Source organism: Antechinus flavipes, chromosome 3, assembly GCF_016432865.1.
Source record: "Antechinus flavipes isolate AdamAnt ecotype Samford, QLD, Australia chromosome 3, AdamAnt_v2, whole genome shotgun sequence".
NCBI lineage: Eukaryota > Metazoa > Chordata > Mammalia > Dasyuromorphia > Dasyuridae > Antechinus > Antechinus flavipes.
In genome coordinates, this window is record NC_067400.1 from 631,968,361 (window position 1) to 632,040,449 (window position 72,089).

General features: G+C 40.2%; 2 protein-coding genes and 1 long non-coding RNA gene across 6 annotated transcripts; 1 reads left to right on the forward strand and 2 right to left on the reverse strand.

Annotated features, from left to right (window-relative positions):
- Positions 1-683: 683 nt before the first annotated feature.
- On the reverse strand, positions 684-53,022 carry LOC127556806 (zinc finger protein 665-like). Of its 4 annotated transcripts, none has more exons than XM_051990249.1 (5): positions 21,231-21,421; positions 9,723-9,806; positions 7,657-7,783; positions 6,627-6,695; positions 684-3,771 (listed from the first exon to the last, which is right to left on the reverse strand). In XM_051990249.1, exons 2-5 carry the CDS (start codon positions 9,753-9,755, stop codon positions 1,817-1,819), a joined length of 2,184 nt encoding a protein of 727 aa, XP_051846209.1. In that variant the 5' UTR covers positions 9,756-9,806; positions 21,231-21,421; the 3' UTR covers positions 684-1,816. The 4 variants fall into 4 exon arrangements, 3 of the variants coding, with proteins under 3 accessions (XP_051846209.1, XP_051846208.1, XP_051846210.1); XM_051990248.1 differs by having other exon boundaries at positions 9,723-9,873; XM_051990250.1 differs by lacking the exons at positions 6,627-6,695; positions 7,657-7,783; positions 9,723-9,806; positions 21,231-21,421 and adding an exon at positions 52,995-53,022.
- Positions 35,199-41,715, forward strand: LOC127556819 (uncharacterized). The gene is made up of 2 exons (XR_007952526.1): positions 35,199-35,234; positions 41,643-41,715. It is a non-coding gene; the product is annotated as an uncharacterized LOC127556819 (long non-coding RNA).
- LOC127557679 (zinc finger protein OZF-like) lies at positions 48,727-56,396 on the reverse strand. The gene is made up of 5 exons (XM_051990986.1): positions 56,364-56,396; positions 54,020-54,146; positions 52,995-53,063; positions 49,734-50,033; positions 48,727-49,649 (listed from the first exon to the last, which is right to left on the reverse strand). The coding sequence occupies exons 1-5, from the start codon at positions 56,394-56,396 to the stop codon at positions 48,727-48,729; spliced, it is 1,452 nt and encodes a 483-aa protein (XP_051846946.1).
- Positions 56,397-72,089: the final 15,693 nt, after the last annotated feature.

Sequence of the window (72,089 nt, forward strand, 5' to 3'; positions counted from 1 at the left end):
GGAGGCAGAGGATTGAGACCAACTCAAATTTTCCCTGTTCAATGGCTGTGAGACTTCAGAATGGTGGCTCACCACCCCTCTGTTCTGTCTCTAGGGAAAAGGATATCCTTAGAGATTGCAAGGAAGGGAGGAAACTGGGTGGTATCATTGTTAATAGTCCCATGAGAAAGGACTAATGTTCCCGGGAGAACACACTATTGTCTTGGTGAAAGATATATAAACCCTTATCCTCAGATGAATAAATGGAGTTTGCTCTTATCTCCCACCTGACCTGTGTTTCATGTCAGCTTGTCCTCCAGCCCTTCCCCCACTAAGGTCTAGCAGCTCATAGGGTGCCTGGCTGCTAGGGCTGAATGGGCAGCAACATAAGAAAATTCTCAGATTATCAACTGAATTCATGTTATTTGGAAATTTTTCTCTCATGTTTCAAAAACATTATTCATGCCATTATTTTTATTCTGATTTTCCTCATTTTGGAATTTAGGGGAAAATATTTTCTTAGAAATACTGGTATTTGAAAAATAATTTCTAGAGGATTATGTAAATGTGCCCTTAGAAAATGAATTCTTCTTTTGATCTGGATTCTGTAAAATTAATGTGAAAAATTATAGCTAGAAAATTTGAAAAGTTACCTGTTTGTTATATTTTCCTTTAAAATGAATATTAATTTTTTAACACAATAATAAATTCTTATCCACAAGTCTTTACTTTTTACATTGTCAAATACAAGATTATAATTTATATGATCTCTCACACTGGGCTCCCAATCTGTCATAGGAACCCATTCCACTTAAGAACAGTAATTATACATTACATAAATATACATTGCTTACTGATGTGGCAAAGTGGTTCATGCAAGATTAAGCAAGAGTACAAGGGGGAGATTTTTTTCTGGAAATGTAGCCCTAAACTATGACACTCTTCTGGGGGTCAGCTTTCTGAAAAGGCCTCACATCCCCTCAAACCTAACCAACACAATTTAGCAAGATAAGGTCAAAATGGAGACCTAAACCACCAATATTTTAAAAGAAATTTAGAACATGTAACATATTACTTATCACAGATTGAAAGCCAAAGAATTTAGGAATAAACAAGAGAATGAAGATGAAAGTTAAGTAATAAAAATAATTTAAAGTCAGATTTAAATCTCTTAATCATTATTGATTGAGAGAGGAGATTAAAACAATTGGTTCCCTCATTATAAAGACCCTTCTTTGGACACGGATCTTGGAATTTCAGAGAAAAGCTAAATCTATTTTCCGACCTTTATACACAGTATAAAAATTGCAATGTCTCATGAGATCCGTGCTGTAGGAAGAGGCCTTCCCTCTTTGATTATATTCACATGTTTCATCTGCAGTAAGATGTCTGCACAAAGGATGAAATCCAGCCTTTCTGAAAATACATTTTGTATAATGTTTCTTTCCAGTGTGAAAATTGTGATTTATAGTGACCTTTATCTTCCACATAAGGGCAAGTCTTCCTTTAGCACATTTTTAAAGTCTTCACTCCACTCCGTATCCTCAGAAGTAAACTCAGAGATTAATTTGGGCTAAAGACCTTCCCATGCCAAGTCCATAAGAGATTTCATCCCAAGCAGAAAATCCTGGCTGACTAACAAACTCTGTCCTCCATTTTTATAACTTTATCCATGATTTCAATCTTCTAGGAATATTCTGGAAGCAATTCAGGGATAAAGTGAGCCTGAATGTTTTTCCACATGGATTATATGAATGAGGTTTTACATTTATTTTAAGATCTCACATGCCTAGTCAGAGACTAATATATATTAAAAACTTTACCATGATCCAGACACTTAAAAGTTTTTCTCTACTGTGCTCTCTCTGTTGCTAGGCAAGATTTGAGCTTTATCTGAAGGTTTCTGTCCAATGTGGATTTTTTCATGTTTACTAAGACTTTCACGCCGTGTGAAAGCCTTTCCACAGTCATTACATTCATAACGCTTCTCTCCAGTGTGGATTCTCTGATGGGAAGTAAGACTGCTTCGCTGTGTAAAAGCCTTTCCACATTTGTTACATGCATAAGGCTTCTCTCCAGTGTGGATTCTCTGATGTTCTTTAAGGGAGGAGCGTTTTGTGAAAGCCTTTCCACAATCATTACACTCATAAGGCTTCTCTCCAGTGTGGATTCTCTGATGTGCATCAAGGGAGGAGCGCTTTGTGAAAGCCTTTCCACATTCATTACATTCATAAGGCTTTTCTCCAGTGTGGATTCTCTTATGTTCATTAAGACTGGAGTGAGATGTGAAAGCCTTTCCACATTCATTACATTTATAAGGCTTCTCTCCAGTGTGGATTCTCTGATGGACAGCAAGTTTAGAACTGCATCTTAAACTCTTTCCACACTGATTACATTCATACGGCTTCTCTCCAGTGTGGATTCTCTGATGTTCACGAAGACTATCCCACCATGTGAAAGTCTTTCCACATTCATTACATTCATAAGGCTTCTCTCCAGTATGGATTCTCTGATGAATAGCAACTTGGGAGCGTTGTGTAAAAGTCTTTCCACATTCGTTACATTCATAAGGTTTCTCTCCAGTGTGGATTCTCTGATGGACAGCAAGGTAGGAGCGATATATGAAAGCCTTTCCACATTCATTACATTCATAAGGCTTCTCTCCAGTGTGGATTCTCTGATGGACAGCAAGGTAGGAGCGATCTATGAAAGCCTTTCCACATTCATTACATTTATAAGGCTTCTCTCCAGTGTGGATTCTCTGATGTTCACGAAGACTGTCACTCCGTGTGAAAGTCTTTCCACATTCATTACATTCATAAGGCTTCTCTCCAGAGTACTTTCTCTCATGGACAGCAAGACTGGAGTGAGATGTGAAAGTCTTTCCACATTTGTTACATTCATAAGGCTTCTCTCCAGTGTGGATTCTCTTATGTGCATTAAGATAAGAACGATATGTGAAAGCCTTTCCACAGTCATTACATTGATAAGGCTTCTCTCCACTGTGAATTCGCTGATGTTCCCGAAGACTGTCACTCCGTGTGAAAGTCTTTCCACATTCATTACATTTATAAGGCTTCTCTCCAGTGTGGATTCGCTGATGTTCACGAAGACTGTTACTCCGTGTGAAAGTCTTTCCACATTCAGTACATTTATAAGGCTTCTCTCCAGTGTGGATTCTCTGATGTTCAAGAAAACTGGAGCTCTGTATGAAAGCCTTTCCACATTCATTACATTCATAAGGCTTCTCTCCAGTGTGGATTCGCTGATGGACAGCAAGACGGGAGCGAACTATGAAAGCCTTTCCACATTCTTTACATTCATAAGGCTTCTCGCCAGTGTGAATTCTCTGATGTTGAGCAAATTTGCAATGATATTGGAAATATTTTCCACATTGATTACATTTATAAGGTTGTTTTTCTGTGTGAATTCTCTCATGTTTAGGAGTAGATCGCTCTCTCAAAGTCTTTCCATGTTTCTTACTTTCATAAGGTTTCTCTCCAGCAGGGATTCTCTGATGCTTGGCAAGGGAAGAGAGTACACGAAAAGCTTTATCACGTTCATGACCCTCAGGTGTTTTCTCTTCAGAATGTATATTCTTATTTTTAGCAACAGTGGAACTCTTTCTTAAAGCTTTTTTGTGTGTATTCCATTCACAACGTTTCTCTCCAATGTGGTTTCTTTTGTGCTTAGCAAGAACAGTCCTGTGTTCACGATATTGAAAAAGATCTTTCCAGGAGATCATTTTCAGATCTGCACTCATCTCCTTCATGTCAAAACACGTCTCTGCATCTGAAAGAAACAAACACACATGTGTATAAATATACTCTCTAATGGTGGCTGATAATAAAATCATCAACTTTTAATTGCTCCAGGCAAAAGTTGAAATGGACAGATTCAATCATTTTTAAATGCTATTAGCTCACACCAATAAAGTGATTCAATTAATACAAAGTTCCACACACAATACAATGACATTGGACCCCCACAACAAATGTGAGATGAAGGCTAAGTGAGGATTCTCATAATTTAGAAACCAGGCTATGAGCTCTGAATGGCTGAGTAACCTGATCCAAATCCCTGCAGCAGAGATTAGAACTCAAAACTGGAGACTGAGGCTTCTCAATGCATTGCACTAGATAGATGTTGTCCATTTTACTGCCAATCCTCTCTTTCAAATTCAATCTCAGGCATCACCTACCTCTGTAACCCTGGGAATGTGCTTCTTTGCCTCAGTTTTCCAGTAGAATGAAAGTAATAATAATTGTACCCACTTTCCAGGTTATTGTGAGCATCAAAACAGGCAATAATTATAAAACTCTTGTTGCACAGTAGGCCCCATATGTTTGTTAATTACTATCATTGTCACTGTGATTTTGATTCTCTCCATCTCAACTCTTCCTTCATATACTTCCCTCCCCTTCTCTATATACAAATGTCTGTTGAACATGAAGCATTTTCATAAAAAACACATTCTTTTGCCTTGGATTAGCTAAGAATAAGTTTTACAAACTGTTGCTTATTCTCAAACCATCTCCAAGTTTCTATGCTGGATTTAAAACTTCTCGACAGGTTCTCTTTGTATACCCAGGGATTAATGCAATGCATAGAAGAGACCAGGTGCTTAATTGATGTTTATTGCTTGGTTGACATTACCCAGGGCTAATCACATGTCCTAACCCCACCTCAGTGCTTCCACGTTGGTCCCTCTGAGCTGCCAAATCCATGTATCTATTTCAGTCTCTTTCCTGTTCCCTCTTATCTATGAACAAATCCCATAGTGAAGATAACAAGGGCATGGCCTCCTGGTCCTGTTATGGAATAACCAGAAGTCTTTCCCTCCATATCCCTAACTTAAGGGAAGTTGTTAGTTATGTAGTGAGTGACTTGGATTTAAGTGAGGGAGAGCTGCCCGAGGTCACTGGCCTCATTTATGGTCAGTGGCCAGGTACAGATCAGGATTACTGCAGATGACCATGTATGCAGGGGAAGACCTGGCCCTTCTTAAGGTAAGGTCTCAAACAGGTCTCCTGTGACTAAGGTTGCACCCATCCAGTGATTAAGGCTAGGGAGCAATGAAGAAAAAGAATCTCCTCTCTCACCAGGCCAAAAAAAAAAAAAAAAACCCTCAATAAATAAAAATGAATGAATGAGTGCTTCTGTGAAGAAGCCCAGGGTTTCTGGCCAAAGTAGAAATGACTGTGATTTACACTCAGTCTAAATCAATGAGAATGCAAAGACCAAATGAGTTTAGCAAGGGATCTATGGGTAGTCAATGAGAATCAGACTGATTTTGACTTAAGGTTCCTTAAGAACAGAACTGGGGCAGCTGGGTGGCACAGTGGATAGAGTACCAGCTTGAAGCAAAGAGGACCCAAGTTCAAATCTGGCCTTAGACCAGGGGTCCTCAAACTTTTTAAATAGGGGGCCAGTTCACTGTCTCTCAGACTGTTGGAGGGCCAGACTATAGTAAAAACAAAAACTGTTTTGTGGGCCTTTAAATAAAGAAACTTCATAGCCCTGGGTGAGAGGATAAATGTCCTTGGCTGCTACATCTGGCCCACAAGCCATAGTTTGAGGACCCCTGACTTAGACACTTAATACTTCCTAGCTGTGTTTCCTTAGGCAAGTCACTTAACCCCAATTGCGGGAGGAAGGAAAGGAGGAAGGGAGGAAGGTAGGAAGGCAGAGAGGGAGGGAGGAAGACAGGGAGGAAAGGAGGAAAGGAGGAAAAGAAAGAAGAAGGGAGGGAGGGAGGGAAGGAGGAAAGGAAAAGAAGAAGGAATCTATCCAGAGATGCTTCAGTGATGAAGAAAGGGGGGGGGGGGGATGCTTTTAAGAACATCTGTAGATAGAGGTATATGATATTCTAGGTGGACAGAAGGAAGGAAGGAAAGAAGAAAAGAAAGAAGGAAACAGGCAATGAAGAAAGAAGAGGGGAGAGAGAGAAGGGAGAAAGGGAGGGAAGGAGGCAGGAAGGGAATCTTCCAACTCATCAATTACAGTTTGTGGCCAGCTTTCCTCAAAGGTTGTTGCTTATCCTATGTATCTGTGCTTAACTGTAGCCTGCATGGGGCAACTGCAGAGGATGAAGGGGGGCTCACAGCAGAGAACAAAAGAACAACTACAGGAAAGCAAAAAGTGATGGATGGCTCTGAATACAATATCTTTCATTTATGGTTTATGGAAATTTATTATTACAGATTTTGAATCCTCCCTTAGATTCTGCTGAACATAAAACATTTTTTTAAATTGTTCTTGTTTATATTTTTCTATTTCGTTTTTAATTTTAAATAATTATCAAAAAAGTAAAAACAAATGCTTTTTGGCTTAAAAAAGACCTAAGAAAAGTCATATTAGACAGCCTGAGCCCTCTTTCTTTGATTATAGAGAGCTGGATGGCCACAAATTTCCAACAAAGATTTCCAATAGGATCACTGATTCTCCATAAGAAGAGAACTGAAAAACCATAGAGTCCAAGCCTCTCATTTTACAGATGAAGAGACTGAGGTTCAGTGAGGTGGTCAGGACCTCACTATCACAAAAGTCTGAAAAGGGATTCCAAGCCAGATTTCCCACCCGCACGCCCATCATAAGAAGAACCCGCCTGGGATAGCAGCCTATACCCCAGCTTGCAACTCACTCACCAGGACAGGAGTTCCTCAGGCCTCCTCTCTCCACATGGGAAATGAAATCTTCTCTGGGAACTGGAAGTCCTGGGAGGGGGAAGATAATAAGTGTGAGCCTTGAAACTAGTCATTTATTCCTCATTGGAATAGGGCAGGGGTGCAAGGTCCACTGGGTAGTTCCAAGGGCAACTCAAAGATGGTTTTCAGGGTGCTTATTGCCAGGGGAAGAGGGCAGAGGGGAAAGGAGACCATGCAGGCAATCTGGAGTCAGAAGATCCTGATTTTGCTGCCTCCTTCCCAGCAGGATGGCCACATCCAACAGCTTCCATTTTCTGGACACTAGAGGCAGCTGGAAGCACAGAGAATGGAACCCTGGGCCTGCAGTCAGGAAGGCCTGAGTGCAAATTTGAGTTTAGATACATCCTGGCTATGTGACTCTGGGCAAATAATTTCATCTTTTTGCTTCAGCCTCCACATGTATAAAATAGGGATAAAGATGGCGCCCAAAACAAAGGGTTTTGGTGGAGATCAAGGGTGATAATGTGCATGAAGGAAACTCTGAGCACAAGGGCTGGATCTCAGCAAATGTATGGAAAGAACTCCTCCCTTCCCTTTCTCTCCCTGTTCCTCTACAGGCCTTTGGGGGATATATGAAGGAGGAACAAGGGCCCACTTGTTGTGTTGGGGATTTATGAGTTACACCAGGGGCAGTGGGGTAAATATTTTTTTTTACCCAAAAGAATATTGCAAAGACACAGTGGTTCCTCCCAAGAGGAAGAGGGTTCCTTCTCCTATCCCATGTTCAGGGAAAAGGGGCAGGAACAGTTTTCAGAAGGTTTGCAAGCAAAACTGCCAGGTTACCATCCTACAATGCAAAGACCACTCATAGAAGAACCAGGCATGAGGAGGACCTGTCTGTTGGGGACAGGAGGCAGCCCTTGGGCCTTTCTGAGAATTGGTAAAAGCCTTGAAACTCTACACCCTAGGGAGGGGATGGTGACACTCCTGTTGATGGCAGTTCCAGAGTTCCAAGGGAAGCGTTCCTTACCCAGGGAGAGTAAGTTTTTGGCATTCTCCAGCATGACCTCCTTGTGCAGCTTTTTCTCATGTGGGTCCAACAGACCCCACTCCTCTGGGCTGAAGTCCACAGCCACATCTTTGAAGGTCACCAGCTCCTAAAACACCAATAAGCAGAGCACTTAAGAGTTGAAGCATGTTTCATAACTGACCTAATCCAATGCTCCTCAACAAACAGAAGGGACCTGAAGCATGGAGGAGGGATCTGCCCAAAGGTGACAGCCCTTACAGGATTCAGGGCCATCATTGAAACCAAAGTCCCCCAAATACCAGTGGAATATAGAGAAATGCATCTTATATTTTCTGGTGCAATAAAATTGAGATATGTCTTAGTAGGAAATGGTACTGCCTGTGCAATCAGGAAAGTTATGGGTTCTATCAGAGAGAGATGAGGATTTGTGGATTTGAAATCAGACAGTGCTATGTTAAGAAAATGGCATGAAGTGTTTATGTGAAGCTAGCAAGTATTATGTGCTATAGAGCTAAAATATTTCCATGATCACTGAGAAGAAAAAAAAAATCTTGTGAATTTTCCAAAGGCCAGAAATTAAGTCTTATCCAGATGAAAACACTATCCTTCCCCCCAATAGTATTGTATTTTTCCAAATGCATGTATAGATACTTTTCAACATTCATTTTCATAAGATTTTGTGTTCCAGATTTCAGAATCACACACTTCTTAATGGATCCAGCCCAATGGTCACCAATTTACAAAAGCAAACTGGAGAGACAAGGGATTTATGCAAAGGTCACATCCTTTATGAGAACACTTGGAAGCACAATCATGCAAAGACCTCCCACTTCTCTGGTGTAGCCACAGCTGCTGACATGTTGTCTTCCATGTTAGAATGGAAGTTTCTTGAGGACAGGGACTGATTTTTCCTTCTTTGTATGCCTTATATATTTGAACAAAGCCTCTTCCCTTTCTAAATGCCTGTTGCTTTGACCTAAGCAATGGTGAAGGAAGAGAAAGGCTAAGTATGAGCTGAATATGATGGCGTTATTCTAGAAGTACCTAATTACAGCTGAGGGGGTCTCAGGATATAAAGAAAATAAAATGGAATAAAAGAAAACCTACCAGGAAGCAAAGAAATGCTGGACAGCAACTGATTCATGAGTAGCATTTATTTTGTAGGTTTGTTTTATCGAATCTACTCTTAAGTTCTTCTGGTTACCTGAAATTTTTTTTCTTCTCTTATTTTGTATTTCAGGTTAAAACAAATTATAATAGGGGCCACTAGATGGGACAGTGGATAGAGCACTAGCTCTGAAGTCAGGAGAACCTGAGTTCAAATCCCACCTCAAACATTTAATACTTCTTAGCTGTGTGACCCTGGACAAAGTCACTGAACCCCAATTGCCTTGGCAAAAAAAATTATCATAACTACAAAATTGGTAAAGAGAAGGCATTCAGAGAGATTTCGGAAGCTCTGTATGGCCTGAAGCAACAGGAGCTGAGCAGCAGCAGGAAGACAATTTTTACTGTGCTCCCAGCCAGGGAATGGACAACAGCTGGGGAAGCTTCCAGGGTTCTGCTCCAGACAACAAGGTCAAGGGTTTCCAGGAAAATCAGTGGCTACAGGAGGGAGCTTGGCCACAGGACACAGAACACAGAATGGTTAGGAAGTGTGTCTGTGTGTGTGTGTGTGTGTGTGTGTGTGTGTGTGTGTGTGTGTGTGTGTGTAGTGGGGAGATGTTGCTACACCAAAGCAAAGACATGATATCCACAGGCTAGACACTAATGAGTGAAGTGGTCACCTTTGTCACAGACCTATATTGAGGGAAAATGTAAACAAACATGTGGAGGCAGCAACTGGGGGAAGGGAGTTAGTGCTCAAGATGCCAAAGGGACAGTGAATCAGTCCAAAACATAGCAGAGAGGAGGCCAGTGTTGTTCTTACTGCAGTCACTTTCCTGCCCATTTTTGTAAAGGATCCACAGATAAGAGAGATGGCCAGCCTACAGACCATCCTGAAGATCTGTGGAAATGGCCTCTTGGGCTGCTGCTGCCCACATCTGTGGGCAGAATACACTTACATGCGGTGGGGATCTGCTCTTCTTAGGGGCCATTCCCTCTGGCTCCAGATTTGCTGCTTGGGCCAGGCCTTGGTCCTCGGCAGGCTGTTGGGAGAAGATGATTATAACTGCACAGATGTCCTTCCCTTCTTTTCCTGAGCGGGGGACTAGCCTACAGGAAATTACAGAGGGTGAGGTTCCATGGAAGTTACTAAGCTCCTGGCCCTGCCCTTAGGGCACAGACACCAACAGTGGGAGGGAGGCTAAAGGAGGTCAGGTTTTTTTTTTTTTTCCTATTGTATAGAATCTTTATTGAGTACTTCACACAAGGTGGACAGAAAGCCACTCAGCACTATTTAAGGATACTATAAAACATGCCCTCAATGTTGTCAGACTCAAGACAAGCTTGACAAAATAGGCTTGTAACCTATAGAACAAAAAGATCAAAACAACAGACTTCATAGCTATAGATTACAACTTTTAAAAAATTGTATTGGCATCTTTTATATTTACATCACAGTCATTTGTCAACATATTTTTCCTCCTGCTCACAGGGAATCTATTAATAATAAAGAAGAATGGAAAAAAAAAGTTTTTTCAGTTAACTAACATATAAACCAAATTCAACATTATATACATTACTCCATACCCATTTGTTGTCTCTTCTGCAAAGAAAGGGAAGAGAGGGGGTGCTCAGAGATAACACTTTCTAATATTTCTTCTTTAATGTCAAGCTAGTCATTAAACTTTCATGATGTAGACATCAACTTCTAATTTATTTTTCTTCTTCTTTTTTTTAATTTAATTTTATTTTATTTAATAATAACTTTGTATTGACAGAATCCATGCCAGGATAATTTTTATACAACATTATCCCTTGCAATCGCTTATGTTTCGTTTTTTCCCCTCCCTCCCTCCACCCCCCCCCAAGATGGCAAGCAGTCCTATATATGTTAAATATGTTACAGTATATCCTAGATACAATACATATTTGCAGAACCGAACAGTTCTCCCGCTGCACAGGGAGAATTGGATTCAGAAGGTAAAAATAACTCGGAAGAAAATCAAAAATGCAAATAGTTCACATTCATTTCCCAGTATTCCTTCTTTGGGTGTAGCTGTTTCTGTCCATCATTTATCCATTGAAACTCAGTTAAGTCTCTTTGTCATAGAAATCCACTTCCATCAGAATACATCCTCATACAATATCGTTGTCGAAGTGTATAATGATCTCCTGGTTCTGCTCATCTCACTTAGCATCAGTCCATGTAGGTCTCTCCAAGCCTCTCTGTATTCATCCTGCTGGTCATTCCTTACAGAGCAATAATATTCCATAACATTCATATACCACAATTTACCCAGCCATTCTCCAATTGATGGGCATCCATTCATTTTCCAGTTTCTAGCCACTACAAACAGGGCTGCTACAAACATTTTGGCACATACCGGTCCCTTTCCCTTTTTTAGTATCTCTTTGGGGTATAAGCCCAGTAGAAACACTGCTGGATCAAAGGGTATGCACAGTTTGATAACTTTTTGGGGCATAATTCCAGATTGCTCTCCAGAATGGCTGGATTCGTTCACAACTCCACCAACAATGCATCAGTGTCCCCGTTTTCCCGCATCCCCTCCAACATTCATCATTATTTTTTCTAAAGGAGGTCAGGTTGAAAAATCTAAATGGTGGAGTCAAGATGGGAGAGAAGAAGCAGGATATTGTCTGAACTCCAGTTTTCTATGAAATAACTTTCATTTAAGAGTGGAGTGACAGGACCTACAAAAGGATGGTGAGAAAAATTTCCAGTCTTAGATAATTTAGAAAGACTGCAAGAAAGATCTGTGTCACTTGGATAAAAGGGGAACAGAGCCCCAGCACAGATCAACAACTGAAACCCAATGGTTAATTAACTGAATTAGTGCAGGTGAAGAGAGGGTGGTGAGTTGCAAAATCACCAGCCTCACCTCCTCCTCCAGAACTCCTGGCTCCAGTGGCTAGATATAGATCAGGATGACTGGAGATGACCCTGGAAGCAATAAAGACTTGACCTTAAGCTAAGCTCTTGATCTGAAGGAGACAACACTCAGAGAGGGATTAAAGTTGAGGAAGAAATGAAGCCAAGAATATTCTCTTTTACTCAGTCAAAAATAACAAATCTGGGAGGAAAAGGTCCCCAGGGCTATTGGCCATACGGGCAGTCAGGACTTTACAAGACAGAAGGGACAAGGAATAAGATGACTGTAGTGGGATGGTATAAACTTGAAGATGAGCTCACCTTCTCTTACTCCTACTGTTCTGACTCCCTTCCTCTCCCCCACCCTCCTACAGACCCAAGAGGCAGGAGGGATTTAAGGCCCCAGATGAGATGAAAGTGTGTAGAACCTCAATGTCCCCTGAGTCAGAAATTTCCCTGCCAGTGATACTCGGTCCTCACAGCATCCCTTCTCCCCAACAGACATATTATCTAGAAAATAAACTGACTAGGGATCCAGTAAGGAGGGGAAAAGACCAGATGAAACCTCCGGTTGGCAGACAATCCAGTCTGAGATTCAGCTCCCAGGACGTATGGTGAGGGAAGGGACAGGGAGCTGGGAAGCCTAAGTAAAAAAGAATGAACTTAAGTGTCCAGAAGTGATTTAGGTGGGAAGTTGAATGAGAAAAAACAGGATGCCCAAATACTGAAATCTAAGCAGAAGCTAGGGGAAAGTTTCTAAGACTTTTGGGTAGATTGTAGGCTTAGAATCCTGAAAGGGAATGTGGAAACAGTGAGCCACATGCCTGGGAAGGAGCCCAAGATGTGCGGGTCCAGAGAAATTGGCCCAGGAAATAGCTTCAGTTCCTACAACCAAGATGGGGTCCTGGGGGCAGAAAGGCAGAGCCTGTGGAACCTCATAAGAAATCATGTCTGAAGGCTCACAATCAATTCACCAAACAGGAGCTGGAGGCAGAGCTAGGACATTGGGGCCCAGGAGGAGAGGCTGAAAATAGGACTCATGGGTTACTATAGGGAAAATCTCCCTTAGGGCAAACATGACCCAATGGTAAGCTTGAGGAAGAGGGCAACACTGGATATTTGTGAAGTGTTTCGGAACCTGAATAAAAGGTAGGGGCCAAGAATTCATTAACTAGCCAGACCTGGCAGGAAATTATTCTGACAGATGGGGAGGACACTGGCCATTAGGACAGATAAGAAGTATGAATGCTTAATAACTTTTTATTGACAGAACCCATGCCAGGGTAATTTTTTACAGCATTATCCCTTGCACTCACTTCTGTTCCGATTTTTCTCCTCCCTCTCTCCACCCCCTCCCCCAGATGGCAAGCAGTCCTTTACATGTTAAATAGGTTACAGTATATCCAAGTATGAATGCTTATGCAAGGGCAGCCAGCAGAAGGCAGAACTTGTGAGGAGCCCTGGCTTATGCCTACCTGGGTCCTACTCCAGCAGAGAAGGTTTGCAGTAAGTAGAAAATGGCAGCTCCAAGAGAATGCCCAGAGATCTCAGTCCCAACCCTTCCTGATTCCCATTAATCTATTGCAGGAAAGCCTCTGAGGCTCAAGAGCCCCAAGTAGCCTAGCCCCTGAAACCTGGAGAGTGGGACCTCACTCCCAAAATCATCCAGGATGATGACCTCTGATTGCTGCCTGCCTCTCCTCTCCCAGCCCTGCCCATCATCACATAGCCAATAGCCATTGGAAAGGCTCTTCTTCAGCCCTAGACTCCTCCCTTCCAAATTCCCTGGGACTCTAATTTCACCTGGCTACTTACCCACCAGGCTAATCATCCCATGAGCTCCTCCTCCCTAATGCTTCCATCACTGTACATTTTCTTGGAGGAAGGATTCAGGACTTTCATCTTTCCACTGGACTTGGCAGAGCACAGCCTCCCTTACATCCCATTCAAACACAAATCAAGACATCTCCCTTTTATCTCTAGTCCTCTTCTAGAATAAAACAAATCTGAACAGAACCAGCTACCCCCAGGGAAAGAACACTGTGAAATGTGGACTGCTTGCAGTTTTGTTTTTCTTCCCAGGTTATTTTTACCTTTCTAGATCCAATTTTTCTTGTGCAACAAAATTGTGTAAATATGTACACATATTGTATTTAAGATATATTTTAACATGTTTAACATGTATGAGACTGCCTGCCATCTAGGGGAGGGGGTGGAGGGAAGGAAGGGAAAAGCTGGAACAGAAGTGGTTGCAAGGGTCAATGTTGAAAAAATTACCCATACATATGTTCTGTCAATAAAAAGATATATTAAAAAAAAAGATTTAAAAAAATAGAATAAAGCATCATCATCAATAGAAACTTGGATTCCGAAAAATGAAAACTTTCTAGAACCCACAGTACAACCATTATAATTTTCATGTTATTTGATTTCATCTTCTATTTGTGATGAATATTTTATATTGTATTCCTAATAAATATACTGATAATTTAGATTTCTCAGAGCTGCCTTTTCTGGGTTAGGAGGCAGGACTCACAATGCAAAGTAAAATTATCCAATCTGATAATGTATATTCTTGTGCTGTACTGTACTTATATACAAAATAAGTGAATTAACTGGAAAACTACAGAAAACTGTTCTTATCACAGAACTCTGTGCTTTGGAAAGGGGGTGATCACAACCTCAAGATTTGAAACAATCCAAGAACTGTTGTATTGTCTTCTATTGGGAAACCAATCAAACTCAGGAAATGACTGTATTCTAACTTACTTTCCAAAACTTCTGCCTGTTCTGCAATAAGTGGACATCTCTTGCCCAGGAGAACTTCCAATTTGCAACCTGTATTCCTCACTGTGAAAGTGATAACTTAAACAGGTACTTAATTTCTAAAACCTGCCTCTACTCCAGCTCCCCACATATTCATTACATTTGAGACTTTTCAACAGAATAAACATTCTGTCTAAGATTTGAATTCCAAACAAAGACCTTCCCATAATGATTGAATATGTATATTTTTGCTTTATATATTTTAGCTGTTATTATGGCTATTATTTTAAATTTTTTGGACAATTCTTACAGAAAATTCCACATAGAATTTTCTTTTTACTTTGGGTTTTATAATTTTATAATTACTAATTAATCTGTCTGCCTCAATTTCTATAGAGAATGAGGAAAATAACAAACCTCTACTGTAAGGCTTAAATAAATGCCTCCTTTCTGTCGGATACTGAATGACAAGGATTCTCAAAAAAGGTAAATAACAATCTCTGCCCACAACAAGCTCACAAAATAAGGGGAGAAACAACAAGCTAAGAAGTAACTTGCTATGGGAGAAGTAGGAAAGTGGCTGACGAATTATATTAAAATTACAACAGTACTACTGTGTGTTTAAGAATTGGGATGGAAATTGTTAAATTGTGTAACTATTGCTGTTATGGATGTATAGAAACTTTATAGGTGAAATGGTGATTTGATGCTTTAGCTTTGAAATCTCTTATTCTGTTGAAATTGCTCTGGCAGACTATGATTGCCTGTTTTTAGGAAATCTCCAAGATATAGATACCTGTCTTGGGAATGACAGTCTTCAGTCCTTAACCCCATTTTCTTAATTGGTATCTCAGCATTCTCAAGGGACACTGCAGTTTTGAGATCAAAACTGTAAAGTTTGGGGGTGGCCTGCCTTCATGGTCTAACTGTGCATATTCTGCTCAGAAATCAGGATCCTTTCTGGATCCTAGTAGCAGTTCCTGTTCTTCTTAGTGGGAACAGGTGGAGCTACTCCAGGCCCCACTCTTACCCTGCTTTGAAATCCCTTACAGACTTAGGGCCCCTCCTAGCATGGGGCTGTCTTGAGCACCGCTACTCCCTATATAAGCAGAAGCTGAGTTAAGTGCACAAATGACTGAAGACCACCTAACTGTCCATCTCAAATGGGATTCTCTGGCTGAGATGAGGGCCTTTGTACTGCTGATAACTCTAGGGTTATCCATAAGTCCTTGCATTTTCTAGTTTTACTTTCGATTTATTTGTGTCACATTGGGTTGGCCAAAATTATGGTGCTGAGACCTTCCAGCTATCTAGGGGAGGTAATTCAATAATTCAAATATGCAAAAGGCAAATGTGTAATGTTGTGCCTCAGTTTCCCTAGATTGTCATCTTTGTTCATTTATCTTTATATTTTTATGTCTGCCAAATGCCAAATTGTTCTGTGATAACTGTTTCTAAGACAGTTGGTAGAAGCAATTTTTATGGTATGAACTTATTGCAGAGTGGTATTACCCTGTTGCCACTATGTCTACCCTGCATAATTACATTAGTAACCAGAATAGTTCAATGGTCCCTATCAAAATATTGCATACAGAAGATGCTATTCAAATGATGATTCTTCAGAGGAAAGGCTGGAATGTATTAGAAAGGGATGATCTTGATGGTGAACTTGATAAACAGTGTATAGATATGTTTACTGATTTTGAACAGTGTGTAAGTTCTTCATGTAAATATGATAAAAATCACTTACATATTACAAGGGGGAAATTGTGTAGAATAGAGACACAAGGTGAAGAACTTACAGGAATATGTGAATTCTTTTTCTGTATTTTATTTTCATTATTTCTGTATTTCCCCTATGACCTGTATAATATGTGCAGGCCTATATTTACTTGAGCCTTGGCCAGCTATGAACATATTTACTTAACCTGAGCTGATGACATTTATCAGTATTTGACACTTTTCAATATTTAGTCTATTAGCTTGACCACTGTCTATCTGAAGCCAAAAGGCCTGGTTTTCTGTTTCCTAGAAATCAAGTGATTTCAGGTAACAGAATCCTTCCATTCCAATCTCTCCGGATAGCAACAACCACTTAGATGTTTCCCCTCCCCTTCTCAATGCTCTCTTACTTGTAATGTAATCTCTTGTATAAAAGCTGTGTATGTTTACTACTTCTTTAGCCCTCCTCCCATGAGCTTTCTCTTTCCCTTATTTCACAATAGAATGGCTCATCCTGCAGAGGTTTTAATAAACAACCTTTCTACTTTCTACTGAGTAACCTCTGAGTAGTCATTTTGGGTAAGGGTCATCTACATGCCATATAGTTTCTACTTTAAAAGACCATATGTTTGCTTACATTAAATTTCATAGAACAAAAGAACTGCAGTTGCATCCAGAATAATTTATCCAGAAAGTTGAATATAATCTGCAATGAAGGGAAAAAATGGACTTTTGCTAAACTGAAAAGCTTTCAAGGATTTGTAACAAAAAGCAGAACTCAGTGGAAAATTTAATATAAAAGATACAGAAAAAAAGGAAAACATTAAAGACTAATTCCAAGGCATTCCTTAAGGCCAAATATTTACTACTAGATGTGAAAATGTTATCAGTGTAACTGTAAGTAGTTTGAAAGACTGGGGCTGAATCATGTATGATGGGATAGGAAAAGGTAAAAGGAAACAATTATAAAAACTGGGCAAGAGGAAGAAGTGATACTGAGAAGGCAGGTGGGGAGGAGGGTGGAGAGTTGGTAATATTGTAACTTTACTCTCTGAATTTCCCAGGAAACAATGTATACACTCAGAAGAATGTAGAAGCCTTTTGAATAAATAGAGGTGAGGAAACTGGGGGTGGGGTGGAGGAGGGACTTTTAGCTGGATGGGATGGGGAGTGGGAGAGTGGGAGAGAAGATCAAGTGACAGAGATAGGGTAAAAGCAGGTTTGAGAAAGAGAATGGTGAGTAAATATGAGATGGAAAGACAATAAGTTGTATGGATGGGATGTTTAAAGTGGCTCTTTGTGATAGCAAACACCTGGAAATTGCAGTGATCCCCCTTCACTCCATATTTATTTTAAATTAAAAATTCCATTATTAGAAATTAGAGACAGTTGGTTTAGAAGTGATAAAAATCCTGAGACTGGACTCAAGAAAGGATGATTTCAAATCCAACCTCATACTCTTACTAGCTGTGTGTCTCAGGGCACATTATTATTTCATAGATGTGTGCCTCAGTTTCCCTAGTTATTAATAGGAAATTTGATAGGACCAAACACACAGGTATGTTGTGGGGCTCAAATGAGAAAATATGTATATACTTAGTACAGTACCTGCCACATAGTAAGTATGTATAGATTATCCCTTTCCCTTTCCCCCCCCACTAACTGTGCTGGAATTTGAGGGAATAATGAAGGAAGCACAGGGATAAATTTCTTATACAAGATAGCATTAGGAACAAGGACAGCCAATTTTATGCTTGATAACAAGAAGACCTTTCTAAAGTCTAGATTGTCCCAACAAGGAAGGGGTTGCCTTGACAGGTGGAGGGTTCCCCTCACTGCACAGCTTCAAGAAAAGACTGCAGGAGCAGTTTTCAGAGACTTTGTAGACAAAATTCCATCTGGTTAGAAGTTAGACTAGATGTCACATCTCAGATTAGCTCCTATTAAGAAATTCTTTAATGCTGTATTGCTTTTTGAGCATTGCAGAAATCAGGCATTGATCAAGGTCTAACACTCTATATGGAGATAAAGTCAGAATGAGTTCTTGATTCAGATATAGTGGATGATACTATAAATAAATTAGGAGAACAAAGGATAATCTGCCTCTCAGATCTGTGGAGAAAAAAGACATTTCTGGCCAAAGAAGAACTAGAGAATATTAACACATACAAAATGGATAATTTTGATCACATTGAATTAAAAAGGATTTGCACAAAGGGACTAGCAGTGCTGGCCAGACATTCTGCTGGGCTGTGGCTGTGGACAATGAAGAATGAGCACTCACTGGGAAAGTACTTTAGGAAGCAAAAATATTTCCAGGACAAAAGTTGAGGAATCCTACATGTGACTTAGGTGAGAACTGCTGCTAAGGTTGAGCCCCTGGACAGAATTCAGAACATAACAGAAAGGAGGAGCTGAGGGTTACCCAGCATGACTCAGAGCTCAGAAATCAAACTTGACTGTAATAATGATCATGGTTATAAGCTGCTAAAAATAAAATAAAACCTACAGGTTTAGCCTCTGAGGCTACTGATTGCCAGGCCCATACATACCAATCTTACACATGAAGACCAACCAATGTTAAGGTGCCAGACAGTTTTTCTTTGATGGTAATCACAGCAGGAATTAGCAGGAAGCAAAAGCAAGTGTATGTATGTCTCTGCTTCTCTTTTTCTACATCTCTACTTCTCTCTACATCCTTTTTCGCCTAAGCCAACTTTTTAAATAGGGGGCCAGTTCACTGTCCCCCAGACTGTTGGAGGGCCCGACTATAGTCAAAACAAAAACTTTATTTTGTGGGCCTTTAAATAAAGAAACTTCATAGCCCTGGATGAGGAGGATAAAAGTCCTCAGCTGCTGCATCTGGCCCAAGGGCCATAATTTGAGGACCCCTGGAAGGACTCAAAGCTGGCCATTTATATTTACTCTCCTCTGGGATTATCCTATGCCTAGCCCACTCAGCACTACATAGATGGATCCCCAGAAGGGAGACACCTGCTGAGTCCTAAGAAAAGATTAGCACCTGCCAGACACAGCCTCCTGCCTCAGATAGAGCCCCTCTCTATCTCTTGGGTCCACCCCACCAGCTGACATGGAATATAGGGTAATTCCCAGAAGGAAAGTCCCCAACAAAAAACAAATGAAAATTCAGAAGGAGTAAGCAAAGGAAAAAGAACCTCACAAAAGCTACTTTGATATAAAAGAAGATCACAGTTATTATGCAGAAAATAGTGAAGTTAAAAAATAAGCCATTCCTGTCCCAAAGAGTAACATCAAAGATACACAACAAGCCTAAAAGGAGGTCCTGCAAGAACATAAAAAGGAATTCAAAAATCAAATAAGTGATTAAGGAAATATTTGGGGGGAAAATGAAAGCAATTCAAGAAATTATGAAAAGAAAGTTAATCATTTTGAAAGAAGTACCAAAAAAAAAAAAAATCTTGAAAAAAATAGAAGGGGAGGAATTGAGTGACATAATGAGACACCAAAAAATAATTATACTAGAAAACATACAAGAGAATCTGAAACATCTCATTAGAAAAACTGGAGAACAGATCAAAGTGAAATAATCTAAGAATTGTTGGACTACCTAAGAGTTATTTAAAGAACAATCTGGATACAATATTTTAAGAAATTATGAAAGAAAATTGCCCTGAAGTTCTAGAACAAGAGGGTAAAGGGAGAAGGAAAAAATCTAATGTTTACCAACTGAAGAGATCACAGGAGAAAGCCCTTTAAGAATATCCTAGCAAAATTTCAAAATTCCCAGATTAAGGAGAAAATACTGCAATCCAACCAGAAAATAACACAGACTCCAAACCTGCAGAAATAGTCAGGATTTCACAAAACCCAATAGCTTCAACTCTAAAAGACCATGGGTTTGGTTACATTAAATTTCAAAGAACCAAAGACCTGGAGTTGCAGCATCCTGAATAATTTACCCAGAAATCTGGAATACAATAGGGGAGAAATAGACATTTGACAAACTGTAAAGCTTTCATGTATTTGTAACAAAAAGAGCAGAACTCAATGGAAAAATTTAATATAAAAGATTCAAGAAAAAGGAAAACATTAAAGACTAATTCCAAGGCCCTCTTTATTTACTTCTATATGAGAAAATGTTATCAGTATAACTCTAGGTGGGGGGGTGGGCGGGTGGAGAGCTGGTAACATAGTAACCTTCCTCTCTGAATTCAGGAGGAAACAATGTATACACGGAACGATGTAGAAGTCTTGTGATTTTATAATAAACGTTGGGGATGCAAGGATGGCTCTGGATGGAGGAACTAGGAAAAGATGGGGAAGCCTGATATCTAGCTCAGGGGAGGGAGGGAGGCAGGTGATGTCTGAGGGCTTTAAAAGAGGGGGCAGGGAAGCAGGAGGAAAGGAGAGCCCAGATAATATCTGGGAGAAATTGTGACACAGCTCAGGGTAAGGACATCAGGGACACTGGAGGGGCAGAAGGCTTCGAGGGGACACGAATCCCGGGAAAGCAGCATGACTGTGCTCTGAGGTCTTCCTAGGAGCTGGGGAGATTGTCTGGGACCTTCTAGTAGAGCTTAGGCTTGACGACCCTAAAGGGAGCCATGGCCTGGGGTCTGATCTGGCAGCAGCCCAAAAGCTTTGGGGATGGTGGAAGGGAGGGGGAGATAGGCAGAGCCAGGCAGGAGTTTTTAATGCCCAGGTCCAGAGTGGGTCCTCAGAGCAGGCAGAAATCTTGAATCTATCAGGGGCCCAAGTCTGAAGACAGAAGCACCACGTTTCTAACCGGGATCCAGGAACAAGGAGAGACTCCTGAGTCCTTATAGGCAAAGTCTGAAATTGGGAAAATGGGAATCGGTGATAAATCCGGGGATGATAACGTCAGATGTTTGAAAATATGGGGGTATGAAAAACAGGGATGGCGAAGGGGGAGGGGAGGGGCTGGGAAGGGAAGGTTTGTCCAATAGCCGAATCTGGTACTGCAGCACCTTCCTGGTGCTGCTGAAGGTCAGATGATTCCCCAATAGCAAAGACAAAGGCAACAAAAAAGCTCAGACGTGGGCAGGGAAGTGTGGGGGTAGATATGCGGGGAGGTGGACGGACCTACCTGGGATCTGCACCTACAGAGCTGGCTTGCAGGAGGCAGAGAGATCGCAAGTCCAGAAGTCCCAGGTTCCAGCCAGCTCACTGCAGGAGATTTCTCCTGGGCCCAGGAGTTCTCATCTCAGCCAGGCCTGAGACTTCCCAAAACGAGCTGTCTCCTTCTATGACGCCCAAGAGCAGAATCTCAGGCCCTGAGCTGCTTCCCCGCCCCAAACCCCGCCCTCCATCACGTGAAATGTCTTCACCACTGGAGAGGCCCAACGTCTTCCCTGGACTCCTCCTAAGCTTCCAAACTCCACCCCACAGGCTCATATTCCACCTGGGTCACCACCCACCAGGTTGTTCTGCTCTGAGATCTCCTCCTATTCCCAGGCTGCCTCCTTTTCCCACTTCCATTCCTAGCTTTGGGCTTCACTCCTTCCTCTCTGGAGTTGAAAGGGTGGCTAGATGAAAACGAGGCAGCAGAAAGTAATGGGTCCTATATTTGAGGTGCTGACTGCAACTCGACTTTGGGAACTTTGGGGATTCTATTTACCTTCAAGTGTTAATGCAGATTGGACTGGATTTTCTCTTAATCTAAATTAGAATGAGGGCTCACTTAAAGAAAGACTTGTTTTCCCATTATAATAATACGGATGTTTGAGCCTCTACAAGGTTATCACTAAAAATTTCCCATTGAGATCATATAATCAGGAATTGTAGGAATAAACATCCAGCATAACTGAATCAGAATGACTCCATTCTACTCTGAAGGCAGTATATCCAAAGGGTCAAAAGATCAGAAGGATGAAGTGATTTTTCCAAGGAAGATAATTCAGAAATGCATTAATGTTTTATTTATATTATATTTATTTTCTAATCTTATATTGGGATTTGGGGAAACCACAGTATAAAAAAATGCTAATCTAAAAAATGATTCTGAGAGTATGATATGATTTCATAATTAGAAAATTCAGCAAGAGCTGAAATAGAAAAAATCAGAACCTTTAGGAAGTTTTACATTAATAGAGTTCAAAACCAGGAGCAAGATAACAACAGTTTTGTGTTCAGCTTGTGAAGCAGTTTCCAAATACAGCACACAGGTTGTTGAAAAGGTAGATCTCAGAAAATTCCTTGCCTCATTGTCTGGATCACCTCCAAAGGGCTCTGGGATCAGTGTGACTAACACATCCTGACTAAGCAACAAATCTGGTCTGAAAGCTTCAAACAAATCTAGTCTCTATGATACACAAGGCAAAGTTCAAACATGGCAATCCCATTTTTCCAAAGGTTCTAAATTAGTATCAAGATAAAAATGTCCACAAGGGTATCAGGAATACTGAAAGGTTACTGTTAGGGTAAGACTGGCTCAGAGTGCTCTCCCAAGATTCTGAGGTTGGCCTTTCCACCAACATCCCAGAAATGAGGCAGGTTCAAAGTGGGGGCTTTCCAGGTGTCAAAAGGTTCTTGCAGGGGGAGCAGAAAATGCTGGATCCTAAACTGGGTATTAAGCAAGGAATACATTCAACATAAGCAGCATCTTTGGGGTTCTGATCCCAGAGTGAGATTTCAGATTCAGCATCCAGCCCAGCCTAATGCCTGTGGCAGAAAACTAGACCACTTTCATACAAAAAAGGACCCTGACGTTCTCTCAGTCTGGACCAATATAGTTTTCTACCTGGCTTAAAGAGACTGAATGCATCAATATTCTTTTTAAACTCCACATGAGGGAAATCAAAAGAAGTATAAACACAAGTCAGTATTTTGAGATCTACTATGGGGAAGAGGAGAGGGAATGAGACATCTACAGAGCACTGAAAGACAGAAGGACCCTAACAGGAGGTATTTTTTGTTGTTATTGTTTTGGGGGGGGGGTTTGGGTGGTTGTTGGTCTTTTGTTTTTGTTTTTCTTTTTGTTGTGGTGGTGGTGGTGATTTTTTGATATCCTGGGAAATTTCTAAACTCATTACTCCAAGAAAGAGCAACAAGAATATCCTGAACATTTTCTCCAGATATGGCAAGAGTCAAGTCTTAGGTCAGAAAGGAGCCTGAAAGAATAAATAGACAATAAGTAATAGAACCACAAATGTCATGTTGGGGACACGGTAAACTTGGAAGGAGAGATTGATTCCAAACACATGAAGTTTGCTTATATATGGAAATGCTGTCAGAATTCTTCAAGCTGTCATCATTACTGAGAAGCTTGAAAGAAAGGTGAACACTGACTTGTGTATGATGGAGTCACTCTAAAAATAAAACTGGCTAGAAAAGGGTAAAATGGAGCAATGGCTGGCTGTTTTTGAGCTTGCTATCGGTTATTAAACTACGATTCAAGAAATCGTGCCCAGAGGCCTCTGAAGGCCTCAGAGGAGGCAAGTTGATAGAATTAGTTGACACTGCAAAGGTCAGTGGCCAGAAGTACTCTGAGGGCCTAGGAATCAGGAGAGACTGGTAATAGTAACTGCTATGAGAGCATGTTACAGTTTCTCTTACAAACTTGAATGCTAAGGTATTTGAAGTATCCATTTATTACTGGCATTGATTTGTCATCTATACTTCCTTTTATAATGCCAGAGAAATTGAGGCAAGATAAAGATGAGAGTTTTTAATATTTTATTTATTGGAGAGTTTAAGTGATTGACTGCATCAGATCTCATCTCAAAATATCCAGTATTGAATGTATGACTCCAAGGATTTTTATAGGACTTCAGTAAAAAGAGAAACAAAGGCAGAAGGCAGAGAACAGGAATTTTCAGGGATGCACCATAAATTCGCATCTGACACATTACAGGTGAGAACTATAAATTCTTATTAATTGGGAATTAAGGAGGTGTCCAGCTAGAGAGAGGAAGTCTGGAAAAATAGAGGAAGATGATGTCAATTAGGTATCTGAGATAGGACATTTGGAATCTTATCTTTTGGAATGTCATCGTGGCCAGATCTGTACAGCCCTAATTATCTCAGCCCTAATGAACAGAAAGGGGGAGGGGAAGAACAATACCATATTAACTCAGGGAAATCAAGATATTATAATTCAGGAAAACTAATGCAGAGAAACTGACGTAGAACAATTGAAGGAAAAGCAAACATTCAAATATATAAACAAGGAAACTATCAGTATAACATAGTTTCCTTATTTATATATTTATATATTTGAATGTTTGCTTTTGCTTTGTCTGATAGCATGATGGCAACCTCTGGTTATTTTTTAAAAATTCACCTGATGAATATTTTTTCCTTGTCCCCAGTTTTATTTTGTATATATCTTTGTTGTTTAAATGTGATTCTTGAAAGCATTGGAATGCAGGATTTCATTTTTTAATTCAATCTGACATTCTTTTTTGGGGATAGTTTAATCCATTCACATTTCAAGTTCTAAGAGTTAAGCTTATATTTTCCTTTAACTGTCTCTTAACTGGGGGAAGAAAGTATCAACTTTTTATTTCCCCCTCTTCTCTTGTAAAAAATAGTGGTAAATTCCTTTGGCTACTTTCATCTTTTTTTTTAGGGTGGCCTGTTCCCAGTTCCCTGGACTCTTTTCTTCTAACTTCAGATTCTTTTACTCATTTATTAGCCTTTTGTCATTTAGAGTTTAGTCTGCTAGTACCTCTCTCCTAGTTTATCTAGTTATGTATTTATTCCCCTCCTTTTTCCCTCTTAGTCAAATAGATTTCCTCTTCCTCATTTTGCGTTCAAGGAGTCCAGTTCATTTGTTTATTATTAATTTTTGGTTTTTACATGTTCTCTCACTCTCACCATCTTTTTTCTCTCTTTTCTGTTTAATCTAGATCCCCATTTCTGATTCATGACTCCTATTATTCATCTCTTTTCTTTGTATTCATCATACAATTAAAGCTTCCAAAGTATCTATTCAATTCTCTACCCTCTAGGCACTTTCTTTCCCTGCCATGTATTTCCCTTTTCCATTGAGTCTCATTCTCAGAACAATATCAGATATTGTAAGAGGACATTACCCCTTGGGAGAGCTCTTTCTGCACCTCTGATCTAGAACCTCTTCTGTTGACCTTTCTACATTTTCCTGAAAATGTCCTCCCTGTGTCCATGCTCTCCCACTCTTCCTGGTATCAGTTATTCCCAAAGATTTCAACACCCCCTTCCAGAATGAGAACATTTTTCAGATACCAAATACCCCAGAGCTCATCCAGTGTAAGGAGCTCATTTCCCTTTACCTATTGGAGTCTTTATCAGTGGAAGCCACTCCCACCTCCAAAGTAAGGTCTCTTTCCTTCCTCCCCTTTTTTAATCTTTTCCTCCTCTCCCCCCACACCTACTCCCCTGTAGGCTCTTTTTTTTCTGAGAAATCAGTCACACTGTGTTACCCTCCCTACCAGCCCTTGATTTGATCTGGTATATCATTCACCTTTCTGAGTTGTTCCTCTCCCTCCCTTTTATATACTTTTCCCAAATTATAATGTAGTGCCACAAAAGATGTATTCACCTATAGACAGGCTTTCACCGTGTTCTGTCATGATCCCCTTGTCCAGCTTTTCACTGTCATATCAACCAGATTTCTATCTTTCTCTATTCCCTTGAACATATTTAGAAGGTAGTCTCTAGCTGATTTTTCTGTTGACTCTGTTGCTGCTGCTATCTTTGCCTGCTTCACTTATTGCATTTCTATTGTTTGAGATATTCAAAAATACAAATAATCTCTTTGGTTCTGTTTTTCTTTTCAAAGTTTTTTTCAAGACTTACAGCAAGGAATCCTATTAAAAATGTTAATGTATGGTTATATACTAACAAAAATGATGGATTCAGAGAAATATTTCATTATCTTGAAGGATGAATAGTTATCATGTTAGATTTAGAGATTTAAGAGAATGAGAATGTGGAAGATGTGAAAATTATAGTTCTCCTCCTCCCTCTTCTCGTTCTCAAAGACACATATACATACATAAAATTCATTAAATTTGTTCACCCACCATGTTAAATATAGCATTTAGCATCTATTAATTATCTACTATTTCTAATATCTTCTTCAAAGGGACTGAGAAATGGAAATCATTGGACTCTAGGAGTCTATATTCTAACATTCCCACAGAAAAGAGAGCACACACAAACTGAAGTTGATATTGTTAAAGACTGTAAACCCTTTGAACTCTGATTCAAAAGGATTGTAATCACAGGGATAGTTATTTAAATAATTTATGAACTGCTTAGAAAAGAATAAAGAAACTTTAATGCCAACTTGTGCCTTCTTAAGCAGTAGATTGAGGGCTTTATTTCAAGTATCAGTGTGGAGAATTGTAAAAACCAGAAAAAGATTCCCCCAAAAGGGGAGGGAAGGGAGAAGAAGGAGGGACTGAGAAAGCAATGATTATAAATATCAATTAGTATTTTTCTCTAGATCTCTCTGACTTTGGTAGTAGTTCTTATCATCAAGATATCACTATCATGAAATCTACAAACTTAATCTTGTGTGTTGCCTTTTCTCCCAGACAGGAATTGAGGTTTTAGGGAATTCCTTCTTTATTTGTCTCTTCATCCTTCTGTTTCTCAGTGGACATAAGATAAGATGGATAGATACCATTGTCACTCAACTGGCTTTGGCTAACTGCCTTGGACTTCTCTCAAAAGGCATCCCTCAAACAATGACAGCTTTGGGATTGGTGAATTTCCTGGATGAAATTGGCTGTAAAATTGTTTTCTATCTTCACAGAGCAGCTCAGAATCTTTCACTCAACATAAGCTGCCTTCTGAGTTGCCTTCAGGCCATCACCATCAGCCCCAGTAACTCCATTTGGGCAGATCTTAAAGTCAGAGCCTCCAAATACCTCATTTCCTCTGGTCTCTTCTGTTGGACTTTCCACTTACTTTTAAATGTCTGTGTTCTTTGGGTAATTAAAGGAGCAAGGCACACCACAAGCAGGACTGAGATACAACATTATGGATATTGTATTCATATCATTCCTTCTACATCTGAAGTGTCCCTTTGATAACTATTATCTCCCTTCCTGATGCTATTTTTGGGGACTCATGATCTCTAATAATGGCTACATGGTGTTTCTTTTATACAGACATCACAAGCAAGTCCAGCAAGTTCACCTCATCTGCCTCTCCCCCAGAGTCTCCCCTGAGACCAGAACCACAAAATTTTTCCTCTTGTTAATGAGCAACTTTGTTTGCTCCTACTTACTCAACTGTATCTTGACAACATATATATCATTTATAAAGTTCCCACCTAGGTTGATACATACATCTGCTCTCCTGGCTTCATGTTTCCCAGCTGTTAGTCCCTATGTGTTGATCACCACTGACTCACAAATTACCAGGTACTGTTATACTCTTTGTGAGAAGAAAGCCCAAATTTTACTGTGACAGCAAATTCATATTCTCCTGCTCAAGATGATGTCCTGAAAGCTCCAGGTGGAGGAAATGAATGCCCACATCAAATGAGACCTGGATCTGACCCTAAGTATTAGAATAGACCAACATTTCATTGCTTAGAAACAGTGAGTTATTTCAGAATATAAATAACCAGGGTAAGAGTAATTTCAAACTGGTTATTATTAAAACTTTTATTCCTTGAGTAATCTGTAGGATTCTAGACTATCAATACAAATATTCTTACTACTATATCAATACCCCATAGAAATCAGAAAACAGAAAAAGATCTTTAGACAACAATAGTCAATATTCTTCTCATGATAGCCTCAATTTGGAAACTACTAGATTTTCTTCTTATTTCAAAATGGGTATAGTAATTTAATATATTATTATACAGGAATATTACAATTTCACAAAAATAACAAAATGTGTATTTTGAGAAGAGACTTGGAAGATCTCTCTGAATGAATGCAGAATGATGTCACTAGAAATAGAAAAAATGTATACAATAAATACAACATTGAATATAGTAATAGCAATGTTGTTTTAAGAATTATTTTGAGCAAATAACTTGTTTTGAAGATCATAAATATCATATTTATTTTATACCATAATATCATAAGTATCATAACTGTCAAATTAACTACAAAAGTCATATAAAGAAAGAGAGTATCTGCATCCAGAGAAAGAACTGATGAATGAAAGTATGTCTAGAATGATTTTTCATATATATGTGTGTGTGTCTTTCTACAAACATATATTGTGTCTAATGGTTGCAATCTCTAGGGTAAGGTGAAGGAAGAAAAATAAGGAAATATATATGATAAACCTTTCATATATTTAAAATGAATAGCAAATTGTACATAATAGATTTCAAGTTTTATGTGTAATCATCTTTTTATTATATTAAGTTATAAAAATATTTGCTTTATTCCATAAATTAAAATAAATTAAATATTTCTAAAAGAATATGAACTTTATTCCTAAATAGTAGCAATCTAATAATTCTCACATTTAGCAATTTTTCACATTAACCTTAATATCAATACATCTATAAAATTAATGAATGCAAAATGTATCAGTATATCAACATTTATATAGAAGTCAATAATATTAAAAGTATCAAGCAATCAGCAAATGATCACCATTGGTGTTGGAATCCTTACAAAGTGTTAATTCATTAGAGTTGATAGAGACAATAATTATCTAATTTAGCATGGTTCAGTATGATTGATCTGATCTTACAAGGAGATGTTATGGGCCAGAAGAAATAAGGTACTAAGTGGAACTGATAGAAACAATGCTTGTGTTCACACCTTTAGAGAGTTCATATAAGCAAAGAAGCTCTTAGGCCAGAGAGCACTCTGGGAAGAAACTCATAATCCCACTCTCAGATCCCACAATCCCACTCTCGGAGGTGGAGTCAGATTCATTCACTTCATCTCACACTACTGTGGTGGCTGGGTTCCTGCACTTCTCCCACTGAGACCAAGGCTGGTCTGAAAGGCTCTCCAGAAAGCTGCCCAGCCCCAGGCAAAGAGACAAGAGATTCATTCCATTTTCCATCTTTGTGCTGGCTGGAGGCTGAAGGACAAATCTTTGGATTTGGAGACATTCAGAGGGAGCTCTTGGAACCAAGCAGAGAGATAGGTCTCAAAGAAAACTAACCGGGCTATTTTGGAAGAAGCAATAAAAGATCTGAACTTTTAACATCTGGCTGCATTTGGAGTAATTATTACTTTTAACTGAAATGAAGGCTACCTCCAGAAAACCTCCCCGAGAAACCTGCTCCCAGAGAACCATTATATTATATAAAAGAAGAGAACACCACAGATGGGACTGACTTGTGAGGCACTGTACCTCAGGGAGATATCTACTATAAATTTATGACTCAAAATAATTTTTTGAAATTTTTCTCTAAAATTAGGTAATTTAGACTATATAGTAAAATGTCCCATTCAGGGAATCTTTCCACTGGTTCTCCCCAAACTCAAAATTTTAGTTCTAAGAATGTCAAAATTGCAATACTTATACCTTGGTTTCCACTACTCGAAACTCAAGTATATTACATCTCACCCTTTCCCCAAGGTTCTATGGTATTCCTAAGGATTATCAAGGGGGATAACTTCTTTATCAATGTCTCCAGGCCCCCAAAATGGTATTTCCTTAATTGTAAGAAGTGGATCCACCACCTGCCAGTATCATTGAGTCATTTACAGAAAAATTAGTTTTTTCACTCAGAAACATTTACTTCAAAATGTTTAATCACAATACATAAACTTATTCCCCACACCTCAACACAAAACAAACCTTTTCCCATAGTAAAGGGATTTTTACAGATAAACAAGGTGAATGACTTTAAACATCAACAATGAAAATCTCAAAGGAAAACAAAAGTTGGCCATCAAGGGAACTAGAAAAAGTAAAATGAAAAGAAGACCTTTTTAATGATATAAGTGTAATGAAAACTCTGGAGGAAAATGAGAACATTGGAAGTCTTGAAGGGAGAATTTTTAGCTCAGTTTCAGAAGAGAAATTTATGCAGGTAACAGATACCTTAAAAATTGGAAAACACCAAACAGATGTTAATAACTGCACTGGACAATAACAAATATTTAAACAGTGAAAAGACTGAAAAAATAAAACAAAATGCAATATCAAAAACAAATAATAGAAAACTGCAGGGAGGAGCAATCACTGAATCATTATCTGTGCACCTGCAATCCATGATAACAAGAGGAACCTAGATACCATATTTCAAGATTTATGAAGGAAAACTGCCCAGACCTATCAGAATTAGAGGGCAGAGTAAAATGGAAAGAATACACATAACTTTCTGGGGGGAAAATTAAAGTGGAATGTCCTAACAAAAATCCAGAGATCAGAGGAAAAAAATACATCAAGCAGCATGATTGATTTTGTGTACAGAGGAGCCACAGTCAAATAGACCCAAGACTTAGTAATTGCTACTATAAAGGAATAAACCTGGAACATGATATTCCAAAAAGAAAAAGATAAAGCCTTAGTACCACAAATAGCTTACTACTAAAAATGAGTTCCATACTAAGGTGGAGAGGGGGGCATTGCTCAATGAAATAGAATACTTTCAAACATTTGTGCTGAAATGAACAGAGCAATGAACAGAGCTCTGTAGAAACTTTGCAAAACAAATACGGCAGACCAGAGAAATGTGGAAAGGTAAATATTAGTGTACATAGTATTAGTATGCCCTCTTTAGGCAGCCCTTGTTCTTCTAAAATGCAGGTACTGCCGAGGACCTTTTAGAGCATGTCCCAAATGCCTAATATGGAACCTTTTGTGGTTTTGTAGGTAACTTTTCCTGATTGGTTACCTGTATTCTTAAAACTCATGAGATAGGATATCCTCTCTTTTCTACCACTCTTTCTACTATTATTTCAATCATTCTTTTTCAGAGGGTGAAGATCCCAGTTTACTCACATCATGGAAACCATGAACTGAACTGGTTAGAGGGGTAGAACTTCCTTTTCCTGGTTCCTGGTTCCTGATTCCACCAACAATGTATCAGTGTCCCTGTTTTCCCACATCCCTCCAACATTCCACATTATCTTTCCCAATGATGGCTATCATTCTAGCCAATCTGACAGGTGTGTAGTGGTATCTCAGAGTTGTCTTAATTTGCATTTCTCTGATTAATAATGATTTGGAGCATATTTTCATATGGTTAGAAATAGTTTAAATTTCTTTGTCTGAGAATTGTCTGTTCATATCCTTTGACCATTTATCAATTGAAGAATGGCTAGATTTCTTATAAATTAGAGTCAATTCTCTATATATTTTGGAAATGAGGCCTTTATCAGAACCTTTGACTGTAAAAATGTTTTCCCAGTTTATTGTTTTAGGGTACAACTTCTAAGGGAAATGTATTAATAATTTTAAGATTCCCTGACCCTAGAGGTATTCTGTTGTAACAATCTCTCAATGATTCTAAAGTTTTCTGACTTTAGAATCAGTGATCCTGAGGGGCCCCTGACCTTAGAGTGCTATTGTTCGAACAATCTGTTCATCAATGACTGTTAAAAACTTCTGGCCTAGGAATATAATAATATTTCTTCCTTTAGACTTTAGAGAAGCTATATTAAGGATCCAAGACCCTCTGACCTTAGAGTGCTATTGTTCTAACAAATCTGTCTGTAAATGATTCTAAAGTCTTCTGGCTTTAGAATAGTCCTTCAAACATTACTGACTGACAAATATATAATCATCTGGTCAGTGATAACCAAGTTCCTGAGACAATAGGGAATAGACCAGTCCTCAATTCTTCCTTTGGGATATAAAATTAGCATAGCAGTGACAGTTAAATTTGTCTTCTTTCTTTTGGTTTTTTTGCTAAAATTCTTTTGGAGCTTAGCCCGCTTCAATCGGTATTACAATAAATTTTGTCTCTTGAACTTGGAGATGGATTCAAGCCTGCAAATTCTTTTAAGACACCCCACGACACTAGTCTGTGATCTCCAAACTTTGGAGATCCTTTCTGAATCTCAACATATCAAATGTACCACCTGCTGCTACTCAGACAGCCATACCTGAATTCAAAATTTGGAAAAATACTAAATTACAATCACGAGAGATTTTTACCTCACATAGCAAGTGAGCAAGGTAAATCAGAACTTAGATTAGGTAAAATTATTGTTATTACTCTCCTATTGTTGCAATAATAGTTAACAAAAAGTTTACTAAGTCTCTTAAAAAAGACCACCCAACCTAAAAAAAAAAAATTCATTCAATAGTCTTCTCTTGTATTTTTTCATAGTTAAAATTCATTCTGGCATAAAGATTGATCAGAAACTAAGAAGATAATCAAACCCTAGAATTCCATTTTATTGAATTTTTAAGTAAGTAAGAGTCAGGAGTTTTTTATATATGCACTAACTTTGTATATTTGGAAAGAATAGCAAGTTGTACATGGCAGATTTGAAGTTCCATGGGCAATCATCTTTTTTTCTGTACTATATTATGGAATGATGTTTTCTTCAATAAGTTGAAAACATTTTTTAAAACACTGGAAAACCTAGAAATAAATAGACATTATTATTGTATTAAATTACCAATATTAAACCAAGAGTAAACATTTTGTGTAAAAAGGATAAACTAAAGTCATTTCTGATAAAATCTGAAGTAAAACAAGAATTGCCAATTTATTTGATGTGGTGCTAAAAATACTAGCATCAAGAGGGCCTGTATGTTGTTCTTTGGGTGTACATCTCAGGTTGTATGTTCAGAAGTAATGAGGGCACTACAGAACCCTATAGTCTCTAATCAGCCAGTGCATCACAGATGGACTCTAAGTCTCAAAAACCCCAGATGAGGGGGACATCCCCCAAAATGGCTCACCAGCTTTTATTTTATATAGGAAAGTTTTCATCTCTGTTGTGTGTCAGTGATGTATCAGTTTTTAAGGTCTTATGTGTGGTGTTCTCTTTTTTTTCTAAAATATGATTGTTCGTTTGTGGCAGCCCTCTTTGTAGTGGCCAGAAACTGGAAACTGAGTGGATGTCCATCAATTGGAGAATGGCTGAATAAATTGTGGTATATTATGGGATATTATTGTTCAGCAAGAAATGACCAACAGGATGATTTCAGAAAGGCCTGGAGAGACTTGCATGAACTGATGCTGAGTGAAATGAGCAGGACCAGGAGATCATTATATACTTCAACAACAATACTATATGATGACCAATTCTGATGGACCTGGCCATCCTCAGCAATGAGATGAACTAAATCAGTTCCAATGGAGCAGTAATGAACTGAACCAGCTACACCCAGCGAAAGAACTTTGGGAGATGACTAAGAACCATTACATTGACTTCCCAATCCCTATATTTTGGCCTGCCTGCATTTTGGATGTCCTTTACAGGCTAAATATTTCAGAGTCTGATTCTTTTTGTACAGCAAAATAATGGTTTGGTCATATATACTTATTGTGTATCTAATTTATATTTTAATATATTTAACATCTATTGGTCATCCTGCCATCTGGGGGAGAGGGTAGGGGGAAGGAGGGGAAAAATTGGAACAAGAGGTTTGGCCATTGTCAATGCTGTGAAGTTACCCAAACATATAACCTGTAAATAAAAGGCTATTAAAATAAAAAAAAATAAATAAAATAAAATATGATTGTTCTCTGGGAGCAGATTTCTTGGGGTTCTGGAGGCAACCTTAGTTTCAGTTGCAAGTAATAATCACCTCAAATGCAGCCAGGTGTTAAAAGACCACTTTATTGTCTCTTCCAAAATAGCCGTTAGCTTTCTTTGGTTCCGAGAGCTCTTGTTGCTAGTCCTTTGCCTCTGCCTCTGCCAGCTTTAGCCTCTCCTTTTCTGAATTCCCAGTTCTGCCCGACTGCCGTCTCTAGCTTCTCAATCTCCTCAACTGACTCCTCACTGAAGCTCTAAGAACTTCTTATATATGATCTCTTAAAGGTGTGAACCCACAGGTTGACTCCTCCTCTGAGAGAGTGGGATTGTAGGAAGCGAAAATTTGTGAATCTCATACTGAATCCTGACTTGTGAACTCTAATATGTGAGCTAATATGTGAACTCTCAAAAGTGTAAACATAAGCATTGTTTTTATCAATTCCAGTGAGTTAACACTTTGTAAGGATTTGAACACTTCAGGATTAGCTAAAGGTGGTAGCTGTGTGTGAGCAAAATGTTCATCTAGATTCTCTTCCCTCAGGATGCAGAAATTGTTTGCCATTAGCCCTAAGAACTAGAAAGTTACAAGAGACCTGTCTATCTACCAAATCTTTGGGTTTTTTACATCTGCTTATTGAGCTGTTCATTTTCCTATTTACATTTTCTTTTCTGTATAAGTTGCTTTCATTGGGAACTGTGAAGAAAAGAACTTGTCTCCACGGCCTTCAGTTTCTCCCCTTATAATATTTGGTAACTTTTCTATATTCTTTCTGACAATGTCATTAGTACCAAAGTGAGATATTTGAAATAAATAGTGATAATCCATTTCAATATGTCCTGGTTATAACTTGGCCATAGGCTCAAGAAAATAATTACAACTATTCTATTGTTATCAGGTTGAGAAATAACTGCCTCTGTACTCCTGGGAATGGATTCATGAGCTAAAACTACACTTCCTTCTCTCACTCTTACAGCATGATTTATCACATGATAACTTTTCTGGAGAACACTGGATAGCAGAATAAAGGGGAATCCAAATGGGAAGGAAACAAGCATTTATTAAATATCCACTGTATGCCGGAAATTGTGCCAAGTACATTACTGATATTATTTTACTTTATTCTCACAACAGCCCTGAAAGGTAAGTGCTGTTATTTTCCCCATTCTATAGTTTAGGAATCTGTGACAAATAGTAACTTGTCAAGCATCACACAGCTAGTGTTTGAGATCAGATCTGAATTCAATCTTCCTGTATCTTAGTACACTACCTACTATATCACTTAGCTACCTTTAGGGTAATAGTAGCTCAAGATTATTTCCATGGATCCATGCCCAAAGGGCTGTAAAACTACATAAGCTTTAATCCACTATTATCATTGCTGGGTCTGTATTTCCAAAAGGCATAATGGTGTACAAAAATATTTATAACAGCTCTTTTTGTGGTGGCAAAGAATTGTATATTGGGGATGTCCATTGTAATGGGCTGAGGCTTGAGTTGATGCACTGAGGTCCCAAGCACATGAGGCTAAATAGTGATTGGACCATACTCTATTAATATATAAGCTTGGAGAAAGAATGGCCCCCGCCCACTCTTTGTGCAGGTCCTGATGTGTTGTATAGGAAATGACGATTTTGGTGGGTGGAGGCAGGGGAGTGGAAGAGGAAGGGGAAGGAGAGACTTTTGGGATGGCCATTGCCACGGCTGGCTCAGCTCACATCTCTCTCTGTTAGCTGGCTTCCTGTCGCAACTGCCCATATTGCTATCACAATCTTTCTTGCCTATATTTGCTATCGCAATCTTTATTCACCTCTTCACTTCAATAAATATTGAAGATTTTTCCCTTAACCTGAATTCCTGACTCCAGCTGATTTTAAATACGCGGTCATTACATTTGGCGCCCAAGCATGGGAACCAAGGACCCTACTTTCACTGAAGAAGTCTCCAGTGACCAGGAACTTAGGTGAGTATAAGACAAACAGGGAACTTATTTTCTTAAAGACTAAACTAGTAACTTTTTGGCTGAAATGGGACAGATCCTAGGTAAAGATTCTCCATCCCCCACCCCAACCCCCCCACCCCCAGCCCCACCCAGGAGTGGTGCTATAGAAAGCCTGCTTAAGCTGATAGAAGAGCAAGGGCTACTTGTAACTTGGGAACATGCAGCCAAACTTCTGGGTATATTAAAACGCACCTCCTCTTGGTTCTTAGAGGAAGAGCAAATCTCTCTAGATAACTGGGCATTGGTTGGTCAACAGCTCGCTGCATATAACAATGAAAACGGTCCTCATTCAGTTTCCTTCGAGGCATTCTATTTATACAATATGATACAGCTGGCTTTAAAATACCGTATAAGTTCTAGGAGAAAAGGAATGGCCAAATGCGGAAGCCTCAGATAAAAGAGGAAGACAAAGAACAGATTAATGGCCATATCCCCACAGGGCATGGAGACTTAAGTGAGGCTCCAGGGCGGGGTGAATCTGAGGCAGCTTCAGCCCCACCTGAGGAACAGGTAATTGGCTTTCCTCCATCAATTCCACCCTCCGGGATGGAGGGAGGAGGGGTAGTGGGGGGAGCAGTGACAGCACCAGCACCTCCCCCCCAGCATCCAGCACCTCCCCCCCAGCATCCAGCTGCTGAGTAGATTGCAAAAGGGACTACTTAAGGCCAAAGAAGAAGGGAGAAATGTATTGGAATTCCAACACCACATTTTTCCAGTTATTCAACAGTTTAATTCTTCAGGTCAAGAAAGTAGAAGATACTCTCCTTTTGATATAGAAATCCTCAAAGACCTGAAAAAAGCTTGCACTCTTTATGGGGCTACATCAGCTTATGTTAAGATGTTATTACAGAATTTGGCTTTTGAAATCTTGACCCCTAATGACTGGAAATCTATAGCAAAGATATGCCCAGAACCTGGACAAAACTACTTGTGGCTTTCTGAATATAGTGAGCTCTGTAGGATACAAGCCCAACAAAATAGTCAAAGTGGAGTTCATGCTGCAATCACCTATGACCTACTAACAGGTGTTGGTCCTTATGCAGATGTCACAGTACAAATTATTCTATAGCAGCATATGAGCAAATTGCTGCTAATGCTACAAAAGCGTGGGCTTCCCTCCACAATAAAGACGACAAGGGTGGGGCCTTCACAAAAATAACACAAGGGCCAAATGAACCCTTTGCTGACTTTCTGGGACGTTTGCAGACAGCTATCACAAGAACAAATGGAGAAAATCCAATAACAGACATTTTGATAAGGCAACTTGCTAAGGAAAATGCTAATGAGGTTTGCAGAAGAATTATACTAGGACTGCGCAAGGATGCTCCTTTAGAGGAGATCATAAGACGCTGTGCCACAGTGGGCACAGATGCCTTTTATACCCAGGCTATGGTGCAGATTTCCCAAAATCCAAACATGGGAAGACAGAGTCCCTCTTGGCAAGGGACTTCCAGAGAGACTCGTAGATGCTTTCAGTGTGGAAAAGTAGGGCATCTGAAAGCTCAATGTTGGTATAGAGATAGAATGGGAAAACAAGGTGGGAGAACAAGACCCAGTACCCCATGTCCAAAATGCAACAGAGACTTCCATTGGGCCTCAGAATGTAGACAGATTCAGGGAAACGGGATGAGGGGCCTAGCCCCAGGGCCCAAGGCAAAAAACACTTGGGGCATGATGGCAGCCAATGGTGCACCCAGAGAGTACCTAGAAGTCCAGTACCCAGACATGACCAATCAGCCAGAAAGCCATATGATGGGAGAAGGGGATTACACAGTCAACCAGCCAGGAAGCAACCTGATGGCAGAAGGGAATTACAATTGGGGAGAATAGAGCTGTATGCAGCTGGGACAACTGAGATACCCCCTGGAGAAGTGAAATCTGTTCCTCTCCAGCCTATGGATCCCCTACCTCCAGACACAGTAGGCTTGACCATTTCACCTCCTTTTTGTATGTACAAAACAGTGACCATCCACACACTGATGTGGGAAACTGGGGAATGTGTAGATAATATCCCAGTCACTAATACAGGTAGACAATGTGTGACTTATCATCCAGGAGAAGTAGTAGCATCAGGTTTACTCATACAGAATCCTAATAAGCAACCTGGTGATAGTCACCCAGATTCTGACTCCAGACCACAAAATCCAGGAATATACTGGACATCAGCTGTAACAGCTGACTGACCTATGCTCACGATCTATATAAATGGCCTACCATTTGGAAGGATTGGTAGACACAGGTGCGGATCGTACAGTTATTAGAGGTGCCAATTGGCCCAGTCACTGGCCAAAGATTAAAGCAGACACCTATATGTCTGGAGTAGGAGGATCAATAGCAGTTGAAGTTAGTGATGCCCCTATGAGATGGACCTTTGAAGGCAAAACAGGAGTTTTTACTCCTTTTATAGTTGAAAAACTCCCCATCAATCTGTGGGGAAGAGACATTTTACAACAATTAGGGTTAAAAATGAGTACTTCGGTTTTTTTAAGCAGGGCTGCTGTTGAAGGCCTGCCAACACTTTCACCTGTTCCTATCCAATGGAAAACTGATACACCAGTGTGGATAGAACAGTGGCCCTTAGGTAGTGATAAAATTCAGGCCTTATTAGATATAGTACAGGAGCAGCTTGAACAAGGGCATTTACAACCTTCTCTAAGTCCTTGGAATTCCCCAGTGTTCGTTGTAAAAAAGAAATCAGGAAAATGGAGGATGCTCACTGATTTAAGAAAAGTAAATGAACAGACGGAAAGTATGGGAACTCTTCAGCCTGGACTTCCATCTCCTACTCAATTGCCTAGAGAGTAACCTCTTTGGGTCATCGATATTAAGGATTGTTTCTATTCTATCCCTCTGGATAAGGAGGCTATGAAAAGCTTTGCCTTTTCAGTGCCCAGTGTTAATTTAGCTGAGCCTTATAAAAGATATGAATGGATAGTTTTGCCACAGGGAATGAAAAACAGCCCCACTATGTGTCAAATGTATGTTGCTGCTGCTCTTGCTCCAATAAGAAAAGCATTTCCAAAAGTTATGCTATTACATTATATGGATGATATATTGGGATGTGCACCTGAAGAACAAATGCTAGAAGCATGTCTACAAAAGACCATAGAAACACTAAGATACTACAAATTATACATAGCTGAACAGAAAATTCAAAGACATGCTCCTTTTCAATATTTAGGATATGAAGTATACCCTAAGGTGCTTACAGTACAAAAACTGTCCTTAAGAACAGAGAAGCTAAATACCTTAAATGATTTTCAGAAATTGATAGGAGATATCCAATGGATGCGACCAGTGTTAGGCTTGACTACCTATCAGTTACAACCATTATATGATATTTTAAGGGGAGACAGTGCTTTAAATTCACCACGCCAGCTTACAAAAGAAGCTCAAGAGGCTTTGAGAAAAGTTGCGCTGGCTTTATCCAATGTGGTTGAAGGAGTCACTCAAAAGCCCTTGGAAATATCAGTTTTTGCCACACAAGAGGCACCCACAGCAGTCCTTCATCAAGGAGACAGTGTGATAGAGTGGGTGACCCTCCCGGCACAACCAAAACAAAGCCTTACTCCTTACCCAGTGCTTGTGGCTAGAATTTTGTTAAAGGCCATTAAGCGAGCAGTACAATTATCTGGGGCAAGACCTGATAAGATATACACCTTTTACACCAATACACAAATTAATGTGTGTTGTGAGACCATCCCAGAGTGGCATATTTTATTAGCCATGGCTCCAAATTTTACACATGGGTCTCCATTAAAGATAACCAGACTTTTACATAATTGGCGATGGATTCTTGAAGAAAAAGTTTCCAAAGTTCCTCTTAAAGGACCAACTATCTTTACAGATGCATCCAAACACAATATTTGTGCTGTAGACTTAACTATAAAGAGAGTAGTCAGAACTCCTTTTCAGTCCACTCAGCAGAACGAATTATATGCAATCATGTTAGTTCTCACTTATTACCCAGGAGACATAAATATAATATCTGATTCAGCCTATTCAGTAGGTGTGGTACAAAGAATTGCCACAGCCCAAATAAAATTTGCAGCTTCTAATATATATCAACTCTTTAAGGAACTTCAGGAGCAAGTGAGAAAACATCCAGGTAAGATTTATATCTTGCATGTCCACTCACATAGTGGACTCCCAGGTCCTATTTTTGATGGGAATTCAAAGGCAGATAGCCTTTTAACTATGTTAGCCAGTATGCCTTTATTTCAGGAGGCCTAGGAATCCCATCTAAATACCATCAGGCTGCTCGAGCTTTGCGTTTACAATTTGGGATTACAAAAGAGGAAGCTAGGAGCATAGTAAAAAGCTGTACAGCTTGCCTTCCTTTCCACGCTCCTACACTGCCTCCAGGGAAGAACCCTCGTGGTTTGAGACCCAATGAAATCTGGCAAATGGATGTGACCCATTATAAATCTTTCGGTCATCTGTCTTTTATCCATGTTGTGGTAGACACCTTTTCAGGATTCACTTTTGCCATACCAGCAGCAAAAGAGACAGCCTGAGTGGTCACTGAATTCCTCATGCAGGCATTTGCCATTATGGGTGTGCCACAAGCAATAAAAACAGACAATGGTCCTGCATACACCTCCGAACATTTTGCACACTTTTGTGCATAGTATAAGATTTTACACACCACTGGCATACCCTTTAATCCTCAAGGACAGGCAATAGTAGAGAGGAGAAACAGAGATATTAAGACGCTCCTCCAAAAACAAAAGAAAGGGGGAGCCACAGGTAACTAGAGAACTACTAAATCTAGCTCTTTATACTATTAACTTCTTGATTTTTGACAAAGATGCACTGGCTCCGGCAGACAGGTTTTATAACCCACCGGAAGGGCAATGTCCAGTGCAAGCAGCTCCACTATCTTTAGATAATCGCCAGGTGATGTGGAGAGAGCCAGAAAGTGGTGAATGGAAGGGACCAGATAGGCTAATTGCTTGGGGGAGAGAGTTTGCTTGTATCTCTACAAGTGGAGAAGGAATCAGATGGGTGCCAACGAGTGATATTCGCCTTATCGATCGCAGAGAGACGGAGCAGACCCTTGAAACGAAGGAGAAGACCCAAGAAACATCCGGTGGTTCTGTTGCTGATTGTGCTCACCATTGAAAGAGTGTGGCAGTTATGGCGTTTGACTCATGGACATAGAAAATCATTGGACTTCAAAACCCTCAGAAATCATTGGATTCTCTGAGACATTAGATTGTTGTAGGACTTTAAATCCCTCAGGAATCATTGGATTCTTTGAGACATAAGACTTGAAAGCCCTCAGGAATCATTGGATTTTCTGAGAAATGATAAGACTGTTACAGGACTTCAAAATCTGCTGGAATCATTGGATTCCCTAAGACATAAAAAGACTTTTGCTGAACTTCAAAAACTTGGGGAGATCATTGGATTCCCTGATATGTGAAGCAATGAACAATAGATTGGTTTTGGACTATCTCTTGGCTGCTGAAGAGGTGTATGTGTGACTGCTATTTACATACTCTCCTTCTAGGACTTCTGGCAATCTTTTACATCATAATGTTGATTTATATTGTTTGTTATACTGTTACTTGGGTGTATAATTCATGTTTGTTACACCACATCAAGCCTGCACTGACTGTGGGGAGAGTCATCACTAATAGTCTCTGCGTTGTTGCTATGTGCTATGTGCTATGTGTTCCCATGCTGGTGGGTTTGTGCATAATAAGACCCTTGAGCCTAGAAACCTGCTAGCAACCCCCACTTCCCTTTGGTGCTTTTCATCTCCCTTCCTGAGAAATCAGGGAGGTTGTGATCACCTCCCCTTGGGGGCTCTGACCTCCCTGAGGAGTCAGGGATGGCATGATCACCTGTGTTCTAAAACAAAAGAAAGCGGGAGATGTAATGGGCTGAGGCTTGAGTTGATGTACTGAGGTCCCAAGCACATGAGGCTGAATAGTGATTGGACCATACTCTATTAATATATAAGCTTGGAGAAAGAATGGCCCCCGCCCACTCTTTGTGCAGGTCCTGATGTGTTGTATAGGAAATGATGATTTTGGTGGGTGGAGGCAGGGGAGTGGAAGAGGAAGGGGAAGGAGAGACTTTTGGGATGGCCATTGCCACGGCTGGCTCAGCTCACATCTCTCTCTGTTAGCTGGCTTCCTGTCGCAACTGCCCATATTGCTATCACAATCTTTCTTGCCTATATTTGCTATCGCAATCTTTATTCACCTCTTCACTTCAATAAATATTGAAGATTTTTCCCTTAACCTGAATTCCTGACTCCAGCTGATTTTAAATACGCCGTCATTACAGTCCATCAATTGGGGAATAGCTGAACAAGTTGTGATATATAATGATAATGGAATATTTTTGTGCTATAAGAAATGATGAGCAGGATGATTTCAGAAAAACCTAGACTCATCTGAATTGATAGAAAGGGAACAGAATAGGAAAACATTGTATATACTATTAACAGCAATGTTATACCAGGAAGAATTGTGGATGACTTAACTATTCTCAGCAATACAATGATCCAAGACAATCCCAAAAGACAATAGATGAGAAATGCTATCCATTTATTTAAAAAAAAAAAAAACTGATATAAGCTGAATAGACATACTATTTTTCACTTCCTTCTTTCCTTCCTTTCTTTTTTCTTTCTTCCTTCCTTCTTTCTCCTTCCTTCATTTTTATTTGCATCTTCTTGCAAAAAAAAAATTACTAATATGGAAATGTTTTACATCATTGTACTCATATAACCTATATCACATTGCTAACCATGTCAAGATGAGTTAAGGCTCAGCTGCTTTATCACTTTTGAATATCCCTCTGCTGCTGTGGTCCTCATCTTCAATTGATAAATTCTTCCCAGGAGTTCCATTTTCTTTTTTACATTTTTGAAGGCATTCCCCTATAGTTGGTGTTTTCCATTTTGTTGGCCTATGCCTGTGATTTGTCCTCATTTTTAATTTTGTTTTATTGTGATTTTAGCTTATTCATATTTTATTGATATGATTTCTTGCTCTTCTTTTTAATCAGATTAGCTAAGTGTTCATCAACTTCATTAGTTTTTTCAAAAAAACAAATGTTAATCTTATTCATCAATTGATAGGGAGTTCTAGTTTATCTATTTTCCTTCTAAACTTTTATGTCTTCGTGCTTATTTTAGATTTATTTATTGGTTTTGCAATTTTGAATGCATATTCATTGGCCTCTTCTTTTTCTATTTAGTTAATGTATGATCATAAGGATATTATTTTTTCCTTGATGACTGAATTAACTGCATCCCAAAATTTTGATAAGTTGTTTAACCCTATCATCACAATCATCCTTCCCAATGGATGGGCATCCCTTCAATTTCCAATTCTTTGCTACTACAAAAAGAAGTATTCTGTTTTTATAAAATAGAACCTTTTTCTTTTTAATCTCTTTGGGGTTGGTTACTGTTGTCCTTAGTTCTCAAAGATCAAAATGACATCACTAAGTTAGAGTGGAGTTAAAATGTGTCCAACTGTGGCTGAATGGACTAATACCGGCTCAGAATCATCTACCACAGCTCAGATGGAAATAATCCCTATGACCATTTGGGGTGGATTTCCTAACTTTACAAATCTCCCATTTCTTCTGAGCTAATTCAATTTGGCTTTCAGTGTGTGCATATTGCATTTAGCAGTGTTGTGCAGAATCAACTTTACAGAAGTTTTCATACAATTTTAGTGTTTTGACTCCAGGATGGGGATCTACACCTGTAATGATACTTAGACCACAGTTAGGTAAGCAGACATTTTTAGGGCACCTTTTGTAGCCCCTCCCTTATTCCTGGAGGGGAGCATGTGATGCTTAAAAGACTGTTCAGACTGGAAATTGAATGGATGCCCATCGATTGGAAAATGGTTGAGTAAACTGTGGTATATGAATGTTATGGAATATTATTGTTCTGTAAGAAATGACCAGCAGGATGAATACAGAGAGGCTTGGAGAGACTTACATGAACTGATGCTAAGTGAAATGAGCAGAACCAGGAGATGATTATACACTTCAACAACAATACTGTATGAGGATGTATTCTGATGGAAGTGGATTTCTTTGACAAAGAGACCTAACTCAGTTTCAATTGATAAATGATGGATAGAAGCAGCTGAAGAACACTGGGAAATGAATGTAAACTATTTGCATTTTTGTTTTTCTTCCTGGGTTATTTTTACCTTCTGAATCCAATTCTCCCTGTGCAACAAGAGAACTGTTTGGTTCTGCAAACATATATTGTATCTAGGATATATTGCAACATATTTAACATATATAGGATTGCTTGCCATATAGGGGAGGGGGTGGAGGGAGGGGAAAAATTGGAACAGAAGCGAGTGCAAGAGATAATGTTGTAAAAAAAATTACCCTGGCATGGGTTCTGTCAATGAAAAGTTATTATAAAAAATTAAAAAAAAAAAAAAAAGACTGTTCAGATACCCATCGAGTTGCTGAATCCCACTGCTGCTTCCAGCAAGACGGTTTTATGGACTGGTTGTACATGGGCTTGACCCACATGGGACCATGACATGAGCTGTTAAATGTTTATTATCTAAGCCAGCAGAATCCTTATGTAATCTCCATGTCCATTTCCTAGCCCTTGGTATGTATTCATCATTTATGTATTTTACAAGTTCTATATGAGAGAGAGAGAGAGAGAGAGATTGTGTGTGTGTGTGTGTGTGTGTGTGTGTGCAAGCAGTTGTGTGCTTTCTCCCTTGTAATAAACCATGGAAGAGTATAGTCAGTGAATTCCATGTGGTGTGTATGTGAGGAAAACTAGGAATCTTTTGCAAGCAATTAATTCTTCAAACATTGGATAAAAAAATCTTTTTAAAACTAATCTGCCTGTGGAGTGATTACTAAAAATAACTACTCTAATAGGGACTAACAAATAATGTTTTTAGTGGGGATGCTGACCCATACCTCATAGCCATGCCTTGAATCATAAAGAGAATTTGGTGGGGAAAATGTAAATAAGAAGTGATTCCCCAGAGGATACACATTTTTGCTATTAAATTTCACTTTCTTTGATGCAGCCTAATATCCGAGCCTGTCTAGGTCTTTCTAAATTCATTAGGTTGAATCTCATAAAATGAAATTAAATACAAACTCTTGGACCTGGAATCTAAATTGATATTATATGAATCTAGGAGGGAAGCATGAAACAACTGTGTGCAAAAAGAAGTGTAACTAGAAAAAACATAGGGGGTATTATGGATTGTAAGTTCAAAATGAATTGGCAGGGTCATAAGTCAACCAAAACCAGTTCTGAGAAAAACATCAGGTAGGGAGTTTGAGCCAGAACAGCTACTTAAGTAAGATCAGGAAGAGCAGAAAACTGAGCCAGAAACAAAACATTAATCACTTTCTCTTGATTTGTTGTACAAATCAGACCATGAAAGCTGAGCCTACTCATTTTAGCTAAAAAATAAATGATATTATGATCCAATAATGTGTAAATGACAGAAGGCATCCTCAAGTCACACCAGCAGAAGCACTGCAGAGAAATCCCTGACTTTGTCTATAGCATGTAAGGAGTCATGTTTTGGGCTCTTCTCAGGTAGGAATAAAATGGCATAAAGTCCTTGTGTTTCTCTCCAGGTTCCTCAAGCTCAGACTGAATTCTTCTGCTCACCACATTGAGAACGTGATTCCTGTGGATATTTTCCTGAGCATTGCCTTCTTGGCCCAGACAGAAATCAGGGTTCAGGAAAACCTCTTTCTATTTCATCTCTTCAGCTTCTTGTTCTTCACTGGTCAGAGGCTGAGACCCATAGATCTGATTTTTACCCAGCTGACTTTGGACAACTCCTTGGTATTTCTCTCCAAGGGGGATTGGTAACTTTGGTTGTGAAGAATTTTCTGGATGCCATTAGCTTTAAAATTATCTTCTACCTTCACAGAGTAGGTCAGGGGTTTTCCCTCAGCATAACTTGCCTTCTGAGTGGTTTTCAGGCCATCATCATCAGTCCCCAGAATGTCAGATTCATAAAGTTTAAAATCAGAGTCCTAAAATACATAATCCTTCCTATTCTCCTCTCCTGCATTTTCCCCCTGCTGCAAAATATGATTATACTTGGGAAACTTAAAGGACCAAGGAGCACCAGAAACACCTCAGAAACAAAAGAATACGGGTTATATTCTGTTATTGTGACTCTTATTAGTGTCCCGCTCTATGAAGTTGTGTTCTCCCTGCTTGATACTGTATGTATGACCTTCATCAGCTTTATCAGTGGCTACAAGGTTTATCTCCTGTACAAGCACAAGAGAGCCCAACCGCTTCACTCTGACAGATTTCTCCCCAGAGACCAGAGCCACCCCGATGATCCTCCTGCTGGTGAGCACCTTTGTCACTTTTTACTTGCTCAATTCGATCTTGGCACCATATAAGCCAACCATGACAGCCATTTAGTTGATGGAAATGCTTTTCAACCTGAAAATACCTGAAGGTTTCCAGGAATTCCTGGGCTGTGCTTTATTTGAGGTCTTTTTTGGGAGCTCTTTTGCTGAGCTATTGGGCAAAACCAAGTTTTCACCTAACCCCTCAGCCCTAGCACTCAAAACAGCCCCAGCCCTAGCCCTAGCCAGGGATGTACAATTAGAAACTTGTTTCTCTAGGGAACGTAATTATCATGATTTTATCTGTGTAAAATGTATATTCCAACTTTACCAAATGAACTATTGAGCAATATTGAACAAGGAAGCTTGACATTCTGAAAATGTTACATGAGAAATTAGTCAATTGTCTAAGATACAACATAAAATAGCCAATTCTCATAATGACAGTATTGATCCGCATGATATTGCAAATAGGTTGTTGAACTGAATCAATCAACCTTATCCTCTCAATAATCTATCAAGCTTGCTATTACTTTTTTGCCTTGGATATGTTTTGTTGCCCTGGCATGTTTCCTCCTGCCCCGTTTCTAAGACACACTCTACACTCCTTAGGTGAGCTTCAAGCATCCCTTCTTTATCTCAAGGTAGCACAAAAGAATAGGGAGAGGTTGAGGGCCAGCTTTGAGGAGGCAGAGGATTCAGACCAGCTCAGGTTTTCCCTGCAGATTGTCCCTTCTTCCATGTCTGTGAGAATTCAGGATGGTTCTCACTACTCCTCTATTCTGTCTCTAGGGAAAAGGTTGTGCTTGGAGATTTTAAGGAAGGAACGAAACTGTCTGGGTGGTTTCATAGTTAATAGTTCCATGAGAAAAGACTAATATTCCCGGGAGAAAACACTATTGCCTTGGTGAAATATAGATAAAACCGTATCCTCAGATGAATAAATGGAATTTGCTCTTATCTCCCACCTGACCTGTGTTTCATGTCAGCTTGTCCTCCCCCCACCAAGGTCTAGCCACTCACAAGCTGCCCAGCTGCTAGGGCTGGATGGGCAGCAACATGAGATAATTCTAAGATAATCAACTAAATTCATGTTATTTGGCAATTTTCTCTCATATTTCAAAAATAGTATTCATGCCATTATTTTTATTCTGATTTTTCTCATTTTGGAATTTAGGGGAAAATATTTTCTTAGAAATACTGGTATTTAAAAAATAATTTCTAGAGGATTATGTAAATGTTCCCTTAGAAAATGAACACCTCTTTTGATCTGGACTCTGTAAAATTAACGTGAAAAATTGTAGCTAGAATGCTTGAAAACTTACCTGTTTGGTATATTTTCCTTTAAAAGGAATATTATTTTTTTAAAGCAAATAATAAATTCTTATCCCCAATTCTTTACTTTTTACATTTGTCACATGCAAGATTATAATTTATATGATATCTCACACTGTCTGGGACAATGACCACCAACTCAAAATAGTTCAAATAGACATTTCTCAGAGTCAGAGCAGAAAGCAGTTGATTCCATTTCTGCAGGAATGGGGCATCACCTCAAATCGTGCAGTCTAGCGAAGGGAGGCAAAGTACAGGAGATGGAGCAGGATTTTTTACACCCTGGACTGAGCAATTTTACCACACAGTGCACTCCAGCTATCCCAGATTTTGTATCAGAGCTCGCAATGTGTCATAGAAACCCACTCCACTTAAGAACAGTAACTATACATTACAAAGTTTGCTGATGTAGCAAAATGGTTTGTTCAAGACTAAGCAAGGGTACAAGGGGAAGAGTTTTTCTGGAACTGCAGCCCTAAACTATGGCACTCTTCTGGGGGTCAGCTTTCTGAAAAAGCCTCACTTCCCCGGGAACCCACTTGATACAATTTAGCAAGATAAGATCAAAATGGAGACACTTCTTTGGACACCAATCTTGGGATTTCAGAGAAAAACTCCAATCTTTTTTCTGCCCTTTATAGAAAGTATAAAATTGCAATGTCTAATGAGGTTGGTGCTGTACAAAGAAGCCTTCCCTCATTCATTATATTCAGGTTTCATCTGCAGCAAGATTTTTACACAAAGGATGAGATCCAGGTAAAAGCCTTTCTGCAAATACATTTTGTATCATGCTTCTTTCCAGTGTGAATATTGTGATTTATACTGACCCTTATGTTCCAGGTAAGGGCATGTCTTCCTTCAGCACATTTGTAAGTCTTCTCTCCACTCAGTATCCTGAGATGCAAACTCAGAGATGAACCTGGACTATAGATCTTCCCATGCCAAGTCCAGAGGAGATTTCTTCCCAAGCAGAAAATTCCTGCTGATTAACAAGCTCTTTCCTCCATCTTTATGTCTTTATCCATGATTGCAATCTTCTAGAAATTTTCTGGAGACAATTCAGGGATGAAGTGAGCCTGAATGTTTTTCACATGAATTACATGAATGAGGTTTTACATGTAGTATGGGATCTTTCATGTTTAGTCAGGGACTAATAGATATTGAAAACTTTACCATGATCCAGACACTCAAAAGTTTTCCCCTAACATGCACTCTTTGTTGTTAAACAAGATTTAAGCTTTGCCTGAAGGTTTTCACATTCATGAGGTTTCTGTCCAATGTGGATATTCTCATGTTTATCAAGACTGTTGCATCATGTGAAAGTCTTTTCATAGTCATTACATTCATAAGGGTTCTCTCCAGTGTGGATTCTGTGATGGGAAGTAAGATTGCTGCGCTGTATGAAAGCCTTTCCACATTTGTTACATATATAAGGCTTCTCTCCAGAGTGGATTCTCTGATGTTTAGCAAGACTGAAGCAATATGTGAAAGTCTTTCCACATTCGTTACATTCATAAGGCTTCTCTCCAGTGTGGATTCTCTGATGGATAGCAACATGGGAGCTTTGTGTAAAAGCCTTTCCACAGTCATTACATTCATAAGGCTTCTCTCCAGTGTGAATTCTCTGATGTTTAGCAAGACTGGAACAATATGTGAAAGTCTTTCCACATTCATTACATTCATAAGGCTTCTCTCCAGTGTGGATTCTCTGATGGATAGCAACATGGGAGCTTTGTGTAAAAGCCTTTCCACAGTCATTACATTCATAAGGCTTCTCTCCAGTGTGAATTCTCTGATGTTTAGCAAGATTGGAAGAATATGTGAAAGTCTTTCCACATTCGTTACATTCATAAGGCTTCTCTCCAGTGTGGATTCTCTGATGGTCAGCAAGATGGGAATGCTTTGTGAAAGCCTTTCTACATTGCTTACATTCATAAGGCTTCTCTCCAGTGTGGATTCTTTGATGGTCAGCAAGACTAGAACAATATGTGAAAGTCTTTCCACATTCGTTACATTCATAAGGCTTCTCTCCAGTGTGGATTCTCTGATGGTCAGCAAGATGGGAATGCTTTGTGAAAGCTTTTCTACATTGCTTACATTCATAAGGCTTCTCTCCAGTGTGGATTCTCTGATGGTCAGCAAGATGGGAATGCTTTGTGAAAGCCTTTCTACATTGCTTACATTCATAAGGCTTCTCTCCAGTGTGGATTCTCTGATGGTCAGCAAGACTGGAGACTGATGTGAAAGTCTTTCTACAGGCGTTACATTCATAAGGCTTCTCTCCAGTATGGATTCTCTTATGTGAATTAATATAGGAGCGATATGCGAAAGCCTTTCCACAGTCATTACATTCATAAGGCTTCTCTCCAGTGTGGATTCTCTGATGTTCATGAAGACTGTCACTCCGTGTGAAAGTCTTTCCACATTTGTTACATTCATAAGGTTTCTCTCCAGTGTGGATTCTCTGATGTAGAGCAAGTTTAGATTTGCATCTGAAACTCTGTCCACACTGATTACATTCATAAGGTTTTTCTCCAGTGTGGATTCTCTGATGTTGAGCCAATTTGGAACAACATTGGAAATCCTTTCCACATTGATTACATTTGTAAGATTGTTTTTCTGGGTGAATTCTCTCATGTTTAGCAGGAGTAGATCGCTCTCTCAAAGTCTTTCCATGTTTCTTACATTCATAAGGTTTCTCTCCAGCATGGATTCTCTGATGCTTGGCAAGGGAAGAGAATACAAGAAAAGTTTTATCACATTCATGACACTCGGGTGTTTTCTCTCCAGGATATATATTCTTATCCTTAGAAAGACTGGAACTCTTTCTTACAGCTTTTTTGTGTGTGTTCCATTCACAATGTTCCTCTCCAGTGTAGTTTCTTTTCTGTTTAGCAACAACAGCCCTGTATTCACTATATTGAAAAAGGTCTTTCCATGAGATCATTTTCAGATTTGCACTCATCTTCTTCATATCAAACCATGTCTCTGCATCTGAAAGAAACAAACACACATATGGATAAATATACCATCTAATGCTGGCTGATAATAAAATCCACTTTTAATTGCTCCAGGCAAAAAAGTTTCAAACTGAAATGGACAAATTCAATCATTTTTAAATGCTATTAACTCACACCAATAAAGGGAGGATTCAATTAACACAGAATTCCACCCATAAAACAATGAAGTTGGACCCCCACAACAAAGCTGAGAAAAAGGCAAGGTAAAGGTTCTCATAATTTAGAAACCACGCTATGAACTTTGAATGGCTGAGTAACCTGATCCAAATCCCTGCAGCAGAGATTAGAACTCAAAATTGGAAACTGAGGCTTCTCAAGCCATTGCACTACATAGATGTGCTCCATTTTGCTTCCAATCATTTCTTTCAAATTTAATTTCAAACACCACCTAGCTGTGCATCACTGGGAATGTGCTTCTTTGCCTCAGTTTTCTTTTAGAGTGAAGATAATTATTGTACCCAATTCCCAGGTTGTTGTGAGCATCAAAAGAGATAATATCTATAAAACTCTTGGCACACAGTAGGCACCATATGTTGTTAACTACTATCATTGTCACCATGATTTTGATTCTCTCCACCTCAACTCTTCCTTCCTTCATAAACTTCCCTTCCCTTCTTTATATATACAAATGTCTATTGAACATGATGCATTTTTATAAAAAACACTTTACTTTGCCTGGATTAGCTAAGAATAAATGTCATAAACTGTTGCTTATTTTCAAAGCATTTCCAAGTTTATATGCTGGATTTAAAACTTCTTGACAGCTTCTCTTTGTACATACCCAGGGCTTAATGCAATGCATACACTAGACCAGGTGCTTAATCTATGTTTATTGATTGGTTGCCATTCCCCAGGGCTAACCCCACTCAGTGCTTGCATGCTGATCCCTCTGAGGTAACAATCTGTTTCTATTTCTGTGTCTTTCCTGCAACCTCTCACCTATGAACAAATTCCATAATGAAGTTAATAAGGGCCTAGGGCTCCTGGGGCTTTTATGGAATAACCAGGAGTCTTTCCCTCAATATCCCTAACCTAAGGGAAGCTTTCAGTTATGTAATGAGTGACTTGGATTTAAGTGAGAGAGGGCTGCACAATGTCACTGGCCTCACTTTCCCTCACAGAGCCATCTGCATCTCGTGGCCAAGTACAGATCAGGATTACTGCAGAAGGCTCTGGTTGCAGGGGAAGACCTGTGCCTTTTTAAGGTAAGATCTCCCAACAGGTCTCCTGTGACTGAGACTGCACCCATTCAGTATTAAGGCTAAGGAGCAATGGAGCAAAGAATCTCCTCTCTCATCTAGGCTAAAAAAATCTCAATAAATAAAAAAGAATGAATGAAGACTCGGAAGAACCTCAGAGGTTCTGGCCAAAGCAGAAATTACTGCAATTTACACTCAGTCTGAGTCAATGAGGACCCAAACAAAAACCAAATGAATTTAGCAAGGGATCTATGGGTGGTCAATCAGAATCAGACTGATTTTGATTTAAGGTTTGTTCATTAAGAAAGGAATTGGGGCAGCTGGGTGGCCAGTGGATAGAGTACCAGCCCTGAAGTCAAGAGGACCCAAGTTCAAATCTGGCCTCAGACACTTAATACTTCCTAGCTGTGTGTCCCTGGGTGAGTCATTTAACCCCAATTGCCTCAGGAAAAAAGCAAGGAAAGCAAGAAGGAAATCTATTCAGGTATGGTTCTATGGTGAAGAAGGGGAGGTAGGGGGATGGGGATGCTTTTAAGAACATTTGTAGGTAAGAGTATATGATAACCTAGATGAGCAGAGGAAAGGAAGGAAGAAAAGAGAAGGAAACAGGCAATGAATGAAGAAGAATGGGAAAGAGAGAGAAGGGAGGAAGGGAAGGAAGGAGGCAGGAAGGGAGTCTTCCAATTGATCAATTCCAGCCTGTGGCCAGCTTTACTCAGAGGTTGCTGTTTTTCCTATGTATTTGTGTTTAATGTAGCCTGCATGGGGGAGTTGGCAGAGGATGAAAGGGGGGAAAAGAAGTAAAAAGTGCACAGCAGAGAACAGAAGAAAAACTACAAAAAATGAAAAGGCAAGGGATGGTTCTGAATACAATATCTTTCATTTATGGTTTATAGAAATTTATTATTACAGATTTTGAATCCTCCTTTAGGTTCTGCTGAACATAAAACATTTTTAAAATTTGTTCTTTTCTGTCTCTTGCTATTTTGTTTTTAATTTTAAATAAATATTTAAAAAGTAAAAATAAATGCTTTTAGCCTTAAGGAAGGTCTAAGAAAAGTCATATTAGACAGCCTAAGCCCTCTTTCTTTGGTTGTAGACAATTGGACAGCCCCAAATTTCCAATAAAGACTTTCACTAGGATCATTGATTCTTCATTAGAAGGGAACTGAGGCCATGAAATTCAAGTCCCTCATTTTACAGATGAAGAGACTGAGGTTCAGAGGTTCAGAGAGGTGGTCAGGATCTCACTAACACAAGAGTCTGAAAAGGGATTCCAAGCCAGTTTTCCTATCCACACGCCCATTACATGAAGAAGCCTCTGGGACAGCATCCTGCACCCCAACTTACAATTCACTCACCAGGACAGGAGTTCCTCAGGCCTCCTCTCTCCACATTAGAGATGAAATCTTCTCTGGGAACTGGAAGTCCTGGGGAGGGGGAGGATAATGGGTGTGAGCCTTGAAACTTGTCATTATTCATCATTGCAATAGGGCCAGGGTGTAAGGCCCACTGGGTGGTTCAAAGGAGAACTGAAAGTTGGTTTTCAGGGTGCTTATTGCCAGGAGAAGGGGGCAGAGGGGAAAGGAGGCCATGCAAGCAATCTGGAATGAGAAGATGCTGATTTTGCTGCCTCCTTCTCAGCAGGATGGCCACATCCCATAGGTTCCATTTTCTGGACATTAGGGACTGCTGGTATCACAGAGAAGGAAGCACCAGGCCTGCAGTCAGGAAGCCCAGAGTTCAAATTTGAATTTAGACACATCCTGGCTATGTGACTCTGGGGAAGTAATTTCATCTTTTTGCTTCAGCCTCCAGACCTGTAAAATGGGGATAAAGATGGTGGCCAAAACAAAGGGTTTTGGTGGAGATCAAGTGCTACAATGCGCATGACGAAAGCTCTGAGCACAAGGCCTGCAACCCAGCAAATATATGGAAAGACTTCCTCCCTTCCTTTTCTCTCCTGTATCTGCACAGCCCTTTGGGGGATGTATGAAGGAAAAACAAAGGCCCACTTGTGCTGGGGATTTATGAGTTACACCAGGAGCAGTGAGGTAAAAAAAAATTTTTTTAACCAAAAGAACCTTGCAAAGACAAAATGGTTTCCCCAAGAGGAAGGGGTTCCTTCTCCTATCCCATGTTCAGTAAAAGGGGGCAGGACCCGTTTTCAGTAGGTTTGCAGACAAAACTGCCAGGTTACCATCCTATAATGCAAACACCATATGTACAATAACCAGGAAGCAGGAGGACCTGTCTCTTGGGGACAGGAGACAGCCTTTGGGCCTTTCTGAGAACTGGTAAAAGCCTGAAACTCTACACCCTAGGGAGGGGATGGTGACACTCCTGTTGATGGCAGTTCCAGAGTTCCAAGGGAAGCACTCCTTACCCAGGGAGAGCAAGTTCTCGGCATTCTCCAGCATGACCTCCTTATGCAGCTCTTTCTCATCTGGGTTCAACAGACCCCACTCCTCAGGGCTGAAGTCCACAGCCACATCCTTGAAGGTCACCAGCTCCTAAAACACCAACACCCAGAGCACTTCAGAGTTGAAGCACACTTCATAACTGATCTAATCCAATGCTCCTCAATGTACAGAAGGGACCTGAAGCAAGGAGGAGGGATCTGCCCAAAGGTGACAGCCCTTACAGGATTCAGAGCCAGCATTGAAACCAAAGTCCTCCAAAGACCAGTGGAATATAGAGAAACACATCTTATATTTTCTGGTGGAATAAAATTGAGAAATGTCTTACTAGGAAATGGTACTGCCTGTGCAATCGGGAAAGTTATGGGTTCTATCCAGAGAGAGATGAGGATTTGTGGATTTGAAATCAGACAGTGCCATGTTAAGAAAATGGCATGAAATGTTTGTGTGAAACTAGCAAGTATTATGTGTTGTAGAGCTAACATTTCCATGATCACTGAAGAGAAAAAAATATCTTGTGAATTTTCCAAAAGCCATAAATTAAGTCTTATCCACATGAAAACACTATCCTCCCCCCCCCAAAAAAAAAAAGTATCTTTTTTTCCAAATGCAAGTACAGACAGTTTTAAACATCATTTTTGTAAGATTTTGCGTTCCAAATTTCAGAATCACACACTTCTTAATGGATCTGGCCCAATGATCATCAATTTACAAAAGCAAACTGAAGCAGAGAGAAGGGATTTACTCAAAGGTCACATCTCTTATGAGAACACTTTGAAGCACAGTCATGCAAACTATACACAGCTGGGGTGGACACAGCTGCCGACATATTGTCTTCCACATTAGAATGGAACCTGCCCTTATGGGCAGGGACTGATTTTCCCTCTTTGTATCTTCCATATATATTCATACAAAGTCCCTTCCCTTTCTAAATGCCATTGCTTTGACTGAAGCAATGGTAAAGGGAGAGAAGGGCAAAGTATGAGCTGAGTGTGATGAAGTGATTCTAGAAGTACCTAATTGCAGCTGACAAGTCTCAGGAGATAAAGAAAATAAAATGGAATAAAAGAAAACTTACCAAGAAGCAAAGAAACACTGGACAGCTCCTGAACCACGGGTAACATTTGTTAGGTAGGTTTGTTTTATCGAATCTGCTCTTATGTTCTGCTAGTTACCTGAAATTTTTTTTTTCTTCTCTTATTCTTTGAGTACAGAGGAGCTATTGAAATACATGGGATCCACCTTACAGTGGTTGCTGGAGAGCCAAACCAGAATGGATCATCTCTTGGAGAGGATAATACAAAGAAACTGAGAGGAAGTTGCTGTTCTTTGACCTCTCTCACTGAGAGGCCATTTGCCTGACCTCTCTTCTCTTCCGTCTGACTCCAATTTATCTCATTCCCAGTCCCTAACACCTGTGTCAGCAAAGGCTGCCCTGCAACTCCTTCAGATGCTATGGATCCACAGCTGGGGAGGCTCTCGGGGAATTGACCTGTCCCTTAATATCTTGTTTTGTATTTAAGGTTAAAACAAATTATAATAGGGGCCACTAGATGGGGCAGTGGATAGAGCATTGATCCTGCAGTCAGGAGAACCTGAATTCAAATCCCACCTCAAACACTTAATACTTCCTAGCTGTGTGACCCTGAGCAAAGTCACTTAACCCAATTGCCTCAGCAAAAAATAAATTAATATTATAATAATAACCACAAAAATGGTAAAGACAAGAGATTCAGAGAGATTTGGGAAGCTCTGTGTGGTAGGAGATGAGCAGCAGCAGGGGGACAATTTCTGCTCTGCTACCAGCCACGGAAAGGACAAGAGCTGGGGAAGCTTGTTATCTGCTCCAGACAACAGGGTCAAGGGTTTGAGGAAAGTCAGTGGCTGCAGGAGGGAGCCTGACCACAGGACACAGAGAGTGGCTAGAAGAGGTGTCTGTGTGTGTATGTGTATGTCTAGTGGGGAGATGGTGCTGGACTAAAGCAAACACATGATACCCATAGGACAGACACTAATGAGTGAAGGGGTCACCCTTGTCAGGGACCTGTATTGAGGGAAAATGTAAACAAACATGTGGGGGCAGCAACTGGGGGAAGCGAGTTAGTGCTCAAGATGCCAAAGGGACAGTGAATCAGCCCAAAACATGCAGAGAGGAGGGCAGTGTTGTTATTACTGCATTCACTTTCCTGACCATTTTTGTAAAGTAAGGATCCATAGATAAGGAAGATGACCCTCCTACAGACCATCCTCCAGATCCATGGAAATGGTCTCTTGGGCTGATGTGGCCACATATATGGGCAGAATACTCACCTGGGCTGGGGGTCTGCAGCTCTCAGGCGCCATTCCCTCTGGCTCCAGGCTTCCTGCTTGGGCCAGGCCTTGGTCCTCTGCAGGCTGTGTGTGGGGGGGATGATTATAACTGCACAGATGTTGTGCCCTTCTTTTCCTGGACAGGGGGCTAGCCTATGGAAATTACAGAGGGTGAGGTTCCAGGGGAGTTACTAAGCCCTTGGCACTGACCTTAGGGCAGAAACCCCAACCCACAGGAGAAGGGAAGCTGAGAGGCAGATTGAAAAATCTAAAATGACGGAGTCAAGATGGGAGAGAAGAGGCAGGATATTGCCTGAACTCTCTCAAGTTTCCTATAAAATAACTTTCAATTAAGAGTGGAGTGACAGGACCTATAAAAGGATAGTAAGAAAATTTTCCAGCCTTAAATAATTTAGAAGGATTGCAGGAAAGATCAGAGCCCCAGTACAGATCAACAACCGAGGCCCAGTGTCTGATAAACCAAGATTAATTAAATTGGTTCAGGGGAGGAGAGGGTGGTGAGGTGCAAAGTCATCAACCTTACCTCCTCCTCTAGAGCCACCTGGTTTCAGTGGCCAGATATAGATCAGGATGACTGGAGATGTACCTGGAAGCAGTGGCTAAGCTTCTCTCAGTCTGAAGGAGACAAGACCCATTGAGTGAATAAAGTTGGGGAAGAAATGAAACCAAGAACGTTCTCTTTTACCCAGTCAAAAACAAGTCTGGGAGGGAAAAGTCCCCAGGGCTATTGACCACACAGGGGCAGTTAGAAGTTTACATAGAAGGGACAGGGAATAAGATGACTATAGTGGGATGCTATAAACTTGAAGATGGGCTCCCCTTCTCTTACTCCTACTGTTCTGACTCCCTTCCTCTCCCCCACCTTCTTACAGATCCAAGAGGCAGGAGGGATTTAAGATGGGAGGATAGTGTTTAGAACATCAATATCCCCCAAGTCAGAAATCTCCCTGCCAGTGATACTTAGTCCTCCCAGCATCCCTTCTCCCCAAGAGACATATTATCTAGAAAATAAAGTGACTAAGGGATCCAGTAAGAAGGTAAGAGCTCTGAGATGGAGCCCCCAGGGAAAAACCATTAAAAAACCTAAGTTTGGCAGACAATCTAGTCTGAGATTCAGCTCCCAGGATATATGGTGAGGAAAGGGGCAGGGAACTGGGAAGCCTGGTAAAAAGGAAGAAATTTAAGTGACCAGAAGTGATTTAGGTGAGTAGTTGAATCAGGAAAAACAGGATGGCTGAATCCTGAAATCTAAGCAGAAGAAGGGGGAAGATTCCTAAGACTCTTGGATAGATTGTAGGCTTAGAATCCTGAAAGGTAATGTGGAAACAGTGCCTGGGAAGAAGCCGAAGATCTGTGGGTCCAGAGAAGTTGGCCCAGGAAACAGCTTCAGTTCCTGCAACCAAGGAGAGTTCCTAGGGGCAGAAAGGCGGAACCTGTGGAACCTCATAAGAAATAATGTCTGAAGTCTCACAATCAATTGACCAAATAGGAGCTGGAGGCAGAGCTAAAACACCTGGGTCCAGAAGTGGAGGCTGAAAGTGGGACTCCTTCCTGGCTTATTGTGAGGAAAGCCTGCCTATGAGCAAACATGACCCAATGGTAAGCTTGAGGAAGAGAGCAACACTGGATATTTGTGAAGTGTTTGGGACCCCGAAAAAGAGGTAAGGGCCAAGAATTCGTTAAGTAACCAGACCTGGAAGGAAATTGTTCTGACAGATGGGGAGGACACTGGCCATCAGGGCAGATAGGAAGTATGAATGCTTATGCAAGGGCAGCCAGTAGAAGGCAGAACTTGTGAGAAGCCCTGGCTCAGACCTAACTGGGTCCTACCCCAGTAGGGAACATTTGCAGTAAGTGGAAAATGGAAGACCCAATAGACTGCCCAGAGATCTCAGTTCCAAGCCTTTCTGCTTCCCATTAGTCTATTCCAGGAAAGCCTCTGAGGCTCAAGAGCCCCAAGCAGCCTAGCATCTGAAGCCAGGTGGGTGGGACCTCAGTCCCCAAATCATTCAGGGTGAGGACTTCTGAATGCTGCCTGCTTCCCCTCTTCTAGCCCTGCCCATCATCACATGGCCAGTGGCCACTGGAATAGTTCTTCTCCAGCCCTAGACTCCTCACAAGGAGGCTCCCAAACCCCACCCTAGGACTCTTATTTCACTTGGCCACTTATCCACCACGCTGCTCATCTTATCTCCCATGAGCTCCCCCTCCCCCAGACTTCCATCACTGGATGTTTTGTTGGAGAAAGGATACAGGACTTTTATTTTGCCACTGGACTTGGCAGAGCACTACACTTACATCCTATTCAAACACAAATCAAGACATCTCTTTTATCTGTGGTCCTCTTCTAGAATAAAACATCATCTGAACAGAATCAGCAACACCCAGGGAAAGAACACTGGGAAATAAGTATGGACTGCTTGCATTTTTGTTTTTCTTCCCAGGTTTTTATCTTTCTAGGTCCAATTTTTGTTGCGCAACAAGAGAACAGTTTAAAATATATACACACATGTGGTATTTAATATATATTTGAACATGTTTAACATGTATGAGACTGTCTGACATCTAGGGGAGGGGATGGAGGGAAGGAAGAGAAAAGTTGAAACAGAAGTGATTGCAAGCCTCAATGTTGAAAATTACCCATACATATGTTCTGTCAATAAAAAGCTATAATTTTAAAAAAAAGATTTAAAAAAAATAAAACATCATCATCAACAGAAACTTCTTAGATTAAGAAAAATGAAAACTTTCTAGAAGCCTTTCCACAGTGAAACCATTATGATTTTCACGTCAACCTCATATTATATTTGTAATGAATATCTTATGTTATATTCATAATGAATATACTAATAATTTAGATTTCTCAGAACTGCCTTTTCTGGGTTAGGAGGCAGGATTCACAAGGCAAAGTAAAATTATCAAACATTCTGATAATATGTATTCTTATGCTGTATTGTACTTACGTACAATCAGTGAATTGATTTGAAAACTATAGAAAACTGTTCTTATCACAGAATTCAGGTTCTGTGCTTTGAAGAGGGGGTGGTCACAACCCTCAAGAATCAAACAATACAAGAACTGTTGTATAGTCTTCCTGTGGAAAACCAATCTAACTGGGGAATTGCTTGTATTGGAACTTACTTTTCCCCACCCTTCCCGCGTAGCATTTGTGTCTAAAACCTCTGCCTATTCTGCAACAAAAGTGGACATCTGCCCAGGAAACTTCCAATTTGCAAACTGTATTCCTCACTGAGAAAGTGGTAACTTAAACAAGTACTTAATTTGTAAAACCTGCCTCTACTCCAGCTCCCCACACATTCATTATATTTATGAGGCTTCTCAACAGGAAAAACCTTCTATCTATTAAGATTTAAATTCCAACCAAAGACCTTCCCACACTGATTGAATATGTATGTTTTTATTGCTTTATATATAATAGCAATTATTATGGCTGTTATTTTAAAATTTTTTAAACAATTCTTACAGAAAATTCCACATAAAATTTTCTTAATTATTACTTTGGGTTTTGTAATTTTGTAATTACTAATTAATCTTCTGCCTCCGTTTCTATATTTTAGAGATAAGGTAAATAACAAACCTAATCTTTAAGGCTAAATAAGTTCAACATAAATGCCTCCTTTCTGTCAGATGCTGAATGACAGGGATTCTCAAAAAAGGTAAATAACAATCTCCGCCCACAACAAGGTCACAAAATAATGTCTCCCACAACAAGCTAAGAAATAACCTGCAAACAAGCTACAGGCAAGATAAAAAGAATATCATTTAAAAGGAAACACTGGAAGCAAGAGAGCTTATGGATGAAGTGAACTGTGAAAGGTGTCTCACAAGATGGAGACAATGTTCTAAAAATTGAGAGAAGGTTAGCTACACCCCAAGCACAAGTTTCTTTCTCCAGAGATCACCAGTTTTGCAAAGAATGGGATCATATAACCCTTTTCTTGTGGGACTAAATTAGGGCTATCTTGGCATTAAAACTCCCATATAACATAATTTAATAATCCTAAAGATAGGATTGGGTTAGAAGTTTTTCCTCATTTAGGACTTAGAATGGGAGGTCATTTCTGCTGACTAATCAGGGCAAAGGTCCAACTTATAGGGAGTGTTACCCCAGACCTTTATGTAATCCTTGTCTGCTGGCTGTCTCTTACCTCTCTTCACTGCCAGACCACCCCAGGTGGTGGGGAGATGCTCAGATCTCCCAAGCTCTGTCAAATTAAAACTCCTTTGTTTTCTATCTTAAGATGACTCTGATTTGTTAAAGTTGAAGGTCTTCTGCCTCACAGTTAAAGATTTCCCATAGATAGAAAGCTTTCAGTTGGAAAACAAAGGTAATTAGGAGGCACAAATGAGGAGAGCATATTGCTAGAGAATAGCCAGAGAAATGTCTTGAAGGCAAGAGATAAGGTATCATCTTCTGGAATAGCAAGGAAGCCATTGTCATGAGATCCCAAAGAACTAAAGTGTAAGAATCCTGCCCATAATAAGCAAGGAATAGAAAGAGTTCACATTTGCAGGTTGGTAGAAAATCCCTGGTGTTTACTGAGTCTGGGAAAATTGCATCTTTAGGAAAATCACCTTGTTGGCTAAATGAAGGATGCATTGGAGTCAGACAGCCTGGAGTCAGGCCAACCCACAAGCAGGCTGCTGCAGTACTCCAAGGGTGAGGTGACAAGGATCTACAGCAAGAAAATTGAAAAATCAGTAGAGAGAAGATGGATGGCAGAGATGTTGCAGAGTTGACATGATGTAAATAGGGATGAGAAATAGAATTGATGGAGGACATCTTGGTCGTGAGCTTAAGGGACTGAGAGAGTAGTGGGACCCTTAATAGGAAGAAGGAATAGACAAAGAAAAGAAAATGAGTTCAGTGTTACAAGATAATTGTAAGACATCTCAAATTAGAGAACTAGTTCGATATATCTAAAAGACATTTGGGACAGAAGAGATTGAGGTTGATTGACCTCATTTTTTTATATCAAATAGTCTTTTATTTCCAATTACTGTAAAGGCAATTTTTAACACTTAAAAAATTTTTATTCAGTCCAAATTCTCTCCCTCCCCTTTTCACTTCCTCTCACCTTAAGATGATCAGCAATTTACAAAAGTTATATAGGGGCAGGAATGTAAAACAAATTTTTTCAAGAATTTTCACCTCCTGAAAACTGAGTAGGGCAAGAGGGAAGGATCTTGGTCAGGGCTAGCAGTGCTGGTTACAGCTGTGGGCAATGATGACTAAGAACTTGCTTGGAAAGTGCAGTATTTTAGGGAGCAAAAATATTTCCAGGATAGCAGTTGAAGAACCCTAAGTGTGACTTAGGTGAGAACTGTTACTGAGGCTGAGTCCTTAGACAAAATTCAGAACATAATTGTAAGGAGAAGATGAGGTAACCCAGCATGACCCAATATTACCCAGAATTCAGAAATCAAACTTGACTGTAACAATGATTATTGTTATAAGCTGCTAACAATAAATGTTTATACACACACACACACACACACACACACACACACACACACACACACTAAATGTAAAAAATAAAACCCAAATTAAAATTCAGGATGAGTAAGGAAAGGAAAGGAAAAGGAACCTGACAATATCTACTCTGTTATAAAGGAAAATCTGGGTTAGTATTCAGAAGATAGTGGAGTTAAAAAAAAAAAAAACAAAAACAAAAACAAGCCATTCCTGTTTTAAAGAATAACATCATAGGTAGGGCAAGATTGAAGGATCCAAGTCAGGGCTATCAATGCTGGCCAGACATTATGCTGGGCTGTGACTGGGGACAAAGAGGAATGAGCATTTGCTAGGAATGTGCAGAATTTAAAGTAGGAAAAACATTTCCAGGACAGCAGTTGACAAACCTTGCATGTGACTCTATTGAGAACTGTTGCTGAGGTTGAGCCCCTGGAGAGAATTCAAAACATAACAGTAAGGAGGCGCTGAAGGTTATCCAGCATGAACCAGAGCTCAGAAAGCAAACTTCACTGTAATAATCATCATAATTATAGTCTGCTACAAATAAAATAAAACCTGTAACCTCTCCCTCCGAGGCTGATTGCCAGAGCCATACATACCAATCTTACACATGAAGACCAGCCGATTTTAAGGTACCAAACAGTTTTCTTTGATGGTAATCACATCAGGGGTTAGCAGGAAGCAAGGGCAAGTGTGTGTATGTCTCCGGGTCTCTTTTTCTGAGATTCTCTGAATCTCTCTACATCTCTGCCTCTCTCTATTTCTCTCTGAGTCCTTCTTGCCTTTGGACTCAAAGCTGGTTATTACATTTACTCTCCCCTCTGGGATTACCTTGTGCCTAGCCCACTCAGTACTGGAAAAGTAGATCAACAAAAGGGAAACACCTGGATTTAGTGCAGCATCCTAAGAAAAGATTAACACCTGCAAGACACAACCTCCGGCCTCAGAGGCCAAGCCCCTCTCTACCTCCAGGGTCCACCCCACCACCTAACATGGCATATAGGGCAATTCCCAGAAGAAAAGTCCCTAACAAAAACCAAATAAATGAGTAAGCAAAGGAAAAAAGAACCTCACAAAGGCTACTTTGGTAAAAAAAAAAAAAAAAAAAAAATCACGGGTTAATATTCAGAAAATAATGAAGTTAAAAAACAAGGCAATCCTGTCCCAAAGGGTAACATCAAAGGTACACAACAAGCCCAAAAGGAGTTCCTGCAAGAACATAAAAAGGAATCCAAAAATCAAATAAGAGATCAAAAAAATATTTGGAAAGGAATTGAAAGCAATCCAAGAAATTATGAAAACTTAATCAATTTTAAAAGAGGTAACAAAAAACTTCTTGAAAAATAGAAGAGGAATCGAGTGACATTATGGGACACCAAAAAATAATTAAACTAGAAAACATAGAAGAGAATCTGAAACATCTCATTAGAAAAACTGGAGAACAGATCAAGGTGAAGCAATATAAGAATTGTCGGACTACCTAAAACTTATTATTTCAAGAATAATCTGGATACAATATTTCAAGAAATTGTGAAAGAAAATTGCCCTGAAGTTCTAGAACAAGAGGGTAAAGGGAGAAAGAAAAAATCTAATGTTTACCAACTGAAGAGATCACAGGAGAAAGCCCTTTAAGAATATCCTAGCAAAATTTCAAAATTCCCAGATTAAGGAGAAAATACTGCAATCCAACCAGAAAATAACACAGACTCCAAAACTGCAGAAATAGTCAGGATTTCACAAAACCCAACAGCTTCAACTCTAAAAGACCATGGGTTTTGTTACATTAAATTTCAAAGAACAAAAGACCTGGAGTTGCAGCATCCTGAATAATTTACCCAGAAATCTGGAATAGAATTTGGAATGAGGGGGAAAATAGGCATTTGATAAACTGAAAAACTTTTATGTATTTGTAACAAAAAGAGCAGCATTAATGGAAAATTTAATACAAAAGGTTCAGGGAAAAAGGAAAACATTAAAGACTAATTCCAATGCCCTCATTATTTACTTCTAGGTGGGGGGGTTGGGGGGAGGGTGGAGAGCTGGTAACATAGTAACCTTCCTCTCTGAATTCAGGAGGAAACAATGTATACACGGAAAGATGTAGAAGTCTAGTGATTTTATAATAAACGTTGGGGATGGAAGGATGGCTCTGGATGGAGGAACTAGGAAAAGATGGGGAAGCCTGAGACCTAGCCCCAGGGGGGGGGGGGGCAGGTGATGTATGAGGGCTTTAAAAGAGGGGCAGGGAAGCTGGAGGAAAGGAGAGCCCAGGTAAGATCTGGGAGAGAGAAATTGTGACACAGCTCAGGGTAAGGAGATCAGGGACAATGGAGGGGCAGAAGGCTTCGGGGGGACACGAATCCCAGGAAAGCAACATGACTGTGCTCTGAGGTCTTCCTAGGAACTGGGGAGGTTGTCTAGGACCCTCTGGTAGAGTTTAGGGCTGGAGACTGGGAGCCAGGGCCTGGGGTCTAATCTGGCAGCAACCCAAGAGCCTGGGGGATGGGAGGAGGGGGGAGGAAGAGGAGAGGCAGAGCCACGCAGGAGTTTTGAATGCCCACGTCCAGAGTGGGTCCTCAGGGCAGGCAGAACTCTTGAATCTATCAGGGGCCTAAGTCTGAAGACAGAAGCACCATGTTTCTAACCGGGATCCAGGAACAAGGCGGGACTCCTGGGTCCTTATGAGCAAGGTCTGAAATTAGGAAAATGTAAAGCGATGATAAATCCGGGGATGGTAACGTCTGACGTTTGGGAAGTATTGGGGTGGGAAAAGAAGGGGTGGCGAAGTGGGGGAAGGGGACTGGGAAGGGAGGGCTTGTCCAGCAGGTTCCTGGTGCTGTAGGTCAGATAATTTCCCGTTAACAAAGACAACGGCAAGTAGCAAAAACTCAGAAATGGGCAGGGAGGTGCCCTCAGAAATCGGGCGAGGGTGGGGGGGCAGGATAGATATGCCAGGAGGTGGACAGATTTACCTGGGACCTGCACCTACAGAGCTGGTTTGCAGGAGGCAGAGAGATCTCAAGTCCAGAAGTCCCAGTTTCCAGCCAGTTCACTGCAGGAGATTTCTCCTGGATCCAAGAATTCCCAACTTAACCGCCCCTGAGACTTCTCAAAATGAGCTGTCTCCTATGAGGGCCAAGACCTGAGCTGCTTCCCCGCCCCAAACCCCACTCCAAACCCCACGCTCCACGTGAATTGTCTTCACAACCCAAGAGGCTCAATTTCTGCCCTGAACTCCTCCCAGACTTCCAAACTCTCTCCACCCCCCAAAGGGCTCATATTCCACCTGGATCATCGCCCACCAGGCTGTTCTGCTGGGAGATCTCCTCCTCTCCCCAGGCTGCCTCCTTTTCCGACTCTTAGCAAATATGGTCCTGACTGCAACTCGACTTTGGGAACCTTGGGGATTCTATTTACCTTCAAGTGTTAATGCAGATTGGATTGGATTTTCTCCTAATCTAAATTAGAATGCGGGCTCACTTAAAGAAACACTTGTTCTTCCATCCCAGTTTTAGGGATGTTTGAGCCTCTACAGGGAGATCACTAAAAATTTGACGTTGAGGTCCTAGATTAGGAACTGTAGGAATAAACATTCAGCATAATTGGATCAGAATGACTCCATTCTACTCTGAAGGCAGTAAAATATCCACAGGGTCAAATGGTCAGAAAGATGAAGATTTTTTTATAGAAGACAATTCAGAAATGCATTGAAGTCGTTTCACTGGCAATTTTTCTTCATGTTTTAAAACGAAAACCTTATTTATATTATTGTTATGTTTCTAATCTTATATTGGGATTTAGGAAAACCACCATATAAAAAATGCTAATCTAAAAAAAAAAATTATTCTGAGAGTGTGATATTGATGAGGTTTAGATTTTGGGGTTCCCTTTCAGGGAACCAAATGATAAGGGCTAGATTTGGGGAACCAAGATGAGATTAGGGTTTCTGATGGTCAGGGAGTTCAATAAGGTCTAATGGCAGGTGTAATGACCGCGTATTTAAAATCAGCCGGAGTCAGGACCTCAGGTTAAGGGAAAAATCTTCAGTCTTTATTGAAGTGAAGAGGTGAAAAAAGATTGCGATAGCAATATGGGCAGCTGCGACAGGAAGCCAGCTATCAGAGAGAGAGATCTGAGCTGAAAAGCCGTCCCAATTGCAATTGCAAAAATGCTAGCAGTCTCTCCTTTCCCTTCCTTTTCCATTCCCCTGCCTCCACCCACCAAAATCGTCATTTCCTATACAACACATCAGGACTTGCACAAAGAGGGGGCGGAGGCCATTCTTACTCCGAGCTTATATATTAATAGAGTACGGTCCAATTACTATTTAGCCTCATGTGCTTGGGAGCTCAGTGCATCAACTCAAGCCTCAGCCCATTACAGGCAGGTTTGGGGTTCAGGGAACCAAATGGAGAGGTTTGGCTCCCCTATACCCTCTTGGGATTTTTCAATTAGATATCTCAAATAGGACATCTGGAGTCATATCTTTTGGAATGTCAGAGCAGATTTGTACAGCCCTAATTATCTCATCCCTAATGAACAGGAAAGGGTGGAGGTCCATAGCATATTGACTCAGGGAATTTGAGATATGATAATTTAAAGAAACTAATGCAGGGAAACTGAGGTAGAACAATTCAAGGAAACTGTGGCATAACACTTCCAGTATAAAATAGTTTCCTGTTTATATGTTTGAGTGTTTGCTTTTGCTTTGTCTGATAGCATGATGGCAACCTCTGGTTATTTCAATTGATGAATTTTTTTTTGCCCTTTCCCCAGTTTTATTTTGTGTATATCTTTGTTGTTTAAATCTGATTCTTTAAAGCATTAGAATGCAGGATTTTATTTTTTAATCCAATCTGACATTCTTTTTATTGGATTGTTTAATCCATTCACATTTCAAGTTCTTAGAGTTAAACTTATATTTTCCTTTAACTGTCTCTTAATTGGAAGAAGAAAGTATCAACTTTTTATTTCCCCCTCTTGTAAAAACAGTGTTAAATTCTTTTGGTTACTTTTATCTTTTTATAGCGTGGCCTGTTCCCAGTGACTGTCTTGCTCTCATTTCAGATCCCTTTTCTCATTTGTTAGCCCTTAGTAATTAAGAGTTTAGTCTACTAGTACTTCTCTTCTATTTTTTCCTCTTAGTCAAATAGATTTCCTCTTCCTCTTTTTCTATTCAACTGTTCAGTTCATTCATTTATTATTAGTTTTTGGGTTTTGTGTGTTCTCTCACTCTCACCATCTTTTCTCTCTCTTTTCTGTTTAATCTATATTCTCATTTCTGATTTATGACTCCTATTATTCATCTATTTTCTTTGTATTTGTCATACTGTTATGCCAAAGTTCCCTTTTAATGTTGTGACCCAGTTTCTCCAATTGCCCTATTTAGTTATTCTGCCTCAGGTTATAACCTTTTTCTCTTAATGTTTGATGAGATAAAGGTCTACCTCAGTTGTTCTGCCCCAAAACCCCAGGCTATAATCATTGCCTCTTAAATGGTTGATGAGATAAAGGTTTTATATTTTTAGGTTATAGACATTCATTCTGAATGTTTGACAGGATAAAGGTTTATCCATTTTAGATGTCATTAGAATATCAGTAACTTCCCTCCATTGGTCATCCTAGGGGCCTTCCCCCTATTAGGTTATCCCCACCCAGGTACCTCCCCCATTATGTCATTGTTTTTGTTATCCTCTGATAACAAGCTTGCCCTCTGATATTTAAGTGCTGGACTCTTTGAGATGATAGTCTCATCCAGCCCTGGGACCAAACATGGACCATTGGTCCCAGTATCTCTCTCCATTTAATAAACTATTGCATTGATCTCTAATCTCTGTCTTGCTCAGTTTCTCTGGCATTACATTTTGGAGCTTTCCCGGCGAGATATCAGGAACTGAGAACAGGACTAGGGGTTAGAGACATTTCAAGTTTCCACTTTGGGCCTGGAAACAGTTGGAGATCTGGGTTTTCTCTTTCTTGGAAAAGGTTAGCCCTCTGGATTCCTTCAGAGGCTCCAGGAAGAGAGCAGTTCACCAGCTGGGGCCACACCTGACAGTGGATACTTTCGATTGGGCCAGGAGAGAGTAAGTGCAATCTGATTTGTTTTTGTCCGTCTGTGTTAGCATCTGGATTATCAGAATATTAGAATATAATTGCTTTGCTAACATCTGGGTTCTCAGAATAAGTTCTGAGAAGTAGTGTCAAACTGCATGCAGTTGGCACTGAGTGTCTCCTAAGACATATCTCGTTCTGTGTGCCAGTTGGCACAACTCTGGGCATTCCAGAGTATAACCCTGGGTGTCTTTTAAAGACACCATTGGCTTAGCCTGGTGTGTGAATAACCAGACGTGGTTGTCACTGTTGGGGTGCCCTTGAGACACCATTGCTTGATTCTTGATCAGTTGTCACTATTGGGGGTGTCCTTTTTGAGACACCATTTGCTTGGTTGATTAGTGTCTAACCAGGAAATCTGGAATGCTGGACAAGGTAAAGGACTTTTTCTCTTTCCTTATCTTGCAGTGTACACTGCAGTCGTCAGGTGGACTAGGATTTGCAGTCATCGTTGGAGCTCTTGGGAGCTCTGGCACAATTCTTTAAGAATTGCTGCGGATTGACAAAAGGCTTTCTTTTGTCTGTCTCTGTCTCTAAGAGATACGAGGGAGGCTGCAAGGATTTGGAAAACTAAAAGTTTTTACCTGTCCACAATCTAGACACTCCCCTGCTTCTAAAATCTTTCCTGGAGCAGATGCTTTGCTTGAGGAAACTCCCTTTGTTCAAATCCTTTTCTAGAGACAAAGGTCCTTCCTTTGTATCTCAATGCATTTCTAATCTTTTTTGGTCACCAAAAAGCCCTGCTCTCAGGCAGGGACTCTGAGACATGAGAGGAAATGTCTCTTTTAACACACACCCTCAGACACATGGCCGTTCTGGGGACCCCACCCTTCTCGGGGGTCCCAAGTCAGGGCTCTCTTTGATCTGTTCTGGGGAGATAACCAGAGAAAAGAGGAGCTGTGGTTGAGCCCTTCTCCCACTCCACTGTTAAATGCAATGGAGTCTCTAATAGTCAGGCTCTAGCCACGAGGAGAAAGGTCACTGAATTGGGGTGAGTTTAGAGATATGTCTCTGCCCATGGCTGCTACTCCCTGGACAGGGGTAAAGCAGTGTCTCCTTCAGGTCTTGCTCTCCCAGCAAGATTTGGGGCCTTAGATGAGCTCCCCCGCCCTCAAGTTCCAACATAGAACTGCCAGAGGAGCCCTTGCCATTCGGGATGCACCACGCTGGGTAAGATGGCATTTCTTCCTCCCCCACCCTTGCTCTGGCCTTTTCTCCCACTTCTTCCATCGAGTGGGGAGTGTATACATGAGATAAAGGTTTTATATCTTTAGGTTATAGATATTCCTTCTCAATGTTTGACAGGATAAAGGTCTATCCATTTTAGATGTCATTAGAATATCAGTAACCTCCCTCCATTGGGTCATCCTAGGGGCCTCCCCCCCATTAGATTATCCCCACCCAAGTACCTCTCCCATTATGTCATTGTTCTTGTTATTCTATAAAAGCTTGCCCTCTGATACTTAAGTGCTGGACTCTTTGAGATGCTAGTCTCGTCCAGCTCTGGGACCAAACATGGATCCATTGGTCCCAGTATCTTTCTCCATTTAATAAACTATTGAATTGGTCTCTAATCTCTGTCTTGCTCAGTTTCTCTGGCATTACAATACAATTAAAGCTTTCAAAGTATCTATTCAATTCTCTAGCCTCTAGGCACTTTCTTTCCCTGCCATGTATTTCCCTTTTCCATTGGGTATCACTCTCAGAACAATATCAGATATTGCAAGAGGACATTACCCCTTGGGAGGGCTCTTTCTGCACCTCTAATCTCGAACTTCGTCTGTTGACCTTTCTACATTTTCCTGAAAATGTCCTCCCTGTGTCCATGCTCTCCCATTCTTCCTAGTGTCAGTTATTCCCAAAGATTCCAACTCCCCCTTCACCATGAAGTCAGGACAAGGGTAGGCTTTCTGTTTGGGAGTCAGTCTAATACTTCTCCTGTCCCTCACTTTCCTTTGGAGCCTCACAAACTATCTCTGTCAATCCATGTGTCAACCTCATTATCATTGTGACCTCCCTAGAAAGTATACTGCCAACATAAGTGAACTCATCCACAGCATTCAGAACTTCTCCACTTGCTGTAATCAAGGTTCCACAGATGCCTGGTGTGGTGCTGGCTGATGGAGGACCTGGCTTTTCTTGGTGTCAATTGATGGACCAAAATTAGCAGGAGTAGCAAAGAAATGATCCATCCTTTGTTGCATCTCAGCTTCAGAGGCTGCACTGAGGGCACAATTATCTGCAAACAAAAATCAGGCACCAATACTCCCTTTAGTTTTGACTTGTAGCCTTTTCAAGTAGAAGAATTTACCATCAGTGTGGTAGCTGACTTTGATGCTGTTTGTCCTCCTTGGAGGGGTTTGAAAACTTCAGCCTGAAAAGCCTGGAGCAAGCAAACAGCCTTGTTTGACTCCACTGGTGACTGGGAAAGCTAAAGAGCATTGTCCATTGTCCTGAATGATAAGCAAGTCATACTGAGGAACAATATTGATGAACTTCTCTAGGCACTTAAATTTTGCCCCAAAGATCTCCATGAGCCCTTGTAACTAAAAATATTAAAGGCCTTGGTCAAATCTCCAAATGTTGTACACAGATTTCTGTTCTTGCTCCTGGCAGTTCTCCTAGAGTTATTGAGCAGCAAACACTATATCAACTGTTCCTTGGCCCCTTCAGAAGCCACCCTGTGTCTCAAGGAAAATGACCTTTTTTCAGGTAGAGAGTCAGTCTTTTAAGGAGGACTTTGGAAGAATTTTGCTAGCAATGAGAGAGAGAGAGAGAGAGAGAGAGAGAGAGAGAGAGAGAGAGAGAGAGAGAGAGAGAGATCCTTCCTGCAATTGTCACAGTAAAATCAATCCCCTTTATATTTATAGAAATGGCCAATGGAGTCATCCTTGAACTCTTGGGGCATAACTTTTATCAGGTAATCTATACAATTTCAATTAGCTTTTGTATGTGCATTGGACCCCCACACACACCTTATAAATCTCACCTGATGTATAAAATATGATGGCCACTAAGATCCCTTTTCGTCCTAAATCAATAATGTTATGATCCTGTAATTATATGACTGCTTACATTTAATAGCAATTTCTCTCTTTGTTATAAAATTTTCTTTGTTATAAGCTATGTAGCAGAGCAGAGAAAAAAAAAAACAGTTTCTGCCTAGAACTCATGAACTCCTCATAATGAGGTTTGTTGGAGAATATCATATGTAACCAGCCAGAGTATTGAGCAGAGTGAAGATGGGAGATATTTTGGTTCCTTGAGTACACATCCCAAGTTGTGGACACATCCCAAGTTGTGGGTCCAGAAGTAATGAGGGCACCACAAGTGCTTTACCACAGGAAAGTAGTCTAATGGCATGTAAACAGTCAATGGCTTCAGCATTGATTGATGATGATCTGTTGAGAACACGATGGAAGTGTTGACCCCATCTCAGTATCATGGCCTTATCACTAATGATTGTGACTTCATCAGCACTGAGTAGTTTAAAAGTTTCAGCAGAAAGGCTAAACTAGGTTGAGGGTAACCAAGAGGGTCTCAAACCCTAGAGTGAAACTGAGGACACTGTAAGTACTTGGATAACACAAAATAGGAAGAAAATCCTCTCTAAAGGTACAATGGGGATGCACACTGGACATGGGAGCACTCAGAGGTCTCCAGATCCAATCCAATGGAAAGACTCAGATTCAGAGGCCCTCATTTCTCAAGTCTAATTATTGTGAGCTGATCTCTAGTCCTACCAGTCCCACTTTCATGTCACTCTCTCCCTCAGAATACAGAAAAGTTTCCTTTCTAGCTGCTCTTGCTACTTTGCTATTATGGGCCAGAACCCTGAAACAAGGATTTTTACAAGGTGTTAAGTCAATGGAATTGATAAATACAATGGTTATCTAGTTTATCATGGTGCTTAATAGTTCTCTAAATTTAGTATGATTGATGTTATCTTACAACAAATAATGATTTCCTAGGGATATAATGATTGGTTTTCACTCAGTGTGGAGCATTTAAGTAGGCACTGAGCTCCACAGAAGACAAGCGGTGTGGAGGCAGGAGCTTAAGCTCTGAGAGCCAAGGAGAGAGAGATTCATTTCCAT

Excerpts from the sequence above, each read along its gene's own strand:
- LOC127556806 (XM_051990249.1), bottom strand. The coding sequence starts at position 9,755 with ATGGCCCCTAAGAAGAGCAGATCCCCACCGCAT. Across the intron at positions 6,696-7,656 it reads CAAAAACTTACTCTCCCTGG|GACTTCCAGTTCCCAGAGAA; the intron begins GTAAGGAACGCT and ends TCCCCCTCCCAG. Across the intron at positions 3,772-6,626 it reads CCTGAGGAACTCCTGTCCTG|ATGCAGAGACGTGTTTTGAC; the intron begins GTGAGTGAGTTG and ends TGTTTCTTTCAG.
- LOC127557679 (XM_051990986.1), bottom strand. The coding sequence starts at position 56,396 with ATGGCGCCTGAGAGCTGCAGACCCCCAGCCCAG. Across the intron at positions 53,064-54,019 it reads CGAGAACTTGCTCTCCCTGG|GACTTCCAGTTCCCAGAGAA; the intron begins GTAAGGAGTGCT and ends CCCCCTCCCCAG. Across the intron at positions 50,034-52,994 it reads CCTGAGGAACTCCTGTCCTG|AAAAACAATCTTACAAATGT; the intron begins GTGAGTGAATTG and ends GAATTCACCCAG.